General features: G+C 44.0%; 1 long non-coding RNA gene across 1 annotated transcript; it reads right to left on the bottom strand.

The window, feature by feature from the left end:
- Positions 1–13,712: 13,712 nt before the first annotated feature.
- Positions 13,713–34,265, bottom strand: LOC142760645 (uncharacterized). The gene is made up of 5 exons (XR_012883334.1): positions 34,188–34,265; positions 24,567–24,615; positions 21,040–21,115; positions 15,720–15,882; positions 13,713–14,625 (listed from the first exon to the last, which is right to left on the bottom strand). It is a non-coding gene; the product is annotated as an uncharacterized LOC142760645 (long non-coding RNA).
- Between the last annotated feature and the right edge of the window lie 37,824 nt (positions 34,266–72,089).

Here is a 72,089-nt window from a genome sequence, read left to right on the forward strand (position 1 = left end):
GGTCACTTCTTGGGACATTTGAGCTGTTTTCCATTGACTATATTCAAAACAGCTCCAAAAACGGCCGTAAAAAAACGGCGCAAAAATCGCGAGTCGCTTAAAAAACATCTGAAAATCAGGAGCTGTTTTCCCTTGAAAACTGCTCTGTATTTTCAGACGTTTAATGCTAAGCGTGTGAACATATCCTTATAGCTCTGGGAATGCGAGGATGAAAAAAATTAATAAAAAAAATAGCTTGGTTATTAAAGTCAAATAGGTCGATCTTTAAGGGGCTCAGACTATGACCTAAGTGTTGCCGCTGTTGCATCTTTGGTGTGTCCTTGTAACAGGGTCTTCAAGAGGATGACAAGGATGTCGCAGTTTAACAAATTGTTCTTTTTATTTCTCCGAAACAGACTGTCACATTGGGTACGTGGACCCACTGGACCATACCGCCTTGACAGTATGGCAGCTGGCCAACAGGACACAGGTCACAGTCTATAGTTCGTATAGTGTACCTGTGGTGCCAACCACACAGAGCATGGTCCCAAGCCACGAAGTAGCACATGCTCATAGTCCAAGTCCTTAAAGGGCTACCATCTCTTTAAATTGGTCACTGATTGGTCAGCGTCATACACTTCTCTCCACAACGCCCACTTGGTCAAAAAGTAAAACACGCCCAGTTGTCTATTAAAAAACTCATTAGCATAAATCTCAAATAGATCATAACTCCGTCAAAATTGATCGTTTTTCGAAATAAAAAACACTACTGTGATCTACATTACAGCGCCGATCACATTATGTAGAAGATAGGCCACTTATAATGTGGGGACAGAGCCTCTTTAAGGGCCGCTCAGACATAAACTTAGTTTAAACAAACACTGAACTAGAATGTATTATCACAGTCCATCATTATACTCAACACTTATAGGAATGTAGATGGCGGTCCACAGCGGGCAGCAGTGATAGTAAAGTACTTATGACACAGAAGAATATGAACCCCTGCCACTAGGGGGCGCTCACTGTATACGTATTGTCTAAATCCATAGTTGAGTTGTTGCAAGCTTTTTTCTACTTCACCTTTTAGTTTCCTCTTTGGTAGTAGGGTCCCAATGGACGCTTGCTATGGGGTTCTGTAATTTCTGTGTTAGCACCAGCCACCATAGTTACATTTTATTGATTTCAGAGAGGAAGATGGCTGCCCGTCTCCATTGCTGGCGTTTGGAATAAGAAGTAATTATAGAATTCTTCTATGCGGAGTCTTTAGATGTTGGCACAGGTGGAGGCTGGCATCTCTCTGGAGGAAACAAAATCTATCATTAGTTATAGGATTCTATAAAAAAGATCCCTAAAGTAACTAAAACCAGTGTCTACAGAAGTCATAATAAGGACCATGTGTCTGGAAGTTCTCTTGTGGACGCCTGCTGGTTTTCTAGGGAGAATCTCTGCAAATAGAAATACGATGGTAATGTCAACTATAGCAATATTCAGGGTTATGTCCCTTTAATTCCCAATAGTTTAACCGAATATTAATGTAGTTTTTTTGTTTTTTTTAATAAAGCTTCTAAATTAAAACCGTCTATAACTGTAGGCGATGATGCAGCTAATATTACAACTGGATTTAATAGGATTTTGGAAGATGTTGTTAGTATCTCATTTTCACATACTCTCCCTTGGCAGTATGTCAATGTTTGCCAAGCATAACGGCTGCACGATGTACAGTTACACCAGGAATATCACGCGGGCACAGATTAAGGGTTTGTCCACACATAATGGATTTGCTGCATATTTTCCGTTCTGGCTGTAAGGGCTTATCCATACGTAATGGATTTGCTGCAGAAAATTTCCGCAGCATTTACGCATCAATTAGCAGACAATCCACTGCGGAAAATGCGGAGAGTGTGGATGACATTTGGTAAATCACATTTGCTACTATATTCCGCTGTGTATTTTCCGTCCGCAGTTCCGGACGGAAAATATGCCGCAAATCCGTTATGTATGAACAAGCTGTTTAACTACTTAGATGCCGCGATCATCGCCAATGGATTTCGTCATATAAGTAGCAACAACAAAGGTACTTTAATACTTTTTTTCGCCCTCGTCAACCCCGACATTGCAATCTCCACTGACGGGTTTAAACTGCCATACCAGGGCCTGTAAGACCCCCAGGGCTGTCCAGCAGTGATGCCTGTTAGGATATAGCTTATACAGATAATCTAATACATTACAATTAAAAATAAAAAAATCTCAAGTTAAATAAAATAAAATACAAGGGGTTTTCCTATCAGGGACATTTCCACAGGATATGTCTTAGGGTATGTTCACACGGCTTATTTTCAGCCGTTTTTCGGGCCGTAAATGGCCGAAAAACTGCCAAAAAAATCAGAAGCAGAACACCTCCTAACATCTTCCCATTGATTTCAATAGGAAAAACGGCGTTCTGTACCGACGGGTCGTTTTTTTACGCGACCGTTTTTAAAAATGGTCGCTTAAAAAAACGCCCACGAAAAAGAACTGCATGTCACCTCTTGAGTCGTTTTTGGAGCCGTTTTTCATTGACTCCATAGAAAAAGAACTCCAAAAAGTAAGTGTGTGTACATAGCCTTAAATGTCAGATAGATGCGGGTACCATCTCTGGAGTGGGGTCCCCTAAACCCCAATCTACCGCCTTGTGTTGCGGCTGAAGCAGGTGAATTCCGATCATGAGGAAGAAAAAAGGGATATGTCATAAAGTTATGGCTGTCGGAAAGTGTGAATACGAAAACAAATAACTTTCTGGACCTAAAAGTCCAAAATGGTTTGGATCTTAACCCCTTCCCGCTCCTGGACATCGTAGGCTTAGGGGTTGTGCAGTCCCTAAACATTGATGGCCTATCCACAGGATAGGCCATCAATAGCTGATGTGTCTCTCGGGACCCGCAAATCAGCTGTTTTGAAGGGGCCGCAGCACTCGTATGAGAGCTGCTTCCCCTTCATTTCATTACTCGCTCACACTGTGAATCGCCGACACGGATTCACAGTGTGACCGGAATGAAGTGACAGGAATGAAGGGGAGCAGCTCTCGTACGAGTGCTGCAGCCCCTTCAAAACAGCTGATTGGCGGGTCCCGGGAGTCGGACCCCGCCAGTCAGGGTAACCTTACCTTCCTCTTCGGCCGCGGCGGGAGTTCTGTCGTCTCGATGCTGTGCGCGGCGCATAGCGCTGTGACGTCATGCGCTGCGCACAGCACTTGACGTCAGGACCTCGGCTGCGATTCGGAACCAGGAAGGTAAGTAAAGTATGTTACTATAGTAACAGGGGTCCGCGGCCCGAGTTACTATAGTAACTTTTTATTGATGTGGTGCGGGGGGCCGTGGGCCCCCCTGGCTTCGGGGCCCGGTCGCAATTGCGACCGCTGCGACCCCTATAGCTACGCCAGTGGACGCGTCACCATGGCTATAGGTAAGTATAGACTTTTTTTTTTTACGCACTGTTTTCCACAGCAGACATTCTGGCGGAAAAATTTACCCACAATTTGGTGCCGTTTTTCGCTAATTCTCTGTGGGCTCCAGGGCGGATACGCTGTGTACATTTACGCAGCGTATCTGCCCTGTGTGAACATGGCCTTATTACGTTTACTGTATAAGACTTTACTGTATGGCGCGAGATTGTATTGATTTGGTATCACGACTAAATCCGTTTGTTGTAAAAGTAACGAAACAGCAGAAGTTGTTACAGTTGAACATATTGTAGCAAAATTATTAGTAACGAATAATCTCCCTCAGTGATAATCATCCCCGCTGAGATTGTGAGTGGGTTTTGCTGCATTTAAACTGGTTCATTTAGACTTTATTTTTAACATTATCAGATGTGCAAAAACTGTGCACTATATTAATATAGTAGAGGGGAAAGAAAAAAGTGAAATAAACAGGAAAGGGTTAATATGGCGGCTTTCATATTAGTGGCCACTGCAGGAGAAATGTACGACCAGCCGCAGCTACCGCCGGTGACAACAGTTGATCGTCAGGGGTTTCTGAAGCCGGGCCTTCATCTGAAAAGGGGTTCCTTAATATGAGAACCCCTTAACCCCTTAAGGACGCAGCCTAGTTTGGGCCTTAAGGCTCAGAGCCCATTTTTCAAATCTGACATATTTCACTTTATGTGGTAATAACGTCGGAATGCTTAAACCTACCCAAGCGATTCTGAGATTGTTTTCTCGTGACACATTGTGCTTCATGTTCGTGGTAAAATTTGGTCGATATATTCAGTGTTTATTGGTGAAAAATTGCAAAATTTTGAGAAAATTTTGAAAAAATAGAATTTTTCAGAATTTAAATGCATCTGCTTGTAAAACAGACGGTTATACCACCCAAAATAGTTACTAGTTCACATTTCCCATATGTCTACTTTAGATTGGCATCGTTTTTTGAACATTCTTTTATTTTTCTTGGACGTTACAAGGCTTAGAACATAAACAGCAATTTTTTCATATTTTTAATAAAATTTCAAAAGCCTTTTTTTTAAGGTACCTCTTGAGTTCTGAAGTGGCTTTGAGGGGCCTATGTATTAGAAACCCTGATAAAACACCCCATTTTAAAAACTAGACCCCTCAAAGTATTCAAAACAGCATTTAGAAAGTTTTTTAACCCTTCAGGCATTTCACACGAATTAAAGCAATGTGGAGGTGAAATTTGCAAATTTCATTTTTCTTACTGAATTTCAATTTTATTCAATTTTTTTTCTGTAACACAGAAGGTTTTACCAGAGAAATACTAGTAAATATGTATTGTCCAGATTCTGCAGTTTTTAGAAATGTCCCACATGTGGCCCTACTGCGCTCGTGGCCAATCACATGGTAGGCTTAGATACATGGCCCATGCGTGATCCTGTCTGCTGGGCCCTGTAAGCCAATCACATGGTAGGCTTAGATACATGGCCCATGTGTGATCCTGTCTGATGGGCCCTGTATATAAGCCTGCCACACTGTAGGTTTAGATACAGGGCCCAGCACACAGTAATCTTATACTGTATAAGATTACTGTCTGCTGGACCCTGTATCTAAGCCTACGTTGTGGTAGGCTTAGATACAGGGTCCCACAGACAGTATCACACATGGGCCCTGTATCTAAGCCTAACACATGTGTTACTAATCATTTTTCATGTGTGTTTTCTTACAGGTTCGGTCGTTGGACTACGTCGGATTCCAGGACTACTTCGATGACAGCTTTTTTTTTATTAATAAAATGGTTAATGAGGGTTGTGTGGGTTTTTTTTTTATTTCAATAAAATATTTTTTCTATGTCTTTGTGTTTTTTTTTAAACTATATTACTACCGCCTTAGTAATGGCCGCCGGCTGATTGACAGCATCCATTGCTAAGGTGGGGCTTAGTGTTAGCCGATGCAGAGGCTAACACTAACCCCCTTTATTACCCCGGTACCCACCGCCACCAGGGGTGCTGGGAAGAGCCGGGTACGATCCAGTACCTGACCATCTGTAGTGATGGTCGGACACTGGGGTGGCCGCAGGCCGGTATTATCAGGAGGGGAAAGGCCAAAAACAGTGTCCCTTCCCACCCTGGTAATGCTAGGCTGCTGCTGCTTTATTGTATCTGGCTGGTTCTGAAAAATGGGGGGGGGACTCCACGTCATTTAAAAAAAAAAATAAAAAAAAAATAATTGAAAAGAATGATGTCGGGTCCCCCCCAATTTTCATAACCAGCCAGATACAACACAGCAGCAGCAGGCAGCATTACCAGGGTGGGAAGGGCCACTGTTTTTGGCCTTCCCCAGCCTAATACTACCAGCCTGCGGCCACCCCGGTGCATGCCCGTCACTACAAATGGGTACTGGTTCGTACCCGACTCTTCCCAGTACCCCTGGTTTTGGTGGGTACCGGGGTAATAATGGGGGTTAGTGTAGCCTCTGCACCGGCTAACACTAAGCCCCGCCTTAGCAATGGATGCTGTCAATCAGCCGGCGGCCATTACTAAGGCGGTGATAATAAAGTTTAAAAAGATACAAGCACATAGAAAAAATATTTTATTGAAATAAAAAAACAACCCTCATTAACCATTTTATTGAGAATAAAAAAAACGCCGTCATTGAAGTCCTCGTATCCGAAGTCCAACAACCGAACCTGTAAAAAAACACAAACACACAAAAATAATCAGTAACACATAAAGAAGCAAAATTATTATTCTTACCTATCCTGGGTCCAGCGCTGGAGACGCAATGTCAGCGAGCTGAGCCCTGTATCTAATCCAATCATGTGTGATACTGTCTGCTGAGCTGTGTATCTAATCCAATCATGTGTGATACTGTCTACTGGGCCCTGTATCTAATCGTATCTTGTGTGATACTGTCTGCTGAGCCACTGTATCTAATCCTATCATGTGTGGTACTGTCTGCTGAGCCACTGTATCTAATCCAATCATGTGTGATACTGTCTGCTTAGCCACTGTATCTAATCCTATCATGTGTGATACTGTCTGCTGAGCTGTGTATCTAATCCAATCATGTGTGATACTGTCTGCTGGGCCCTGTATCTAATCGTATCTTGTGTGATACTGTCTGCTGGGCCACTGTATCTAATCCTATCATGTGTGATACTGTCTGCTGAGCCACTGTATCTAATCCTATCATGTGTGATACTGCCTTCTGAGCCACTGTATCTAATCCTATCATGTGTGGTACTGTCTGCTGAGCCACTGTATCTAATCCTATCATGTGTGGTACTGTCTGCTGAGCCACTGTATCTAATCCTATCGTGTGATACTGTCTGCTGGGCCACTGTATCTAATCCTATCATGTGTGATACTGCCTTCTGAGCCACTGTATCTAATCCTATCATGTGTGATACTATCTGCTGAGCCACTGTATCTAATCCTATCCATAGTTTATAGGGTCGTAGTGCTATAGATATGCTATGCTGTCTCATATACACACTTTTTTTTGGGCGGACACATATGTATTGGGGCTATTTCCCTGACATTTTAAGCCCTGAGGGTATGTTCACACGGCAGCGTCCGTTACGGCTGAAATTACGGTGCTGTTTTCAGGAGAAAACAGCACCGTAATTTCAGCCGTAATGGCATGTGCAGGCGTCTTTCGCTGCGTCCATTACGGACGTAATTGGAGCTGTTTTTCTATGGAGTCCATGGAAAACGGCTCCATTTACGTTTGAAGAAGTGACAGGCACTACTTTGACGCGGGCGTCTTTTTTACGCGCCGCCTTTTGACAGCAACGCGTAAAAAAAAATGACCGTCGGCACAGAACATCGTAAGACCCATTCAAATGAATGGGCAGATGTTTGCCAACGCTTTTGAGCCGCATTTTCGGACGTAATTCAATGCTAAAACGCCCGAATTACGTCCGTAAATAGGGTGTGTGAACCCAGCCTTAGTGACGCCCCGGCTGCTAGTGCTGCATTGTTGGGTCACTTAGGAGACCCAGCGATGCAGCTGAAAGCTGAGGACCGTCGGCCATGAGAAGTTTGCGGGGGGGGGGCCCAGTAAGAATTTTCGCATCGGGGCCCATGAGCCTTTAGCTACGCCCCTGGACGCGTCCCTCTGACGTCCTGCAGCCCGGCCTCCCGGAATAGGCTGCAACGGTCACATGGGGTGAAACGTCATCCCTGGAGGCTGGGCTGGACACAGGAGCAGAGAGAGCTGGGTAAGTATAACTTTCTTTTCTCTGAGTTGCGATTTTTGCAGCGGAATCGTAGCTTTTCCGCCACAAAAAATCGAAACATCTTTGTTTTTGGTTTTACCTCCAGTTGAATTCAATGGGGAAAACCGGCAACAAAAATGCGGCGATTCCGCAAATATAATTGACATGCTGCGGAATTAAAAAACGCACCGCAGGTCAAATTTTGAGTGTTTTTTCCGCTTATCATTTACGCAGCGTGTGGATGAGATTTGGTCAAATCTCATCCACTCTGTTGCTACTGTATTATGCTGCGGAAAATCTCAAGTATTTATACTACGTGTGAACCCGGCTCAGAGGTGAGAGAAAAAAAAGTTAAATACACAAAAATAAACAACAATAATCTTCATCCGCCAATCCTTTTGCATTCCCAATTTCTTGGAATAAATATAATTTTATTATAAATTAAATAAAAGTCATTTTAATAAATCGCAGTTAGTTGGAGTTTCCTCTATTGCGACGTAATAACGGCCTGCGAGTTATTTATTTATTACAATATGAAAACTTCACCTGCGATTTTTCTATCTACCATGGCCACTTTATGTATAAACATCACTGATACACACACATGCTCTTTAGCTGACAGCGTCGGTGGCAGCGGGATCCCTAATGGCGAGCCAGCTTTCCTGTCATTGGTCTATGATCGCCGAGCTGAGTATGTGAAGGCATCCCTAGCAGAAAGCGGCAAAGGATGTAAAATCTGTAACAGACACTACCCCCCCCCCCCCCACTTTCTTTATTGTATTGGTCTCATATGGGGCAGAGGACATTTTTGGGACCCTTTAGGTAAGAGTATCTGGGTGCGACTCCAATATCTGCACCACCTATAGCAACGTTCCTGTCTGGACACATGAAAGTCTTTGGTTAAGAAAAAATAAGACAAAATGAAGAAAAATACTCTCTCAGACCGAGCGCCACGTTTACGTGAGTGACAGACTTGACATTTTGCCACATAAGCAATTATCTAATGAAATCTATTTCTAGGTCTGAAATGTCATATCTTTTTTTGGGGTTCCCAGAATAGGAAACTATAATCCTTCAAAAAATAAAATCTGGTACATTATGCGAAGTCCGATCTCATCTGGTCACAGGGCAGCTGTGTGAAACGGCGAACTTAACCCCTTGTCGTCTTTACTTTATAAAGTAGATGTCAAGTCATTTGAATGGAAGTCTTCAGAAATCTTGTCTTCATCCTCTCAGGATGCAATGCGTATAAAGTGCTGAGCTGCGTCCCCGGCATTAGACATTTTCTTCTAGTGTTTTGCTTCATTGGCCTATGAAACATCTCTAGTCAACACAATTGCATCTACTCAATTTATCTACAACCGGCCCCCCCCCCCCCCCCCAAAGGAGACTGAGACGTAGATCGCCACATAAGCTAGTGAATAATGTCTTGTCCTGGTGTTCGAAAAGCAATATTTCCAGGACAAGGTAAAAATAATATCCGGCTGGAATGTATGTGCCCCCCGAGGAGGTCAAACTAGAAAAGTGCCAGGGTTATAATATATACATAGGTAGTTTTCTGCTCAGCTGTCTAATCTGCGCAATATTTGTGGGTGTAGTCATGAAAATAAAGGACTGTAGCACGGTATATCATCATTTCTAGGCAAACATGCAAAAAAAAGTTACAGAAATCAAAGTCATTTATTCACCCCAGGACTGAGCAAGTGCTCGTATAAAGTGATGGCATATTGTGAGGATATACTGCAATTTTCTGAGACCCCCACCGATCCTGAAAATGAAGGGGCCGCCGTGGATCTATCTATCTATCTATCTATCTATCTATCTATCTATCTCATATCTATCTATCTATCTATCTATCTATCTATCTATCTCATATCTATCTATCTATCTATCTATCTATATATCTCATATCTATCTATCTATCTATCTATCTATCTATCTATCTATATATCTATCTATCTATCTATCTATCTATCTATCTATCTATCTATCTATCTATCTATCATCTATCTATCTATCCCATATCTATCTATCTATCTATCTATCTATCTATCTATCTCATATCTATCTATCTATCTATCTATCTATCTATCTATCTATCTATCTATCTATCTATCTATCTATCTATCTATCTATCATCTATCTATCTATCTCATATCTATCTATCTATCTATCTATCTATCTATCCCATATCTATCTATGTATCTATCTATCGATCTATCTATCTATCTATCTATCTATCTATCTATCTATCTATCTATCTATCTATCTCATATCTATCTATCTATCTATCTATCTATCTATCTATCTATCTATCTATCTATCTATCTATCTATCTATCTATCATCTATCTATCTATCTATCTATCTATCTATCTATCTATCTATCTATCATCTATCTATCTATCCCATATCTATGTATCTATCTATCTATCTATCTATCTATCTATCTATCTATCTATCTATCTATCCCATATCTATCTATCTATCTATCTATCTATCTATCTATCTATCTATCTATCTATCTATCTATCTATCTATCTATCTATCTATCTCATATCTATCTATCTATCTATCTATCTATCTATCTATCCCATATCTATCTATCTATCTATCTATCTATCTATCTATCTATCTATCTATCTATCTATCTATCTATCTATCTATCTATCTATCTCATATCTATCTATCTATCTATCTATCTATCTATCTATCTATCTATCTATCTATCTATCTATCTATCTATCTATCTATCTATCAGCTCAGCTGACTGGAACAATGTTGTCTGACCCCTTCTCTACTTAACTTGACAGTCCAATGTATAATAAATATACTGATTGAAAATTGAGTATGGAAAAAGCAATAAAAAGCTTAGGTTGGGAAGACCCATTCCAGACAAAGTAGATTTTTTGAGTTTTTCCCAGAACACTTGAACCATGCTTTCTGAGAACCCGCTCTTCTGCTTACTGACTGCCATAGACGTTCATGGCATCCTCCCACTTATGACTGGTTTGGGTATTAACTATTGACTATAAAATTCTAAGCTTCTAATTCAATAACAATTCCATGATATAATCTATTTATTTATCCATGATATTTACATGGACTCTTAATACAAGTTTATATTGTGGGAATTTTTGCAATGCTTATAAAAGCACTTTAATATAGTTTTTGTAAAGTATCTTTATTTTTACTGTGGGTATTAAGTAAAGCTACGAACAACAGATCATGGCACAAAAGAGACGACAGTATTCCGCAATGAATTGTCCACAACTCTCCATGATAATTACAGAACTGGAGACCAACATCATGTGTAAGGCTGGGTTCACACGAGCATGTTACGTCCATAATGGACGGAACATATTTCGTCCGCAAGTCCCGGACCGAACACACTGCAGGGAGCCGGGCATCTAGCATCATAGTTATGTACGACGCTAGGAGTCCCTGCCTCGCTGCAGGACAACTGTCCCGTACTGTAATCATGTTTTCACTACGGGACAGTAGTTCCACAGAGAGGCAGGGACTCCTAGCGTCGTATATAACTATGATGCTAGGAGCCCGGCTCCCTGCACTGTGTTCGGTCCGGGACTTGCTGCCGAAATACGTCCGTCCATTACAGACATAACATGCTCGTGTGAACCCAGCCTTAGTGATACATTCATCTCCCACCACCAACACCGGACCTGACTCAATGAAAACAAATTCTGGACCTTTTGGTACCAGGTACATTAAGTAAAACGGACTCTTTAAGGCTGTACTGTCAAGTGTTGATCTTTCCCTTTATTGAGCCTTCATATCGTAGCAAGGACCAAGATCCTAAAAGTCAGAAGATCCTAAGATCTACCATCGGCAGATTGAGTTGGAACACCTTAAAGAGGCTCTGTCACCAGATTTTGCAGCCCCTATCTCCTATTGCAGCAGATCGGCGCTGCAATGTAGATTACAGTAACGTTTTTATTTTTAAAAAACGAGCATTTTTGGCCAAGTTATGACCATTTTCGTATTTATGCAAATGAGGCTTGCAAAAGTACAACTGGGCGTGTTGAAAAGTAAAAGTACAACTGGGCGTGTATTTGGTGCGTACATCGGGGCGTGTTTACTACTTTTACTAGCTGGGTGTTGTGTATAGAAGTGTCATCCACTTCTCTTCACAACGCCCAGCTTCTGGCAGTGCAGCACTGTGACGTCACTCACAGGTCCTGCATCGTGTCGGCACCAGAGGCTACACTTGATTCTGCAGCAGCATCAGCATTTGCAGGTAAGTAGCTACATAGACTTACCTGCAAACGCCGATGCTGCTGCAGAATCATCTGTAGCCTCTGGTGCCGACACGATGCAGGACCTGTGAGTGACGTCACAGTGCTGCACTGCCAGAAGCTGGGCGTTCTGAAGAGAAGTGGATGACACTTCTATACACAACGCCCAGCTAGTAAAAGTAGTAAACACGCCCCGATGTACGCACATAATACACGCCCAGTTGTACTTTTACTTTTCAACACGCCCAGTTGTACTTTTGCAAGCCTCATTTGCATAAATACGAAAATGGTCATAACTTGGCCAAAAATGCTCGTTTTTTAAAAATAAAAACGTTACTGTAATCTCCATTGCAGCGCCGATCTGCTGCAATAGCAGATAGGGGTTGCAAAATCTGGTGACAGAGCCTCTTTAAGGAACGGGAGAACATATTTTGATCAGTTTTTAAAAGCGCAGACACTACAATGGAGGACTTGACCAGCCAATAACGTTACAAGAGTTAAGCTGTGGAGACCGAAGAGTCGCTTTTGTACCGTTGACACCTCCATTGGCCGCCTGGCTTGTAGATATCTTGAACCTGCTTGTTATATGTTTGCCAAGGGTTACACCATGTAAGTATTTTTATACAGAGACTACGGTATTTAAATGGCTTCTTCGCTTTGGACAATCCCTACATGATAAAGGATTCATAAGTTGATCGCAAAGAGTCCACCATTTGGGACTCACAGTCACCAATTTTCTGTGCAGAAACCTGGCAGTAAGTATTAAGTTTCCCTGCAGTGCCCCCACAGGAGAAATTAAGCATTACACGGTGTTCATTCACATCAATAAGTTGTCTGTGTAATACAGGACAGGACAGGTCCTCCAGAGAGAGAGAGACACGGGCCGCCGACCCCAAAAATGAAGTGTTGTAGTTCCCAGCATAGCGGGTGTCCGAATAGCGCCGCTGTGCACAGAAAAACTTTTGAAGGAGTTAACTAGAGCTGTATCCGTTGCATTTCACTGATGGGTCCTCCACCGATCAACAAGCGATGGCATATCCTATATCATCACTTGTAAGTGGAAAAACTCCGTTAAGAATGTCCAAGCTTCTCAGGGGCATTTTCATTGTTTTTGAGAAATTCTTTCTGAAGCCATCTATACAAGATCCATTTGTATGCCAATCGGGGTGTAAAACGGGACTGTTTGCTTTGGACAATCCCTTTTTTTTAGAAGGGTCTCCCAATTATATGTTGATCTCAGGGTGCCCCACTGCTAGGATCCTGATCAATTAGATGTAATCTGTTGGGGAACTTGGCAGCATGTGTTCATTTCACCTACAGTGCCCCCCGCAGGAATTATGAAGCATAACACAGTTCCCATTAATGAGTTGTCTATGTAATAGATGGACATGTATGTGGGACATGTATGAGGATCCTGTATGAGGGACTATTCGCTCAGAATTCCCTTACGGAATAGTTGAAAATGGACCTTCTAAACCAGAAAAAACATTTAAGATTGGTCATAGTCAACACAGAGGATGTTTATGATCAAATGCGTTGTGCCTATATGACCCAAGACATCTTCAGAGTTTCCCTTGTGGGTAATTTTGACTTGATCGTGGATAATGATTTCCTTTCCTGAAGTATTTCTATGCTTCTCTGATGAAGCAGTAATTACAGCCCTAAGGAATTTTTATCACTGTTGAGGCTTATCAATCAAATCAAATTGTCCCCGGGGTAATCGGCCTCTTAAAATGTTTTTCCCACATCTCCTTTATTGCCTTTAAAACGAAACGTTCTTGTACGCTTCTCAGAAAACTTTTATTTTTACAAATACTTTGAATTGTTCCAGCTAAGAAAGTTCTAGATAAAATAATATGGTCCACACATTCTTCACCATAGGCCAGTTCAAAAAGTCAGATCCTTCGAAAACATATCGCGTTTGTGCCATCCGCCGAGCGTATACGTTTTTTGATAAAAACGTGGACCATTGAAAACGTGTACGAACGTGTACCATTTTCTGTTTACGTCTGTGTTTTCTATATAGCGTGTACGTTTAGCATACGTCGATATACGTTTCTGTCCGTTTTTTTACCTAAAAAGACACTAATACAAAAAAAAACAACAAAAATCAACGGATAGATTTACTGTATGTAAACGGATCCAAAGTATAGCATTACGTTTGCATACGTCGTCCATTGAGATCAATGCTAAAAAAAAAACGTATACCTTTTTTTCAAGTACAGAATAGCGCAGCAGACTACGCTTTTCAGTACTTTCAAAAAACAGTATCCCAACGTAAACCATGACAAACATAGACCAAACGGATGCTATTTTGGTCCAAATTTAACCCATTATAGTCTATGTATACGCCGAGCTATACGTTTTTAGTGTTTAAAAACGTATACGCTGGTCGGATAGCACAAACGCAATGTGAATGGGGCCTTGTATGAGTCACTTGCCATCGCCCGGAGCTTCTGTGTTTCATGATGATATTCTCACCCGAGCTCTGAGAACATTCCACTTTCAGAAAATGATCCATCCTATCCCCCGGAGGGCTGGTTTTAAAAAAATCATGGGAAAACCAAAGATTTTGTTAGCAAGAATTAACCCTTTTATCTTTATATGACTAAGAAGAATGTGGCGTTATGTGTTACATAGACATGTGGGAGCAACTCTGTGAGCAGATCTCTAGAGTAATGGAGCAGCGTGAATGACATTGGGTCGTACAGCAGATGGAACAAGACATACGTCTCTGGGGAGCTGTAAAGAGATAAGAGGTTACAGGACGCTGGGTTGGATCCAGATAGAAAACACATTGCAGGAGACGGAATAAGAGAAAAAAAAAAAACGGAAATTAATAATTGTTCTTTCACATTTAGGATTATAATACCGGTGTCTTCTTAGGTGGCAGTGGGACCCTTGGTACCTCTGCGCACCCTATAGCTACACTGCTGCTTACACAGGTGGTGTTACTGACCCCCACTGATCGCCAAAAAGGAAGAGGAGCGCTGCTCGCAACCGCCCCCTTATTTCAGTACCCGGCACAGCGACGTCCATACAAATGTGGCTGCGTCTGGTACTGCAGCTCTGCCACGCTCAGCCTATTTTGCCTGTATAGATGCAGTGCCAGGCACAGCCATGCTTTTTTAGGACATCACTGTACTGGGTACTGCAGTGAAGGGGCCACTAGCAAAGCTGCCCCTTAGTTCTGCTGATCCGTGGGGTCCTAGGGGTGAGACCCCCACAAATCATACATTGATGGACTTTTTTAATGATAGGCCATCAATGTGATTTCCAAGAAAAAAAGTATTTTTTACTATAGATTTTGCTATGAATCTGCAGCAAATTCTGCACCAATTACATGTGGATCTTGCCACAGATTTTGTCAAAGTTCTTCATGGTGATTTTTCCACTACATGCGGCTGCCGTCCTCAACCTTCCCATGCTTCCCGGTACAGACATTTGTAAATTTAAATTTCACTCATCCATAAAATTAAGTGTATCTTTATCTGAACACCGAGGACATAGGCGTGAATCCCCTGTCTGTCCTGCTGAACCCTGAATTTAGGTAAGTAAAATGGGGTGCACTATGTTCTACCACAACTGGATTACTAATGAGGCTTATTATGATATTTTTTAGTGTCTTTTATTAAACATGGGACATCCTGAGGATTTGCACGGCCTTCACCCCGGCCATGTGTATTACTAACAAGCTTTGTGTATTCTGGTTATTTATCTTCCTTTCCTCAAAAGAAATACAAAAGTCGAAATGCCACTAATCCCACACGTGTAAAACAGCAAAGAAACAGAGAATGTAAAGACATCTGCAGCAATTAACAAGGGAATATACTCACATTTTTCTGGGCCCGGCATCATGCGGAGGTCATCACTTTACTTAGATCTTCATAGGCCTGAGTGGCAACTAAGCGTCACTCTCCAGTGTTGAGGCACGCTGAAATGACGGCGGACTTCTCAGTCACCCCTCTCACGCGCCACCGCATGTCACAGACGGGAAACCTTGTAAGAAGATTTGTTTATAAGCATTTTTACTGTGCAAACCTAGTAAAACATAAAAAGTTATATCATTGTACATAAGATAACCAGGTTTCTGGGCGACCGAATGAAATATCAAATATTACCATGTGGTTAAGAAGTCTAGAAGCCCGAAACCTGGAGATGCCGTGTCAAAAATGCACGTTATGCAAAGAAAGGTTAAGAAAACAGGTTTTTTTTTCCGCAGTGGCCGGAGACCTGGGGGTATTGAGGTGGGGTATACTGTATGTCAGAAAAGTTTTCCTTCTATATCACTGTTTTGTAATTGTAGTACGTATGAACTAATAAAAAGGAGGTTCAAATAAAACAAAAAAAAGCAAACTCTGAACGGGGGTGTTAGATACTCTATGACACTATGTAGGTTGAGGAACCCCATGCGTATCGCCGTCAGTGCAGTGGCCTTGTTGGTTGTCATCCAACTTTCCTGTAGAGGACGACACCTAAAATATTGATGAGTAATTTTTTACAGATCTGGGACCTGCGGTTCTCCATTTGTTGTCAAACTATAACTCCCAAGATTCCTTGCTGCCGGCACACTGTCTCCTGACCACCGCATAACAACAGATTGCAAACAGCGCAATTCACAGTTCGTACAGCACCTGTCTGACATGGTAAAGCAGCAGGTAGCAGGGATGGAACGGCGGGCGGCCTCTCTACACAGGGAGTATCGGCTATGACGGGCAATCCTTTACTCTTTGCAGGTACCTAGACCAGAAACCGTACTATCCCGTCTTGCCTGTCTTTTAGGCCCACCGGAGACGGTCTCTCTCTCTCTCTCTGCTCCACACTTGCAAGTGATCTCAGGCCTCATGTTAGAGCACTCACGGATACCCCTATCCACAGCACACTCCTGACCGGACACACCACCTTCTCACCAACCCACCTCTGTTTAATGGCTTAACCTTCCCTCCCGCACATGCAACGATACTAACTAGCGTCCCCCATGCCAGAACAGCCTCGAAACACTTTGGCTGGGTTTTACATGACCTATTTTCAGGCGTAAACGAGGCGTATTATGCCTCGATTTACGCCTGAAAATACGGCTCCAATACGTCGGCAAACATCTGCCCATTCATTTGAATGGGTTTGCCGACGTACTGTGCCGACGACCTGTAATTTACTTGTAAAATGACTGCCTCATCAAAGAAGTGCAGGACACTTCTTTGGACGTTTTTGGAGCCATTTTCTGATAGACTCCAATGAAAACAGCTCCAAAAACGGACGTAGAAAACGCCGCAAAAACGCTGCGAAAAACGCAGCGAAAAACGTGAGTTGCTCAAAAAACGTCTGAAAATCAGGGGCTGTTTTCCCTTGAAACCAGCTCCATATTTTCAGAAGTTTTTGGTCACTACGTGTGCACATTCCCTTATGCTTCATGCACACGATAGTGTGCGCCGGCTGGGTCCTGTTCGTGATCCGAAGTGAACGGGTCCGTGAAAACTATCGGGTGCCACTCGGATGCAGTGAAAAACGGCCCAAGTGGCACTCGGTCGTATGCAATGGCCATTAGAGGGGAGATTTGACCCTCTTACATGTGATTGCATGTACAGAATTTAGTAAATGTGTATATATGTGTGGATGTATGTAGTGAATGTATATATGTCTGCATGTATGTATGTAGTGAGCGTATGTATGTGTGTAGTGAGTGTATATATGTGTGCATACATGTATGTAGTGAATGTATATATCTGTTCATGTATGTAGTGAATGTATATATGTGTGCATGTATGTATGTAGTGAGTGTATATATGTGTGCATGTATGTATGCATGTATGTATGTATGTAGTGAATGTGTCATATCTTCCAACCATCCCGGATCCGGCGGGACAGTCCCGATTTTTCACCGCAGTCCCGCCATCCCGAGCGGTCTGAACAATGTCCCAACATGTCCCGGACCCTCCCTGTTACCAGCCCCCCCCCCCACGACTTTATCTTTGCCCCCCCCTCCGCAACCATGTTATCCCTGTCTCTTGAGCTGCCTGCGCTCAGCGTGACTACGTCACTGTGACGCTGAGCGCAACACAGAAACAGCAGTCTGCCTGGAGCGAGGGAGTTGGGCATAGCAGACACTCCGGACAGTGAGTAGAGAGTTTAAACTATTTAGTGCCTGGTAACACTAGCATTTCTAAAATCATAAAATAAATGACATCATTTTAGAAACTCTAGTGTCTACAGGCACATTCTTTTTAAATATAAAAAAAGCCCAAGTGGATGCTCCATATGGATTTAAAAAGATTTCCTAGTCCCTAAAAATTGATGGCCTATCCTCAGGATAGGCCATCAATAGCTGATCGCTCAGGGTCCGAATACCGCTTGTACGAGGAGGAGCCCCTGACTTCAATGTCCATATATGGACAGTAACCTCAGGGATTTCCTCTAGGAGCGGAATCCCCGGCCAGAGTCGGCAACGGGGATTACGCTCAAGGAGTAGCCACTGATGTCACTATCCATATATGGACAGCAACGTCAAGGGCTTCTCCGAGCACAGCACTTTAAGTAGCGCTGTGCCCGGGAGTCCTCGGTGAGCGGAAGAGCTCCCACTGCTCTGAACTAATTCTGGAGCAGGGAGCTGATGGTTCCCTGCTTCTGAATTAGTGGCTACTCCTTGAGCGGAATCCTTGTTGCCGATGATCTGGCCGGGGATTCCGCTCCTAGAGGAAACCCCTCAGGTCTCTGTCCATATATGGACAGTGACACGAGGACTTCCCTCTAGGAGCGGAATCCCTGGCCTATGCTCTGGCTGGGGATTCCGCTCCTAGAGAAAGTCCCAATGGCGCTATCTACAGAGGGGCTCTGTGGCACTACCAGGAAGGGGAGCTCTGTGGCACTACCTGGTAGGGGGGCTGTGTGGAACTACCTGGTAGGGGGGCTGTGTGGCACTACCTGGGAGGGGGGCTGTGTGGCACTACCTGGAAGGGGGGGCTGTGTGGCACTACCTGGGAGGGACTGTGTGGCACTACCCGGGAGGGGCGCTGTGTCACACTACCAGGGAGGGGTGCTGTGTGGCACTATCTACAGAGGGCGCTTTATTCAAGGGGATGTGGCACTATCTACATGGACACTGTGGCACTATATAAGGGCGCTATCTACAGGGAATACTGTGGCACTATGTACATGGGCACTGTGTACATGGGCACTGTGTCACTATCTACAAGGGATACAAAGAGGAAGGACCCCAATAGTTGGTGGGCGTGAAACAGTTAAATTCAAAAAGTTGCCTGCCGGCAGAAGAAGCCCTGTTTTCCAACTTGTTCTGCAGCTGTGGTACTTAACCCTCCCAAGACAGAACTCTCATACCTTGCACTACGCTGATTGCTGTCAGAAATGGACTTTAACTTTTAAACTTTATGTAGTCTATCCTTGTTGCAAATCTAATAAAGACTTTGTTATTTTTGAATGATAGTTGGAAAACAGGGCTTCTTCTGCCGGCAGGCAACTTTTTGAATGTAACTATCTACAAGGGCACTGGCTCTAGGGGCAGCTAAGGGGCATTATACTGTATATGGGCAGCTATGTGGGCATTATGCTGTATGGGGCAATTTGTTTGGACATTATAATGTATGGGGCATCTGTATGGGCATTATACTACATGGGGGCATCTGTGTTGGCTTTATATTGTATGGGTGCATCTATGGGGGCATTATACTGTATGGTGGCAGCTATGGGGGCATTATAATGTGTGGGGGTGGCTATTTGGTATTATAATGTGTGGAAGGCACTATGGGAGAATGTTACTGTGTGGGCAGGGATTGGATCAGATTAGAGGCGTGGTCTAAAAAAAAAACAGATGCGGCACTGTGCGCACCACATCGGTTGTCCCTCTTTGTGATACTTGAAAGTTGGGAGGTATGAATGTGTTTATGTGTGAATGTTTGTATGTAGCAAGTTTGCAAATGTGGGTGGGGTGACCAGGCCTCAGGGCCCTATGTAATCTGATTGGAGGACCTGTTTTGTGGTAAGGAGTTTTCCCAACTGGACAATCTCTGTTCAAAGGAAAATCACCCGGCGTTCAGGTGATCAGTGTGGGTCTGGCAGCTAAAACCCCAGCGGCAGCCACCGAAATGCAGTGTAAGGGTATGTTCACACGCTAGACTAAAAACATCCGAAATTGCGGAGCTATTTTCAAGGGAAAACAGCTCCTGATTTTCAGACGTTTTAAGCCACTCGCAATTTTCACAGCGTTTTTTTACGGCCTTTTTTGTAGCTGTTTTCAATAGAGTCAATAAAAACGGCTCCAAAAACGTCATAACAAGTGACATGCACTTCTTTTTCGCGGCTGTTTTTTTACGCGGCTGTTTTTCAAAACGCCCACGTAAAAAAACGGCCCATAGGAACAAAAGGACGTTTTTCCCATTGAAATCAATGGGCAGATGTTTAAAGGCGTTCTGCTTCCGATTTTTCGGCCGTTTTTCAGGCGTTTACAGCCCGAAAAAAACGGCCGAAAATAGGCCGTGTGAACATACCCTAAGGGTGTATACAGACATTGTGGCCGAGGTGCTGTTAAAACCACAATAAAAAATGCAATCAAAAACTGTATTCTTTTTTCGCCGCGATTAATGTGTTTTTCGATGTAGTTTCCTTTGAAAAAAAAACGGAATACATAAACCAAAAAGGCAAGAAATCAGAGTAAAAATGCAAAGCGTTTTTGGGTGAGTTTTGTTTTTATGCAGTTTTAGCCGCACGTCAACCGCAACGTCTATTTGTGAACTAAGTATGTTAGGCTATGTTCACACGCAAACTCAAAAATGTCTGAAAATATGGAGCTGTTTTCAAGCGAAAATAGCTCCTGATTTTGAGACGTTTTTAAGCAACTCGCGTTTTTCAATGCGTATTTTACGGCCATTTTTGGAGTCAATGAAAAACGGTTCCAAAAACGTCCCAAGAAATGACCTGCACTTCATTTTACGTGCCGTATTTTGAAAACGACGCGTAAAATTACGCCTCGTGGGAACAGAACACTGTAAATCCTATTGCAAGCAGTGGGCAGATGTTTGGAGGCGTAATGGAGCCGTTTTTTCAGGCGTAATTCGAGGTGTAAACGGCCCAAATTATGTCTGAATACACATCGTGTGAACATACCCTTACTGTGGGTGACAACAAATGGGCAGTAAATTCACGTACCAGAAGTAATAGCAGCAGAATAGCAGAGCTGGGTGCGGGAGACGGTTGCGGAAGTTGAGAGAGTAGTTGGACAATCCTGGGTCAGTATCACAGATGCAGCAGGGCCGAGTATGAAGTACAGAAGGATAATCCGAAGGAGTAGTCAGGGGCAATCCAAAACGAATTCAAGAGATAAATGGGTCAAAACACCAAGTTCAAGTTCAAAGCATTTAGTAACCAGATAGGGAAGAGAAACCACAGCTATAAGGGCAAAGCCCCACGTGGCGGAATTACTCTGGAATTCCGCTGCGTACACTCCGCAGCGTTAATCCGCAGCGTACACGTTTCTCCATTGACTTCCACTTCTTTTTAGTAGGCTTCGTTTAGACGAGGCTGAAAATTCCGCTGCGGAGCATAGGCTGCGGTGCGGAATTTGGTGTCCGCAGCATACAATGGATGTTGCGGACCAGTGGCGGACTGGTTGCGGACAGATTGCGGAAGTTCTCCATTGACTTCAATGGAGATTCTAAATTCCGCAATGAAGTCCGCAGATGTCATGTACATGTTATGTGTGCTGCGGATGCGTCTTGCTTTTTTGACATGACATTTCTTCATTCTGGCTGGACCTATGTATTTCTAGGTCTACAGCCAGACTGAGGAAGTCAATGGGGCTCCCGTAATTACGGGAGCGTTGCTAGGAGACGTCAGTAAATAGTCACTGTCCAGGGTGCTGAAAGAGTTAAGCGATCGGCAGTAACTGTTTCTGCACCCTGGACAGTGACTACCGATCCCAATATACAGCAACCTGTAAAAAAATATAAGTTCATACTTACCGAGAACTCCCTGCTTCTTTCTATAGTCCGGCCTCCCAGGATGACGTTTCAGTCTAAGTGACGGCTGCAGCCAATCACAGGCCAATCACAGGCTGCAGCGGTCACATGGACTGCCGCGTCATCCAGGGAGGTCGGGCTGGATGCCGAAAGAGGGACGCGTCACCAAGACAACGGCCGGGTAAGTATGAAATTATTTTTCTTTCACTAGGGAAAGTGCTGTCCCTTCTCTCTATCCTGCACTGATAGAGAGAAGGGAAGCACTTTTACCGCAGTCCGCAGCAGCTAGTCCGCATCAATTTACTGCACATTTTGGGCAGATCCGCCACAGAATCTGCAACGCAGATTCTGTGCGGCATTGATGCGGACAGCTGCGGAGGAAAACCGCCACGTGGGGGCATGCCTTAACTGGCACGGAGATCAGTGTACCAGTGATTTAAATAGCGCACTTAGCACCCTGAGTAATTGCACATGTGCTGCCTACCAGCCCCGCCGAGACTCTGACTAATTCATTTCAATATACGGTAATGATAGTCAAATTATTACTGTAAGGCTATGTTCACACGCTTAACAAAAAACATCTGAAAATACAGAGCTGTTTTCAGAGAAAACAGCGTCTGATTTTCAGGCGTTCTTGAAGCTGAACATGAAGCTTCTTTTAATTTGGAGCTCCTTTTGAGGCGTTTGCATGGGTGCTGTATGGCAGTATTTTGTGAGCACCGTATGGCCCTGTTATGGGGATAGTGTATGGCAGTATTATATTGTCAGTATATAGCAGTATTATTTGGCCATTGTATGGAAGTACAGTATTAAGTGGGCGCTGTATTGCAATATTATATGGGGACTGTAAGTGGGGCTAGTATATAGCAGTAATATTTGGGCATTGTATGGCACTGTTATGGGGTAGTGTATTGTAGTATTTTGTAGGCACTGTATGGCACTGTTGTGAGGGTAGTGTATGATGGTATTATATTGCTAGTGTATGTCAGTATTATTTGGGCTTTGTATGGAAGTAGAAAGTGGACACTATAAGGTAGTATTATGTGGGCACTAAGTGGGGGGGGTAGTGTATGGCAGTTGGGCATTGTATGGCACTGTTATGGGGGTAGTGTATGGCAGTGTTATTTCGCCATTGTATGGAAGTCTTAAGTGAGTGCTCAATGGCAATATTTCGTGGGCACTGTATGGCACTGTTATGGGGGGCAGAGCATGGCAGTATTATTTTGGGAGTGTATAGCAGTAATATTTGAGCATTGTATGGAAGTATTAAGTGGGCACTGTATGGCACTATTATGGAGGTCGCGTATAGCAGTGCTATCTGAGTGTTTTAATTTCTTTATTAATTTAGGGTCACCAGTAATAATTTTGGGTTATTTAGTGTAACACCTTTCTTTTTGTATAGATGATGTAGTTCTGTATACTAGTATATTGTATGTGATATTGTACATATGGAATAGTTACTGTTGTGTTATTTGAGTGTCGGTGATGGGGCAATTTTTGCAGGTGGGGCTAAAACAGTGTGTTCTGTGCATGACACGACCCCACTGCCATGGGGCCAGGACGTTGCGATAGGCTGCTGTACATTATGTAGAGCTCTGTGACATTCCCGTATGATCTATACGTTATGTACAAACACGTTCACAACAGGATGTGAGATGGGGAGAGTATTACAGTTTCCTATAGATTGCATATGGCCTCAATACCATCCTGTGTTATTCCATATAAAGAAGTGACATCAATCATCGTTATTGCTTATGCTGCTGCCGGCTTCATATATATTAGATAAGTTATTAAATAACAAAGAGGATACAGGGAAAAACAGGAAGAGGGGGCAGCGTCGGCGCCATTGGCGATCTTCCTAATCGCCGCTCAATGACTTATTTGCGTTGAAAATATAGTGACAGAGTTTTGTCATAACACAGTCACTCCTCGTAGTAGTAGCAGATAATAGGATATATACTACTCAGCAGGGGGCGATAGTGAGCACAGGAGAAAGCCCCTCCCAGGGTAAATAAAATATAACATCTGCGCTTCTATAGGAGTAATGAGGGCAGAGCTTGATCCAATCAGATTCAGCCTATCTGAGCCAGAATACCGTAGGTGGAGGCCCCTGGGCATGATATTGGTTGGGGGCTGCCCCAGAGATGATGGCAGCCCCCTTCTTTTTAATCTGGCCCTGTCCTGTAAAAAAAAATTATAATTTTTGATTCTGGGAATACCCCATTAATATTAAAGGAGTTGTCCTTCTTTATGTAAGTAGGGCTTATTGAAACAAATTAGTTCATATTATTTCCTCACTGGTTTCAAGATTTCTGCTTGCTGTCAGTGAATAGAAACTTTGTTGTTTTTTACATTCGAAGACTGCAAACTTCCAAAGGATTTAGTCCTGTTTACAGATTAAATTTAAAGTAACAGATCTCCCTACAAATCCTATAACTTTGTAGACAGAATTTGGCGAGTTGGGAAATAAAATGTGATTCTTATTAGGTGCAATCTATGGGACCTCCTGGATTAGCTCTGATATCTTAATATCCCCTCCTGGCCGAGCGTTCCTCTTTAGTTCACCGTGTTATGTTGGAGTGACGCTCCCCGCACGCTCCATATTTCCCTTCACCACTTTGAGTACTTGCATATTGTTTGTACAGTGATTTTAAGTTCAAAGGCCTTTTCCATCAGTGGCTGAAGTCAATGCAAATAACTCTGCTCTTTCCCTATTACTTGCAGCATGGCTTCCTTCTCCGAGCTCCAGAATCTGTCTCTATGACCCCTGCAATGAAACAGAGAAGAATAATACATTAAGGGCTAGTCCACATGTGGCGTAAATACTGCAGATTTTCCACAAAGTATTTAGTTGCGGACAATCCGCAGCATAATACAGTAGCAGAACGTTGCGTACGTGATATACGGAGAAAAAAACAACCTTATACTTACCTCTGACGTTCTGCAGCCCGGCCTCCTGGGATGACGTTTTATCCCATGTGACCTCTGCAGCCAATCACAGGCTACAATGGTTTCCGGCTAAATACTGCAGTTTTCCGCAGCTGATATTCGGACCACAATTTAGTATGGTTTTTCGCCCAGAATTCCCTGTGGCCACAAGGGCGGATACGCTGTGTAACCTTATGCAGCATATCCAACCAGTGTGAACTTAGCCTTCAATTCCACATTATAGCAGCTGGTAATGGGCATTCAACAGGAGACCCTGTGAAAGGCTTAGGGCATGACCAGACGTGGCGGAGTTCTGCATACTCTGTCCGCATCAATGCCGCATAGAATCTGCGTTGCAGATTCTGTTGCGGCTTTGCCTAAAATGGGCATTAAATTGATGCGGACTAGCCGTTGCGTATTGAGGGGAAGAGGGCTTCCCTTCTCTCTATCAGTGCAGGATAGAGAGAAGGGGCAGCCCTTTCCCTAGTAAAAGTAAAATAAATTCATACTTACCCGGCCGTTGTCTTGGTGACGCGTCCCTCTTTCGACATCCAGCCCGACCTCCCTGGATGACGCGGCAGTCCATGTGACCGCTGCAGCCTGTGATTGGCCTGTGATTGGCTGCAGCCTGTGATTGGCCTGTGATTGGCTGCAGCCGTCACTTGGACTGAAACGTCATCCTGGGAGGCCGGACTGAAGGAAGAAGCAGGGATTACTATTTTTTTTTACAGGTTTATGTATATTGTGATTGGAAGTCACTGTCCAGGGTGCTGAAACAGTTACTGCCGATCGTTTAACTCTTTCAGCACCCTGGACAGTGACTATCTCCTGACGTCGCCTAGCAACGCTCCCGTAATTATGGGTGCACATAAGTAGTCACCCGTAATTACGGGAGCCCCATAGACTTCTATGGGCCTGCCTGTGCCGTAATAACGGCCCATGATTACGGGCGTTTTTACGTTAGTGTGCATGGGGCCTCAGTCTGGCTGTAGACCTAGAAATATATAGGTCCAGCCAGAATGAAGAAATGTCATGTTCGTAAAACAAATACGCTACGCAATACACATAACATCTGCGGACTTCATTGCAGAATTTGGACTCTCCATTGACGTCAATGGAGAAATTCCGCAATGAGTCTGCAATGAGACACCAAATTCCGCACCGCAGCCTATGGTCCGCAGCGGAGTTTTCCGCAAAGTGTAAATGAACCCTACTAAAAAGCTGTGGAAAGCAATGGAGAAAGATGTACGCTGCGGATTTCCGCAGCGGATTGTCCGCAGCGGAATTCCAGAGCAATTCCGCCACGTCTGGTCATGCCCTTAGAGTATGTTCACACGCAGTGGTTTCAGATGTAAGTCGGGCGTTTTTACACCTCTAATTATGCCTGAAAAAACGCCCCTAATACGCCTACAAACATCTGCCCATTGCTTTCAATGAGAATTACGATGTTCTGTTCCCACGATCCTTTATTTAACGCGTCGCTGTCAAAATACGGCACGTGAAATGATGGCTCGTCAAAAGAAGTGCAGGACACTTCTTGGGACGTTTTTGGAGGCGTTTTTCATTGACTCCATTGAAAAACAGCTCCAAAAACGGCCGTGAAAAATGCTGCGAAAAATGTGTGCACTTGTAAAAACGTCTGAAAATCAGGAGCTCCGTATTTTCAGACGTTTTTGCTCATTGTGTGTGAACATACCTTTATAGTAGTTATATACTCTTGTACATTGGGGCAGTATTATAGTAGTTATATTCTTGTATATAGGGCCAGTATTATAGTAGTTATATTCTTGTACATAGGGGGCAGTATTACAGTAGTTATATTCTTGTATATAGGGGGCAGTATTATAGTAGTTATATTCTTGTATATAGAGGCAGTATTATAGTAGTTATATTCTTGTATATTGGAGCAGTATGATAGTAGTTATATTCTTGTATATAGGGAGCAGTATTATAGTAGTTATATTCTTGTATATAAGGGGCAGTATTATAGTATTTATATTCTTGTATATAGGGGCAGTATTATAGTAGTTATATTCTTGTATATAGGGGGCAGTATTATAGTAGTTATATTCTTGTACATAGGGGCAGTATTATAGTTATATTCTTGTATATAGGGGGAAGTATTATATTAGTTATATTCTTGTATATAGGGACAGTATTATAGTAGTTATATTCTTGTACATAGGAGGCAGTATTATAGTAGTTATATTCTTGTACATAGGAGGCAGTATTATAGTAGTTATATTCTTGTATATAGGGGCAGTATTATAGTAGTTATATTCTTGTACATAGGAGCAGTTTTATAGTAGTTATATTCTTGTATATAGGAGGCAGTATTATAGTAGTTATATTCTTGTATATAGGGGCAGTATTATAGTAGTTATATTCTTGTACATAGGAGGCAGTATTATAGTAGTTATATTCTTGTATATAGGAGGCAGTATTATAGTAGTTATATTCTTGTATTCTTGGAGGAAAGGAAGGGATGGCTGTCAGAGAGGGTTAGGGTGCAGCAACATGTTGCACTTAACAGCCTGCGTGATTGCTGAGCAAGGGAGCCTGCAGACTGCTACTGAGTTGTATATAGGATCAACAGGGGAACCACCATGCTGAGGAAAAAGATTAAGAAAGGTGCCATACAAGGCACCCAGATATGGAAGGGGTACCATGCTAGGGACTAGGAATGAGAGGGGGGCCATGCTGGGCATCAGGAAGGAAAGGGGGAGCCATGCTATGTGACTAAGAATGAATGGGGAACCATGATGGAATCAAGGAATGAGTGTGGAGTCATGCTGGTGACCAGAAATGTCAGGGGAACCATGCTGGGGACTAGGAATGAGAGGGGAGGCAAGCTGGGGGACTAAGAATATGAGGGGAGCCATGCTGGGACTAAGCATGAGAGGAGGAGCCAAGCTGGGGGACCAGGAATGAGAGGAAAGCCAAGCTGGAGAAAAATAATGAGAGGGGAGCCATTCTGGGAACTAAGAATTAGAGAGGGAGCCATGCTGGGGACTGAAAATGAGAGTGGGAGTCATGCTGGGGATCAGGAATGAGAGTGGGAGCCATGCTGGGGACTCAGGATATGAGGGGGAGCCATTCTGGGGATTAGGAATGAGAGGGATGCCATGCTGGGGAGTAGAAAAAAGAGGGGGAGCCATGCTGGGGACTAAGAATGAGAGCGCTGTTTATTTGTGTGCTGTACGTATTTGCTGACTACATTACACACTTTAACATGCATTCTGTAATGCCCATGGCGCGGGCCGTCAGGTATACTCACCTCCTGACGGCCGCAGCCAAGGATCAGTGAGCGCTGGCCCACATCTCCTCCTCAGGAGACGCCAGCGCTCACTTCCGCTTCACTCCGGCGGGTCCTGTATCATGCGCGCGCCCGCTCGTGGCCCGCTCTTAAAGTGCCAGCGTGCGCACCTGAGGTAAAGTGCCAAATTAGCCCATGAGCACCCTGGACTATAAGAAGGGCCCAGCCCCTTCCTACATTGCCTGAGCGTTGTTGTCGTTACCCTAGTTTGTCTCTGCAAATGGTCTCCTAAGTGTCTTCCAGTTCCCAGTGTTTCCCGTTCCTGCTACCTTTAACCTGTATCCCGTACTATCCTGGTCAAGTGCCATATTGAGTTGGAGTCGTGCTGTCCTGTGTACCACGCCTGTCCTGTTACACCACGCCTGGTGTCCACCTGCTGCCAAAGTCCCTTCCCAGCCAGTCTTGCTACTGTCTGAAGCTACCACAGGTACACCTATACAAACTATAGACTTTGGCCTGTGTCCAGTGCCGCATCTGCCATGAGGCGAGGTGAGCCGACAGCCTCAGGCGGTGCCACCTAGCCGAAAATGGGGGACGGCATCAGTGGCGTAACTACCGCGGTAGCAGCCGTAGCGGCTGCTACTGGGCCCGTGGCTTGAGGGGGCCCATGCCGCTAACCGACACGCCCCCCCATATACCCGTTGGTGTCGCTAGCAGCCATTATGGCTGCTACTGCTGTAGCGACGCTACAATAGGGCCCGCACCGCTGAGCCTCTAACATTTATGGGCCAGGCAACACGGGCCCCCTCCTGCCCGGGGGCGTTGCTAGCACCGGAGGGGGCCCTGGTGCTAGCGACAGCCACCCCGTCTTGCATTAATTGTACTTGCGTCTATAGCACGCAGGTAGAAATACATGCATTAGTGCTGAATGGCCGGGCATTCAACGCCTTACAATGACGCTGATTTGTGGGGGAAAAATGACTTGCCCCGCCAATCAGCGCCTTTCAACAACGCTGGCATCTCGATGACGTCATCTCGCCGCTTCCATGCTTGAAAGACTCTGATTGACGGGGCAAGTCATTCTGCACCGCCAATCAGCACCTCGAAAGAGAGCAGATCTGCATTGCCACCGGACGGGATCATGTGAGTATGTAAAGTTTTATTTTTTTTCTCTACTAAAACTGTGAGTGGCATTATCTACAGGGGGGTCGTCTATATGTGGCGATGTGGGCCACTGTGTACAGGGGGGGGGGTCGGGTCTCTATGTGGGCCACTATATACAGGGGGGTATATATGGGGATCTGGGCCACTATATACAGGGGGGTCTATATGGAGATGTGGTGCACTATGCACAGGGGGGTATATATATATATATATATATGCACAGGGGGGTATATATGTGTGGATGTATGCCACTATATACAGGGGGGTTTACATGTGGGGATGTGGGGCACCACATAGGGGTATATATGTGTGGATGTGGGGCACTATATACAGGGGGGTCTATATGTGGGGATGCGGGGCACTATCTACAGGGGCGGTCTATATATGGGGATGTGGGGCACTATATACAGGGGAGCTATATGTGGAGATGTGGGGCACTATATACAGGGGGAGTTATATGTGGGACACTATATACAGGGGGAGCTATATGTGAGGTACTATCTACAGACACAGTGTATGGTACTTTTATAATCAGGGACACAGTGTATGGCGCTATTATATTTAAAGGTTTTGAGAATTTTCGCTTCGTTTATAGGTGCAGAAATGTTTTAAAAGTGAGAAGCTGAAGACATCTGAGCAGGTGGTATGATTGTTTTTTGTAAAACAGCATCTCCCAGCATATCCTTACCATTGTTCGGTCCATGCTGGGAGCTGTAGTTTTATGCCGTACAAACCTATACGGCAGGGGTTGCACTAAATTGAGCTGTATTTTTTCTGGTGCTGCATATATGTACTGAGCTTTGTTCTGGTGCTGGATATATGTACTGAGCTTTGTTCTGGTGCTGTATATATGTATGAGCTTGGTTCTGGTGTTTTATATATGTACTGAGGTTTGTTCTGTTGTTTTATATATGTACTGAGCTTGGTTCTGGTGTGTTATATATGTACTGAGGTTTGTTCTAGTGCTGTATATATATGTACTGAGCTTTGTTCTGGTGTTGTATTTATGTATGAGCTTGGATCTAGTGCTGTATATATATGTATGAATTTGGTTCTGGTGCTGTATATATGTCAGAGCTTGGATCTAGTACTGTATTTATGTACTGAGCTTGGTTCTGGTGCTGTATATATATATGAGCTTGGTTGTGGTACTCTATATATGTATGAGCTTGGTTCTGGAGCTGTAATTATATAGGATATATCTATAATAACAAAATTGCAGGGCAGATGGAATTGTTCTCATTTCATTGTATATGTCATGGGAACCTGTCTGGTAGTTTTAACCCCTTGAACCACCACCATGCGGTAATACATGACCTGACAATATTCCCCTGTATGTTTTTTCTCAGATGCAGCCAAATCCTTAAAATCCACTTTTAAAACGGCACACACTATATTCTAATTTCTCATTAAAGGGTCATGGGGTGGTACCGCTATCCTGACGAGTCACATAGTCCTGCCTCCAAACCAAACATTACATGTTTGATTGACAACCCCTGGCTGATACAACTTTCTCGGATGTGCCATTGCCTTGTCGCACTATATACATAGGGGGGCTGCGTGACACTATATAAAAGGGGAGCTGTGTGGAACTGTACACATGGGGGAGCTGTGTGGCATTATATACAAGGGGCCGTGTGGCACTACTAAGGGGGGGGCTGTGTGGCACTATTTACAAGGTAGAGGGCTGTGGCTCATCTACAGGGGGCTGCGTGTGGCGCAAACTACAGGGGTCTGTGTGTGGCACTATCTACTAAGGGGGGGGCTGTTCAGCACTATATACAAGGGAGGGGGGCTGTGTAGCACTATATACAGTGGGAGCTGTATATCGCTATATACCAGGGGGGCTTTATGGCGATATCTACGCTGGGGCTGTATGGCACTATGTACAAGGGGGAGGTGGGAGTCGCTATCTACAAGTGGGGTATGAAACTGTTTATAGGCGGGGCTGTATAGCACTGTCTACAGGGGGGCTGTATGGCACATTCTACAGGGGGCACTATCTATAAGGGGGGCTGCTTGTGGCACCTGGGGGGGCCCCAGTCAAGAATTTTGTCTTCCTGCTATGGGGCCCAGTCTTTCCTAGTTACGCCCCTGGGCGGCATTTTGAACCAGGGAAGGACAAGACCGGGGGAGGGGGCATGCCTTATTTTACTTACCTGATGTGCTGCATGATGGTGCCCATCTGTAAGAACACTCCTCCTCTCTGACGCTGTACGCAGCATGCGCCGCCAGAGAGGAGCAGGTCTGCAGTAGGAGCGGTCGAGTGCTCTCTCCTCAAGAATAGGAGTGACGAGATGCATGAGGTGAGCGGTGAGCGGTGGTCTGTATTAAAAACTGAGCGCCACTTACAGCGCTCACGCTCCTGCCATCACTAATTTAAAAGGTGTTGGTCGGCCGTAGCTGGGGGACTGGGACCCGGGAGTATACTGCAAGGGATGTCTGGGCATTTTACTGACAGCCAAGGGCTCTATGAGGGGGGAATAATCCACGCCATAGAGCCCTCACGTTACTATAATGGAAGGATAGGTTGATGCAGGGGAGGGGTGGTCTGAGCGTTTGACTTACTGCAGAGGGCTCCATAGGAGGAGTATTCTCCCCCCCTTTAGAGCAGTCAGTCGGATGCTCAGACCCCCCTAACCTTTCAGTATAGTAATTAGTGAGGGCTCTATGGGGGGGGGGATTATTCCCCTCTATAGAGCCCTCTGCTGTCAGTAAAACGCCCAAACCCCCCCTTGCAGTATACTCCCAGCCCCCCAGCATTGGCCGACCCCTTTTAAATTAGTAGGGGCAGGATCGAGCTGTTACTCATCACATCTAAGTCCATAACTTAGATGTGATCGATAATAGGTGACCGAATGGATTCAGGTCTCAGCACTACATACAGCTGCTCTGTATACAGGATACAAAGCAGCTGTATCACAAAAAGTACAAATCATTTTCAATAAAAAGTAATTAAAACTAGCACCAATCATATTGATAGGGTGTACATAGCCTTTAGACTGTAACTAAACTTTTATCATGTCATACTGACATGTCAGAAGTTTTCATTGGTGGGGGTCCGAGCACTGAGACCCCCAACGATCGCTAAAACGAATCAGCTGATGTGCTCGTGTGAGCGCTCAGCTGCTTTGTGTCTGTTCGGCTATTTCCAGAAATAAATGTATCGGTATACGGACTCAATACAAAGTCTATGGGCCCGTACACAGATACATTTATTTCCAGAGAAAGCTGAACAGACACAAAGCGGCTGAGGGTTCACACTCGCTCTTCAGCTGCTTCGTTCTAGCGATTGGTGGGGGTCCCCGTGCTCGGACCCCCACCAATTCAGACTTCTGACATGTCACTATGACACGTCAGAAGTTTGTGGAACGTTTAGCTACACTTTAAGCTTTTTTTCAATAAAATGGTTAAAGTGGATTGTGTGGAAGAGTTATTTCAATAAAACTTTTTTTTTTTATGTCTCTGTTTTTAAGTACTTCATTACCGCCTTAGTAATGGCTGCTGTCTGATTGAGAGCGTCCATTACTAAGAAGGGGCTTAGTGTTAGCCAGTAAAAAGGCTAGCACTAACCCCCTAATATTACCCCGCTACCCACCACCACCAGGAGTACCGGGAAGAGCTGGGTACGATCCAGTACCCGACCATCTGAAGTGAAGGGTACTGGGGTGGCCGCAGGCTGGTACTATCAGGCTAGGAAGGGCCAAAAACCATGGCCCTTCCCACCCTGGTGATGCTAGGCTGCTGCTGCTTTATTGTATCTGGCTGGTTATGAAAAATGGAGGGGATCTCACATAATTTTTTTTTCAATTTATTTTTAAAAAATGACGTGGGCTTCCCCCTATTTTTCATAAGTAGCCAGATACAATAAAGCAGCTGCAGTCTAGCATCACCAGGGTGGGAAGGGCCACATTTTTTGGTCCTTCCCAGCCTGATAATACCAGCCTGCGGTCTAACCGTCGTTTTTCCGATGGCCAGGTACTGAATCGTACTCGACTCTTCCCAGTATCCCTGGCGGCAGTGGGAATCTGGGTAATAATAGGCCATAATAAAGTATTAAAAAAAACAGACATAAGAATTTATTTTTATTGAAATCAAAACTCCCCCATGCAACCCTTTCACAATTTTTTTTTTTCTTTTTTAAAAGTAGATCATTGAAGTAGTCCAATGAATCTACGACGTAGTCCAAACGGTCCAGCGGAACCCACCAAAGAAAAGTTACCAGTATAAAATTTAAAAAAATCTTAAATTTGCCACAATAGAAACCCCTGATCCTCCGTTTGCTCTTGTAGGCCACAGCCTGGTTTAGGCCTGAGACCTACAAGAGATCGGGAGCACGCTGATGACGTCAACTGCCCGGCACGATGACGTCACTGCATCATGCCGTCCACGCCGGGCCACTGAACTCGGTTAAAAATCATAAGTAAATTAGGTAATAAAAAGGGGGCATAGAAGGTGCGTTAAACCATTTTCAGTGATAATGCTGCGTTGTTGATCAATGATACTAAAGTAATACAGTAAGTAGAATTCTTTAAATCTTTTCTATACCTCAAACAGCACCTTAGCAAATAAACAACAAATGTTTTCCTATCTAAATTTTTTTATATATTGCGTGTTTGTTGTGTAAAGCTCGTAATGAGAAAACTCTGATAGATTGGGGGGGGGGGGGGCGTCTTTTTATAGTTCGCCTCAGGCAGCAGAGGGGCTAGGTTCACCCCTGCCAGTGTCCTCTTGGCCAGCTGCCATACCGTTCAGGCGGTACGGCCCAGTGGGTCCATGCTCCCTACATGACACATTCTGTGTAGTTTGTTCATTGACAGGACTTCCCCCATAAAATAAAAAATTTTCTTTGCAATTTTGGGTGATCGGCTCAAAGAGGTTTCACTGTACTGTATAAAACTCTGAATCCGTCATTCACAAGCCCTCCTAGGTATTCTCCAGACATAAATCCAATAATCTTGTAAACATTTTCATTTAATCCTGGTCTTTACCTTGGTCTCCATCTGTCTCCGGGCCGCATTGTTGTATGATCTTTATGTCTTCCACAGTTATGACATCCTGAATGTAAAGAATGTAAGAATGTAAAACAATACGTGCTGCTCGCTGTCAGCAAATTCAGAATAACATTTCCGGGATCAAAATTATCTAAATAAAAAAAAAATAAAAAAAAGTGAAATCATTATTATGAACTAATCTACAGTATATTTACAGTGAGAGGTTGGAAGTCCAAGACTAATCTGTGACACCTCTCTGGTTTCCACAGCTATAAGTTGAAATAGAAATTTCTAATAGAATCTTCTAAATCCTTTTAAGGGGTTTTCCAGGAATATACATTGAAGGCCTATCCTTAAGATAGTTTGTATGGAGTCACACGGAGGTGCGGAGCCATGGGCATTTTGTTTGGTGTCACATGGTGCCTCCATTGAACGACATATTACGGAGATATTCTCCTCTAGGAGAGAATACCCCCATAATATGGCATCAGACGGAACATGGCAAACAAGGGTACAGTATTGCCCCTCGGCCAAATAAGAAGACACCCGTATTATAAACGGCACATGATAGGTGGGGCGCTGTTACACGTCTTTTATTGGGGCTCAGGAGCTTGACGTTACACCTCTGGTGCCAACAACAGAAAGGGCAATGAGTCTTGGCTTCTTTATAAACTACTTATCTACAGAGCATGGTGACTGAGAACAACTACACCCAACATTTATAATGACTGAATTGAGTTGTTGTATCTAGAGCCACGAGCTATATCTGTTGGAGTTCTCAGTGACGTGTGTAAAGGAATGGGCAAAGTGCTCCCGGAGTGTGAGAAAGTCATAAAAACTGGGAGCAACTTCTTATAGAGTTAAAAATAAACCCGAACAGGAAGTCGACTTGTCCACAGCACATAGCAAGTAAACAGTGGCCACAGAACCAAAAATAATGTAACGCCTCTTGTTAATAATTTCCTCTTGGGCTGCGGGGACCACATTCAGCCATTGACGGATGTGAATAGGTATTTTGCTATTTTAGACTTTGCAAAGGAAAGGGAAATCACTGAAATAGCAGAAGTTTAAGTAGATAATAAAAGAGCGCCCTCAACTGGCTAATAAGACGTATTATAGGTCGACTGTTGATTAGCAATGGCTGACCAAGCATGGTAACCCTGCCGGTGACTCCATGTCCTACTAGTATGACTACACATGGAGTGACTTAGTCATGAAGCTGGGCTGTAGAATACTAGTGCAGGACAGTCCTGCGATGCGTATTAGGGCATACGGACATTATAGAGGGGCTCGCTTGTATGAGCCAGACCAGAGAGAGTATTATAGGTCCCGCTATGGCAGACCTGGCTTGTCCATGTATTATATTGTAGGCCATTCATTTAAATTGCCACCATGTAATACTACATTTCCCCTGTAGTGGCCACTGCAGGGAAAATGAATGGTTGGCCACAACTTCTCCTGGCGATAACAGCTGATCACTGGCGGTTTTAGAAGAGAGCCCCCTGGTGGTCAACTGATCGCCAGGAGGGCTTCATTTCAGGAAGAGGGTGTCATGGTGAGATAATTAGTTTGATGTCAATGGACAACAAATTTGATAACTTATGTAATCTGTTGTGCTCAAATGAATGTAAGTGGATAAAATGTACTAAAAAAGCGAAACATAAATATAACGGAACCGTGTTGCATAACTTTTGTCACAAGTTGCGAGTGTTAATGGCGGATACCTCTCCGACAAATCTTGTCAAATATTAAGAGGAAGTCCCTCTGGAGAACAAACGGATGGCTGCACAATGGCAGGAAACAGCTTCCCGCAGTTCAGCAATCAATAATAACAAAGATGGAATCCTCAGGGATGATACACTTCACTGCAGTACAATTTAAAGGGACAGGCAATCTACAGACAATAGCGTCCTCACGCGAAGATACGTACGGTTCTATCTGCTGACACTGGAGAGGAATGCAACTCCAGAGGATGCAAAGTTTAGGAAATATGTAGAATTTGTCAGTGAGAAACAGGAAATAGCTGCCAACACCGGTAATAGCTATCACATATGTCGTCAAATATTTACACTATACTAATGTATTCATATTGAACCCCTTTAATTTCAAAGCATTTTGATGTGACACAACAATTAGTGGGGGGCCTTGGGAAGGGACTCCTCTGTTTCAATGTAGCATGAGTTGGAGATTTGGTTGTACAAATTGCAAACAGTGATGTTGGCCACAGCCAGGGCTTCATGACAGCAGGGGCAAAAAAAAAGGGCAAATGCTTCTTGACTTTATTCACCCCCTCATTATGGTTTGTGGGGGCCGGCTATTAACCCCTGCTGCATGAGCATCTGCAGACTTCCGTACCCAAAATATTTGGACACTGTATGTTGCTATTATTTGAACACTATATTGTGCTTTTAGATAACACTGTGTGGTGCTGTTATTTGAACACTATATGTCGCTTTGATTTGAGCACTGTAAGGTGCTGTTATTTGGGCACTGTATGATACCTCTATATGGGAACTGTATGATACTGTTATATGGTCACTATATGGGGCTGTTATATCGTCACTGGATGGTACCTTTAGGGTATGTTCACACGTAGTCAACCAAAACGTCTGAAAATCCAGAGCTGTTTTCAAGGGAAAACAGACCCTGCTTTTCAGACGTTTTTTACCAACTCGCATTTTTACCAACTCATTTTTTTACCAACTCTTTTTTGGAGCTGTTTTCATTGGAGTCTATGAGAAAACAGCTCCAAAAACGTCTGAAAGAAGTGTCCTGCACTTCTTTTGACGAGGCTGTATTTTTACGAGTCGTCGTTTGACAGCTGTCAAACGACGACGCGTAAATAACAGGTCGTCTGCACAGTACGTCGGCAAACCCATTCAAATGAATGGGCAGATGTTTGCCGACGTATTGTAGCCATATTTTCAGACGTAAAACGAGGCATAAGGGTATGTGCACACACACTAATTACGTCCGGAATTGACGGACGTATTTCGGCCGCAAGTCCCGGACCGAACACAGTGCAAGGAGCCGGGCTCCTAGCATCATACTTATGTACGATGCTAGGAGTCCCTGCCTCGCTGCAGGACAACTGTCACGTACTGAAAACATGATTACAGTACGGGACAGTTGTCCTGCAGAGAGGCAGGGACTCCTAGCATCGTACATAAGTATGATGCTAGGAGCCCGGCTCCCTGCACTGTGTTCGGTCCGGTACTTGCGGCCGAAATACGTCCGTCAATTACGGACGTAATTAGTGTGTGTGCACATACCCTAATACGCCTCGTATACGTCTGAAATTTGGCCGTGTGAACATACCCTAATATGGACACTCTATGGTACTGTTATTTGGGCACTGTATGGTACTGTTATTTTGGGCACTGTATGGTACTGTTATTTGAACTATATTGTGCTTTTAGATAACACTGTGTGGTGCTGTTATTTGAACACTATATGTCACTTTGATTTGGGCACTGTAAGGTGCTGTTATTTGGGCACTGTATGCAGGGCCGCCATCAGGAATTTCAGGGCCCCCTACAGCTAAATTTTCTGGGCCCCCCTACCGTGGCACCGCCTGTTAACGGTACTCCGTCCAGAACTATATCATGCTACCCAGGGCCGCCATCAGAGGGGGTATTAGGGGTACTGATGTGAGAGGCCCGGCCAAACCTAATTGAAAGGGGGGCCCGGCAAACTGCCGCGACTTGCCTTTGGTAGAAAAAAAACAGGCCCCTGCAATGGGGCCCATTTTTTTCACCAAAAGAATGTCGTGAGCTGCGGGCCCCCCTTTCAATTAGGTTTGGCCGGGCCTCTCACATCAGTACCCCTAATAGCCCCCCTGATGGCGGCCCTGGGTAGCATGGGGGTCGTCATGGGGGCCGTCAAAGACCGCCGCCCGTGCGACCGATCGCGCGCACCCGCAAACTCCCGCGCATGCGCACCCGCGACCGCCTGGAACCGCGCACCGAATTTTGAGGCAGATTTTGACCTGCCCACACTATCTTGCCGCGTTTTTTGCCCACGGCGATTGAGGACAGCAGACAAAAAACGCAGGGAAAAATGCATTTTCTGCCTCCCATTGATTTCGATGGGAGGTCAGAGGCAGAACCGCGGCAAGAAAGGACGTGCTGCTTTTTCTTTTTTCCGCGACTGGCTCCCATTGATTTCAGATTAAATCAATGGGAGGCAGTTTTGGAAGTTGTTTGGTGCTGATTCTGACGCAGTGTCCGAGTCAATATCAAGGGCCAAAAACTCTGTGAACTGGGCCTTATTGTTTGGGCTTATTCAGACGAACGTGTAATACATCCGTGCAACGCGCGTGATTTTCAAGCGCCTCGCACGGACCTATGTTACTCTATGGGGCCGTGCGGACTGTCAGTGATTTTCACGCAGCGTGTGTCCGTGTGTCCGTTGCGTAAAACTCACGACATGTCCTATATTTGTGCATTGTTCGAGCATCACGCACCCATTGAAGTCAATGGGTGGGTGAAAATCACGCCCAGCACTTCCGCAGCCGTATAAACTATGAATGAAAACAGAAATGCACCGCGTGCTACAAACATCCAAACAGAGTGTCATAATGATGGCGGCTGCGCGAATATCACGCAGCCGCGCATCATACGCTGCTGCCACACGGAGCTGTTATGGACCTTTTGCATGCGCAAAACGCCACGTTTTTGCGCGCGCAAATAGCACACGTTCGTGTAAATCCGGCCTTAGGGTAGGAACACACTAGGCATGAACGCTGCGGATTTTATGCAACACATTTTATTGTGGATAATCCGCAGCGTATCACAGTCGCAGCAGAGTGGATGCGATATGAACAAATCTCATCAACACGCTGCAAAAAAAATGGACCTGCAGCGTGGCTTTTGGCTTTTTAAGCCGCAGCATGTCAATGTATTCTGTGGAATCGCCGCTCCTCTGTTGCGGAAATGCCGCGGTTCTGCCGCAAAAATCACAAATGAGAAAAAATAAAAAGGCACTTTTTTAAATTTATAAAAAAGTTTAGACTTACCCCGGCCGTAGTCCTGGTGACGCGATCCTCTATTCTTAGCGCAGCCCCGCCTCCTGTCATGACGTTTCATCCCATGTGACCGCTGCAGCGGTCACATGGTCTACAGCGTCATCCCAGGAGGCGGGGCTACGTTCAGAAGAGAGAGATGCGTCACCAGGACTACGGCCGGGGCAAGTCTAAACTTTTTTTTCCCTGCAGGATTCCCGCAGCGGACACGCCTCACGAAACCTGCGCCACTATTTGGTGCGGTTTTGCTGACAGAATTCCCTGCGGCTACCGGGGCGGATAAGCTGTGGAGTTTTACTCAGCATATCCGCCTAGTGTGTTCCTTATGTTTTCGCTCCTGGAGCTGCTGCCGGTCTCTAAATAGGCAATTGGTCCAGTAGAATTTGGAATTATTTTTTTTTTGTGAACCAGCTTAAAAAAATACAAAACTTTTGTGTTAGGGCCGGTTCACATCCGTCACCATTAGCGCAGTCGACTACGCTATTGATTCCGTCCGAAAACCAGCCAGAATGGTGACGAACGGAAACCATTAGCGATGTTTCCGTCACCATTGAGATCAATGGTGACTGAAACGGAAGCTGTGCTGTCACTTTCACTTTCCGTTGCGGGGTTCACCCGACAGAAACCTCAGACGGAACCCCGGAACGGAAGCGAACGGTGATGTGAACAGGCCCTAACACAAAAGTTTTGTATTTTTTTAAGCTGGTTCACAAAAAAAAAATAATTCCAAATTCTACTGGACCAATTGCCTATTTAGAGACCGGCATCAGCTCCAGGAGCGACATCATAAGGGACACACTAGGCGGATATGCTGAGTAAAACTACACAGCTTATCTGCCCCGGTAGCCGCAGGGAATTCTGCCAGCAAAACCGCACCAAATAGTGGCGCAGGTTTCGTGAGGCATGTCCGCTGCGGGAATCCTGCAGGGAAAAAAAAGTTTAGACTTGCCCCGGCCGTAGTTTAGGTGACGCGTCTCTCTCTTCTGAACATAGCCCCGCCTCCTGGGATGACGCTGTAGACCATGTGACCGCTGCAGCAGTCACATGGGATGAAACGTCATGACAGGAGGCGGGGCTGCGCTAAGAATAGAGGATCGCGTCACCAGGACTACGGCCGGGGAAGGCTAAAATTTATCAATTTAAAAAAGTACCTTCTTTTTTTTTCTCATTTGTGATTTTTGCGGCAGAACCGCAGCATTTCCACAACAGAGGAGCAGCGATTCCACAGCATATATTGACACGCTGCGGCTTAAAAAGCCAAAAAGCCACACTGCAGGTCCATTATTTTTGCAGCGTGTGGATGAGATTTGTTCTAATCTCATCCACTCGGCTGCGACTGTAATACGCTGCAGATTTTCCACAATAAAATGTGTTGCATAAAATCTGCAGTGTTCATGCCTAGTGTGTTCCTACCCTAAGGCCGGATTCACACAAGCGTGTGCTTTTTGCGCGCGCAAAAAACGTGGCATTTTGCGCATGCAAAAGATCCATAACAGCTCCGTGTGGCAGCAGCGTATGATGCGTGGCTGCGTGATTTTCGCGCAGCCGCCATCATTATGACACTCTGTTTGTAGCACGTGGTGCTTTTCTGTTTTCATTCATAGTTTATACGGCTGCGGAAGTGCTGGGCGGGATTTTCACGCACCCATTGACTTCAATGGGTGCGTGATGCGCGAAAAATGCACAAATATCGGACATGTCGTGAGTTTTACGCAGCGGACACACGGACACACGCTGCGTGAAAATCACTGACAGTCTGCACGACCCCATAGAGTAACATAGGTCCGTGCGAGGCACGTGAAAATCACGCGCGTTGCACGGATGTATTACACGTTCGTCTGAATAAGCCCTAACAATAAGGCCCAGTTCACAGAGTTTTTGGGCCTTGATATTGACTCGGACGCTGCGTCAGAATCAGCACCAAACAACTTCCAAAACCACCTCCCATTGATTTAATCTGAAATCAATGGGAGTAAGTCGCGGAAAAAAGAAAAAGCAGCACGTCCTTTGTTGCCGCGGTTCCGCCTCTGACCTCCCATCAAAATCAATGGGAGGCAGAAAATGCATTTTTCGCGGCGTTTTTTGCCTGCTGTCCTCAATCGCCGCGGGCAAAAAACGCAGCAAAAAAACGCGGCAAGATAGTGTGGGCAGGTCAAAATCTGCCTCAAAATTCTTTAAGGAATTTTGAGGCAGATTTTTTTTCTGCCTGCAAAATACTTTGTGTGAACAGGGCCATACATAAACAGCACTTTGACACACTTTACTCACCGTGTCAGAAGAGCTGCTGCTCCCACTCCAGTCCTCTTCAGGCGAGGTCTTCCAGGCGAGGTCTTCGGTCCAGACGTCCAGTCCTTCACCTCCAGCCAGGCTCCAGGTAAGTTGGGTCCATGTGTGTCCGCGGTTGCGATCGCGGGTGCGCGCGTGCTGTCGAGGCTGCGAGCGTGCGTGCTGTTGCTTCTGCGAGCGCCCGTGCTGTCGCGGTTGCGCGCTTTTGCCGGGTGCGTGCTCGGACGGTCGCGAGTTTGCGGGTGCGCGTGATCGGTCGGCGGTGTTTGACGGCCCCCATGAGAGGGGGGGCCCGCAGCTCATGACATTCATTTGGTGAAAAAAACGGGCCCCTTTGCAGGGGCCCGTTTTTTTCTACCAAAGACAAGTCACAGCAGTGGCCGGGCCCCCCTTTCAATTAGGTTTGGCCGGGCCCCTCACACCACTACCCCTAATACCCCCCTGATGGCGGCCCTGACTGTATGATACTGTTATTTAGGCACTGTATGGTGCTGTTATATGCTCACTATATGGAGCTGTTATATGCTCACTATATGGGGCTGTTATATGATCACTGTATGGTACTTTATATGGACACTGTATGGTGCTGTTATATGGGTACTGCATGGTACTGTTAAAAGGGGTACTGTATGGGTCTGTTATTTGGGCACTGTATGGTGTTGTTGTTTGTGCAATGTATAGCAATATTAATTTTTAAAGGTACATTGTCGTCATTGTGCTACTGCCTGTAATTTTTTATAATTTTGTAGTTGTATGGTTTTCATCATTTATGCATCAAAACATGCAATAACTTACTAAGGTAGAAAGAAAACTTAAACCCCCTTAACGACAAATATATATGGGGGCTTTACACAGTCTGGCACCTGCCACAACTGCCGGGATGAGAGATAACTCAGATCTCAACAGCTTAACTTCTTAGATATTGCGGTCAATGGCGACCACAGCATCTAAGGTATTTGACAGAGGCTCCCACATTCAGCCCATCCGTGCAGCGCAACGATGCATTACCATGGCAGTCAGGGGCCTTGGTTAGGCCTGCCATCAGTAACGGCCTATTAGGCCATGCCCGACTACTAAGTATTCCAAAGCATTATACAAGTGTTCAAAAAGAACAGTAAAATGGAGTTTAATAAAGTTTAATAAAAATTAAAAAGTACCTGCTAAAAAATTAATTAAATCCTTTAATCATTAAAATATTTACAGAATTGTTTTAAAAAAATAAATCACCTTAAAGGGAACCTGTTAGTAGGTTTGGAGCCACTAAACCACCAGCACAACGTTATGCAGATGGGGTTCAGTGTTCGGAACCTGCCTGCAGTTTCAGGAATAGGTAATAAAGGATCTTACAACTTACCGAGATGAGATCGGGAGTGGAGTCAGTAACATGCGCACATAAAGTCGAGGACAGTACACGGCGCATACCCAGTGAATCGAGGTTTACTGTCCTTGGCTTCATGTGCGCAGTGCGCGAGCGCCCGATGCCGCGGGACTCTTTTGGGTACGTTGGAATTTACTTTATTAACTATTCGCTAAACGTCCATATTTGATGTGGACAGGTTTGGAACATTAATCCCAGCTGCATAACGGCATGCTGGTGGTTGAGTGGCTTCGAACCTACCTAGGTTCCCTTTAAAGAAAATATATATATTAGGTACCGCCTCAATTGTAAAAAAAATAGAATAAAGATAACTTGTTATTTATACTGAAAGGCGCATAAAAACACAAACACAAAAACACTGAAGGATTTGATGTTTTTTACTTCTCCCTCCCAAAATTTTTTATATAAAAAGGTTAATAAATTTTACAGTATGTACCCCAAAATGGTACCAATGAAAATCACAACACCGCCCGCAAAAACAAGCCCTCATATGGCTACATAAAATGACTTTTTGCTATAAAACATATTTTAATGTTAAAAAGTACTAAAAGATAAATAAAAAAAATATGCATATTTGGTATCACCGCAATCATGCCGACGCTTAGAATAAAGTTCACATGGTATTTTTACGGCACGGTAGACGGCAAAAAAAAAAAATCTGCAAAGAACAATTGCAGAATTTTTTTTACATTCCCTTCTAAACATATTTCCTTAACATGGCAAAGCCATGCAAGCTTTATGATTACATCAGCTTCAAATAGAATTAAGAAAACCCCATATGAAAGGCCTTGTATAGGCAAGATCTCAAAAAGAAATCATTCAAAATACAAAGACCCGACCACTAGTTGAAACCAAGAGCCTAGAGATGAGAAGATGAGAAGATGAGAAGATGTCTCACCAACATGAGTGACCAAGTGACCCTCCAGGAAAGAGCTAAAAATGCTGCTTTTGCACAACGGGAATGCTTTTACCCCACCCCCTGTAGTACAGAGATCTATTGGGGTCTTCATATCGGGACATGCAAAAGAGATATTTCTTGTACAAGTTCCTGGGCAAGTGATGACAATTGGTACTTGAAGGCAGACTTGGTGGAGGAGTCACCCACATGATGGAAGATCTCGACCCGGGCCCACCGATGCATATCTGTTAATAATGCTCATTTAACCCCTTAGTGACTGGCCTATTTTGACCCTTAATAACTAAACAATTTTTTCAGTTTTTCTTCATCGTCGCATACAGATTATCAATTAATTTTTATTAACTTTTTGGGGAGGGATTGGAAAAAAAGTAGCAATTTCAGCATTATTTTATTGCGTTTTAAATTTACACCATTCACTGTGAGGCACAAATAATGCTACCTTTATTCTTTGGGTCGATATAGTTACTGCGAAACCAAAAATGTGTCGTTTTTTTCATGTTTTACCACTTTTGCGCAACAAAACTCTTTGGAAAGAAAAGGATTTGTTTTTGCATCACCGCATTTCAAGATCCATAACTTTTTTTTTTTTTTCTGTCTATGTTGCCATATGTGGGGTTTTTTTTTGCGGCACAAGATGTCGTTTCCTTTGGTACCGCTTTGGGGTACATGGGACTTATTGAATGACTTTAATTGCATATTTTTGAGGAGCGGGAAGAAAAAACGCAATTCTTACAATGTTTTCTTGCATATTTTTTTATGCTGTTCACCATGTGATTTAAATAACCTGTTAACATTATTGCTTGGGTTTATTAAAAAAAATAAAAAAATTACACTTTAACAAAATAAAACCAATTTTTATGGAAAAATATTTGTATTCTTTTTATACTGTGTACTATTTTTTAATTAACTTTATTTGACATAAAAAAAAAATGTATTCCCACTAGGTGACATCTCTATGCAATGCTTTGATCGCTTCTATAATGCTTTAATATGACTAGTATACAAAATCATTCAGGCTGTAAGTGTTAAACTGATAGGCAGTCTAATAGCCATGGCTGGTCTGGGGGCCTTTGTTAGGCCCCGGTTGCCATGGCAACCCAACAGCAGCCCACGATCGCATTCGTGGGCCACTGATGGATCGCAGATGGAGCTCCCTCCCTGTGTTAACCACTTAGATGCCACCGTCGCTATTGACTGTGGTGTCTAAGGGGTAAAACGGCTAAGATCTGAGGTAACTCTGATCCTGGCCATTAGAGCAGGAGCCCAGCTGTCATCAGACAGCTGAGCAACCGCTCCTTCCAGCAGCCATGCCAGGCTTATTCCGGTGCCCAGAAAAAAGGCTTATGCATCGGAATAAGGTCCCTTAATGACCACCGTGAAAAGGTGTATGGGTGGCATGCATTTAATACATGTGATTTTTCTTTTTACAGGACTGTGGTATTTCCAGAAAGTTGGGTGGTGTGCAACTCACTGCTCTTTAGTAACAAGTAATTATGTTATATTTATTGCCTTAATTATGGCCTGTTTGGTGGTGGTTGCTAAATCAAATGGGTACTGGTCTCCAGTGTGTTTGCAAAATGGGGAGTCTTACCCTGAGCGCCATGTTGCTGGAGGTCAGAAACACGGGTTTCTTTCCATTGGGAGCCCCGTTTGGCGTAGTAGTTACACCAGAGAGTTAACGGAGCGGGCTTTAGTGCTCTACATAGCAAGGTGTTTACCCGCCCCTGGTGTTTGGTTTATTCAGATAAGCTACAAATTAGCCCGATTCCATCACTGTCACACAATAGAGCAGGAGAGACTACAAAGCAGTGCAAAAGACTGACTAGCCCTCGTGCATTGTTGTTGAGGACAAGGGGAGAGACTGTCCAAGTATTGATGACAAGTAAGGCGAGAGGCCTAAGAGTCTAGAGGAACGGAGGTCGTGGCTACAGAGGGCCCCACCAGGAAGACCAAAGATTGAGGTGGGTGGAGGGAAATGCCTCCCCGCGATTTGTACACAGTGAGAAAAACTGTGACTAAAATGGAGGATGACACCAAAAAGTTAATAACCCGTAGAGAGGCAGCCGCCATCAAAAAGACCAACCGAGTCCAACTTTAAAGTTTATTGCAAGTAAGGACTGTACTTGAAACTGCCAAGAATTAAACCTCCTTGTGACTAAAGTTTATGTTTGAAATACCTCCTGGTCTTCTCCTATTTCTTCAGCACCTTTCCTCTGTATGGTAATGAAACTGGCCTACCACCCCTGACTCGTACATTACTTGAAGACTTCCGTGGATCTCTAGAACAGCAGGGACCAGCTTTGAGAGTGAGTTTAAGCGAAAGAAGCATTTTTTGCTTTTTCCCAGGTCACCTTTAGCATATGGTCCCACATAGCGGCCATAACCACGCTTGAATACAGTGTTCAATGGCTGCACAATAGTGCTAGTAATACCTGGCAAAGTTGTGTGGCCATTGGCCACGGCAAGTGAGCGCCGCCAATGCTATAAGGGACTGTATCCTAATATGCCCTGCTGTAGATCCTCACGATGTGGGGTTACTAAGATCTTAACAGGATCCTTAGCTTCCATCCATCTTTGCTTACGTCTACAAATGACCATTCATCATAACCAGTGACACCTGATTTCTTTTCATATCTATTAAAGGCAACAGTGTCCATTGTCATAGAGTAACACAAGTTCCAGTTCCTAAAAAAATCTTCACAGCCCATCCCTATTGCTGCGGGAATACTCCTAGATTCTAGATGGAAAGTGACTAAAGGCGTGCAATTCATCTCAGATGTAAGGAAAGGGTGGAGAACACGTCTGACAGGACAATATTGGATTGGAGAATGGGTTACTGCAATCTTGACATTACTTGGTATCTTCCAGTAAAATCTACATGATTTATAATTGGTCTTGAATTTCTGTCTCATACATCACATTCAAGTTTGAGAAGAATTTAAAAAAATAAATTTAAAGGTTGACAATCATTGAGACACAAACCATGGAGTGCATCAAGTTTCCCCTAGGGACACTTGGACTTAACTGGAGTGTGAAGGCGCCTCCTGTAATTCCAGCTATAACTTAATCACCACAGTGAAAATGGATGTCAAGACGTCTACACCAAGAATTCAGTTTTCATTGGAGAAACACAGTTGGTACCAGGTGACCTTCAAAATGAAGCCCTTAGGTTCCTTGAGAGCATTGACCTAAACGAAACAGAGAAGGAAGACTTAAGACAAGTCAAGAAGATGTGGTGCCAATGCAAACGACTGGAGCATAGGTGGACCAAATTGGCATGCACTGGAACAAAGGTGTAATGACGCCGACTGGCTACAAAACAGCAGGACTACAAGTGGTCCTGAATTGTGAACCAACCAAACAGTCAAAGCTAAGGGATTTATGGAACACGTATTAAAATACAGACTGGCAACAAAAATACAAGAATCAGGGACTCACAAATAGAAGACAGGAATGGAACAAGATGATGATGATGTCAGACAGATGACGGGAACAAATGGATGATGAGTGATGATAACAGTTGGGTGATGGTAACCACAGCCGATGGATGATCATAACAGTCAGAAGATGGAAACCAAATGGATGATGGCGGATGATATAAAGCTAACCCTAACAAGCTCTTTCTATAGCTATAACTGAACCTGTCCCTAAGCATTGACCCTAACACCACACCACTAACCTTCACTGTCTCAAACACTGTCCCTAATCAGCAGACAATCTCCCTAACAGAGGCCCCAGGAAAACACTGGAAACCAGGGGCAATGAAAACAGCACAAATCTATCGAAATATCAGGGAAACCAGACAAGCAGAAAAGAAAATAATGAAATAGGAAAACCAACCAACTTATAAGACTAAACACAGAAGCAAACATGGACTGAGGAAATACAAAGGCAGAGCTAGAAAAACAGAACACTAGACTGGAACACACAATCTGATTCTCAAAATGTCAAACACAAAGCAAGCATATAGACGACACCTAAATTGAGGCCAAGGATACTTAAAGGGGTTGTCTGAGATACCATCATATTTTCAAAAACCCCTTTAATGCATGTAATTTATAAATATAAATACATTTGTAATATACTTACATTTTCCAAAGTGGCCCCGTTTCCAGATCCTGCCGTGGGGAACTTGACTGGTGACGTCACTCTCTGCACTGGCTCTGCCGCTTTGTTGATCTTGAATTCTTTGCCGGGTATACGGCACGTCACTTGTGGCGTGGTGTATATCGACTTGTTCTGTTGTAATGCGCATGCGTGGCCCCTGCTGTTATCTCGAGAACAGCAGGGACCGCGAGAACAGCAGTGACAGCGCATGCGCGTTACGGGCTGTAAAGCAGAACAAGCCGATATACAACTCGTGACAAGTGACGTGTCGTATACCCGGCAAAGAATTCAAGATCAACAAAGCGGCAGAGCCAGTGCAGAGAGTGACGGCACCAGTCAAGTTCCCCACGGCAGGATCTGGAAATGGGGCCACTTTGGAAAATGTAAGTATATTACAAATGTATTTACATTTATAAATTACATGCATTAAAGGGGTTTTTGAAAATATGATGGTATCTCGGACAACCCCTTTAAGGAGGGGCAGACTAATCAGGTTGCTCTTTCTCTAAACGAGCCGCAGTCACTTCCTCAGTGTGGTCATCTAACCTACACTGACGATTCAGCTATGCAGCAACTGCCCCAGCTACTGCTCAATTTCTGGGAGATGACGAACATACAGGAATAGACCTGCTGCTCACAAGAAAAGGTGGACCTAATGGGCACAGACATAAGCATTGGTGGACCAAATGGCGATTAAACTGATACGCATAAAACAATGTATTAACATCACTATTTTACCCCTCCCCCCATGAATATTACTATACAAAAATAGTTTTCTTTTGAAAACCACAACAATAAAATCTCCCACATTTCTGTTCCAAGTATCAGGAAATATCATCACTTGTTCCCAATCTAAGAAATCCAAACTTTTTTCCAAAATATCTTTTCTAAATTTAGGAACTATCTGTTCTTCAGTGTTTTTCTTCCCTGTCAAGATCAGACCAAAACGTGCCAAGGTTTGTTAACTTTTACCAGATATTAATACAATGTTGAAATGTGGAAGCTGCTCAGAGGTTCAGTTATTTAAAATTACTTTTTTTTAGCTGAATTATATTCATATTCTCAAAGGCTATGTAAATCTTTGAAATCTTTATTTATTTTTTAAAGTAAAAACGTCTGATCAGTGTGATTGGTGCAAATTTCTAAATACTTTTTATTAAAAATTTGTTTTACTTTTTGAAATACAGCTGCTTTGTATCCTGTTTACAGAGCAGCTGCATCTTGCTGTGAGATCAGGGGCACTGACGGGTTCAGTGACAGCGGGCAGGAACGAGCTGCTATCGATCACATCTAAGCTATGATTTTTCTTACTTTCTTACTTTTTATTTATCATAAAAAAAATACATTTAACTTTTTTTTTTTTTAATCCCATAAAGGGATTTTTCATTTTGATTTTGATTTGTTAACTGTAATGTCCTGGCATATATCTATACACTGATTGTACACAGGCAGTTGTTAGGGCATACCTCAGTATGCCCTAACAACAGGAAATATGTTCAGACAGCCCTGGGGTCCTTCAGTGGACCCTGGGCTGTCTGGCCGTACAAGTTATTGGCTTTGATCGCGTCACAGTTATTTTCTGTGACACGATCAAAGTGCAGTGCCCTCTCCTTGAACACCGCGATCAGCTTTTATCACGGCATTGAAGGGGTTAACGGTGGAGAGAGGATGTTTCTCTTCTCTCCCCTGTTAGAGCGGGGCAATGGCTGTGTATTACAGCCGTTGTCCCGCTCTCAATCGCGCGCAGAGACGGCTGACATACAAGACGAGAATGCTCGTCCTAATGCGCCAAATACCCGCCGCTCAGGACGAGCATTCTCGTCCTGTGTCGGCAACAGGTTAAAAGGACTGGTCTGCTGCTCAGTGTCCAAAGTCCTGTTTTCAGATGAAAGTTAATTTTGCATTTCATTTGAAGATCACGGTCCCGGAGTCTGGAGGAAGAGTGGAGAGGAGTCAATCCAAGTGTCTTGCGGTCCAGTGTGAAGTTTCCACAGTCAGTGATGGTTTGGGGGCCGTGTCATCTGCTGGTGTTGGTCCACAGTGTTATATCAAGTCCAGAGTCAGCGCAGCGTCTACCAGGACATTTCCCAGCACTTCATGCTTCTCTCTGCTGACAGCTTTATGGAGATGCTGATTTCATTTTCCACAGGACTTGGCACCTGCCCACACTGCCAAAAGTACCAACACCCAGTGTAATAACCACAGTATCACTGCGCTTGATTGGCCAGCAAACTCGCCTGACCTAAACCCCATAGAGAATCTACCGGATATCGTCAAGAGGAAGATGAGACACCAGACCCAACAATGCCGACGAGCTGAAGATCACTATCAAAGCAACCTGGGCTTCCATAACACCTCAGCAGTGTCACAGGCTGATCACCTCCATGCCACGACGCATTGATAACACCTCAGCAGTGCCACAGGCTGATCGCCTCCATGCCACGCCGCATTGATAACACCTCAGTAGTGCCACAAGCTGATCGCCTCCATGCCACGCCGCATCGATAACACCTCAGCATTGCCACAGGCTGATCACCTCCATGCCACGCCGCATCGATAACACCTCAGCATTGCCACAGGCTGATCGCCTCCATGCCACGCCGCATTGATAACACCTCAGTAGTGCCACAAGCTGATCGCCTCCATGCCACGCCGCATTGATAACACCTCAGCATTGCCACAGGCTGATCGCCTCCATGCCACGCCGCATTGATAACACCTCAGTAGTGCCACAAGCTGATCGCCTCCATGCCACGCCGCATTGATAACACCTCAGCAGTGCCACAGGCTGATCGCCGCCATGCCACGCCGCATTGATAACACCTCAGCAGTGCCACAGGCTGATCGCCTCCATGCCACGCCGCATTGATAACACCTCAGCAGTGCCACAGGCTGATCGCCTCCATGCCACGCCGCATTGATAACACCTCAGCAGTGCCACAGGCTGATCGCCTCCATGCCACGCCGCATTGATAACACCTCAGCAGTGCCACAGGCTGATCACCCCCATGCCACGCCGCATTGATGCAGTAATTCATGCAGAGTCAGAGCCCGACCAAGTACTGAGGGCATATACTGTACATACTTTTTAGTAGGACAACATTTCAGTATTAAAAATAATTTTTGAAATTGGATAATAATATAATTTTCTGAGACACTCAATTTTGGGTTTTCATTAACTGTTCCCATAATCATCAACATTAGAAGAAAAAAATGCTGGAAATTGATCACTCTGTGTGTAATGAATCCATATAATAGAGGAGTTTCACTTTTTGAATTGAATTACCGAAATAAATTAACTTTTCGATGATATTCTAATTCATTGAGGACTAGTATGTATGTATATGTATATATATATATATATATATATATATATATATATATATATATATATATATAATTATATGTCTATCAGTGTGATTGGTGCAACTTTCTAAATACTTATTAAAAATTATTTTTACTTTTTGAGATACAGCTGCTTTGTATCCTGTATACAGAGCAGCTGCATCCTGCAGTGAGCGGCGCTGACGGGTTCAGTGACAGCGGGTCCTGTGTGTCTCTGACACACATGATCAAAAAATACACAGAAACACACCTATTTTATAAAGTTTAGTTATTATAAAAATAGAAGTCCCAAAACATGAAATAATATAGACATACTTGGTATCGCCACGACCGTAACAACCTGTACAACAAATGTATAACACTATTTATGATGATCGGTGTATGGTGTAAAAAAAAATATTAAAACTGCAGCGGAACTGCAATTTTTCTTCATTTTCACCAAAATAAAAATGTATATAAATGAAACGATAATGTATTTGTCCCAAAAAATGGCACCTACATAAAAGTAATACCCGTCCCGCAAAAAACAAAGTCTCATACAGCTACGTCATACAAAAAATAAAAACCTTATGAGCGTCGGGATGCAAAGAGGGAAATGTAAAAAAAAAATTCTGTCCTCAAGGCCAAAATTGGCCGTGTCCTTAAGGGGTTAAAGGCTTAGGAAACCTTTGCAGGTGTTTTGTGTTGATTGGCTGATTAGAGTGTCACCATGATTCTACAATCTTCAGCTTTCACCCAATATTCAAATTTTCTGAGACACTAAATTTTGGGTTTTCATTAACTGTTACATAATCATCAACATTATAAGGGCATGACCACACGTGGCGGATTTCCTCCGCAACTGTCCGCATCAATGCCGCACCTAATCCGGGTTGCGGATTACGGCTGCGGATCTGCACAAAATGTGCCGAAAATTGATGCGGACTAGCTGCTGCGGACTGCGGGAAAAGTGCTTCCCTTCCCTGTATCAGTGCAGGATAGAGAGAAGGGACAGCACTTTCCCTAGTGAAAGTAAACGAATTTCATACTTACCGGCCGTTGTCTTGGTGACGCGTCCCTCTTTCGGCATCCAGCCCGACCTCCCTGGATGACGCGCCAGTCCATGTGACCGCTGCAGCCTGTGCTTGGCCTGTGATTGGCTGCAGCCGTCACTTAGACTCAAACGTCATCCTGGGAGGCCGGACTGGAGACAGAAGCAGGGAGTTCTCGGTAAGTACGAACTTCATTTTTTTTTACAGATACATGTATATTGGGATCGGTAGTCACTGTCCCGGGTGCAGAAACAGTTACTGCCGATCGCTTAACTCTTTCAGCACCCTGGACAGTGACTATTTACTGACGTCTCCTAGCAACGCTCCCGTCATTACGGGAGCCCCATTGACTTCCTCAGTCTGGCTGTAGACCTAGAAATACATGGGTCCAGCCAGAATGAAGAAATGTCATGGCAAAAAAGCAAGACGCATCCGCAGCACACATAACATGTGCATGACAGCTGCGGACTTCATTGCGGAATTTAGAATCTCCATTGAAGTCAATGGAGAAATTCCGCCATGAGTCCGCCACTGCTCCGCAACAGACAGAGCATGCTGCGGACACCAAATTCCGCTCCGCAGCCTATGCTCCGCAGCGGAATTTTACGCCTCGTCTAAACGAACACTGCTAAATTAAAGTGTAAGTCAATGGACAAACGGCTCCGCTGCGGATTAACGCTGCGGAGTGTCCGCAGCGGAATTTAAGTGAAATTCCGCCACGTGTGAACCCAGCCTAAGAAACAAATGCTGGAAATAGATCCCTCTGTGTGTAATGAATCTACAGAATATACGAGTTTCACTTTTTGAATTTAATTACTGAAATAAATTAACTTTTTGATGATATTCTAATTCATTGAGAAGGACTAATATATATATATATATACTAAAAATAAAAAGAAAAAACTATTTCTAAGGTGTACATTGCCTTTAACTGGTTGCCGACACAGGACGAGTATGCTCGTACTGAGCGGCGAGCACTTCGCGCATTAGGACGAGCATACTCGTCCTGCGTGACAGCCGTCCCTGCGCGCGTCTGTGCGCGCGATCGAGAGCGGGGCAACGGCTGTAATACACAGCCACGGCCCCGTTCTGACAGCGGAGAGAAGAAAAACCTCTTCTCTCCGCTGTTAACCCTTTGAACGCCGCGATGACAGCTGATCGCGGCGTTCAAAGAGAGGGGACTGCACATTGATCGCGTCACAGAAAATAACTGTGACGCGATCAAAGCCCACAACTCGTATGGCCAGACAGCCCAGGGTCCAGTGAAGGACCCCAGGGCTGTCTGAACATATTTCCTGTTGTTAGGGCATACTGAGGTATGCCCTAACAACTGCCTGTGTACGATCAGTAACAGGCTAATGTACTGGCATATAGATCTATGCCAGTACATTACAATTACAAAATAAAAATCAAAATGATAAATCCCTTTATGGGATTAACAAAAAAGTTAAATGAATGTAAAAAAAAAATAATGGTAAATAAATAAATAAAAAGTAAATTAAATACACAGAAATACAAATTTTTTATAATAAATAAACTTTTTAAAATAGAAGTCCCAAAACATGAAATAATATAGACATATTTGGTATCGCCACGACCGTAACAACCTGTACAACAAATGTATAACATTATTTATGATGATCGGTGTATGGTGTAAAAAAAATGAATATTAAAACTGCTGCGCAACTGCTTTTTTTCTGCATTTTAATCTAATTAAAAATGTATAGAAATTAAACGATAATGTATTTGTACCAAAAAATGGTACGTACATAAAGTACAACTCGTCCCGCAAAAAACAAAGTCTCATGCAACTACGTGGTACAAAAAATAAAAGCGTTATGAGCGTCGGGATGCAAAGAGGGAAATGTAAAAAAAATTGCTCTGTCCTCAAGGCCAAAATTGGCCGTGTCCTTAAGGGGTTAAAGGGATTGCCTCAGGATGACAACCTCTGTCCATGTGCACTCTGGGCAAAAGGTGAAAGTTGCCCATCCCCAAAGTTATAGCAAGGTCCATGAGGGTCATGGGGGCAGCTCCGATGCAGGTTACTGGGTATGTTCACACACACTAATTACGGACATAATTCGGGCGTTTTTGCCCCGAATTACGTCCGAAAAATGCGCCTCGATAGCGTTGACAAACATCTGCCCATTGAAAGCAATGGGCTGACGTTTGTCTGTTCACACGAGGCGTATATTTACGCGCCGCTGTCAAATGACGGCGTGTAAATAGACGCCCGCGTCAAAGAAGTGACCTGTCACTGCGTAATTGGAGCCGTTAGTCATTGACTCCAATGAAAAGCAGCGCCAATTACGTCCGTTCAAGCGCCTGCACATGCCGTTACGGCTGAAATTACGGGGATGTTTTCTCCTGAAAACATCCCCGTAATTTCAGCCGTTACGGACGCTGCCGTGTGAACATACCCTTACTGTGTGGGTTATGACAACTGCCGCCCAGGACCTAAGCGTAAAACCAGATCTGCAAGGAATAAGTAAGTATAACAATATAATCAATAAATATTAGACAGGAATATAATAGCTGAGATAATCCCCCTCACCGGCCTGAGTTTGCAGTCCGCTTCCATTGTCCTCAGATTACCTGAAAGTTATCTAGATCAGCGTATTTTCAAGCCAAGCACCCCCTATTTAAACAAATGACATCAAAGTACCACTGCAGCTATGATCATACACTGTGCTTCCTATTTAAGCACTCTAGACATGGCACGTACCCCCTGGGATACACATAACAAAGATGGAGAACCCAAAATCTAGATATTCTGACCCGAAGCTTTGACTGATCCTATCACTGAAGTCTAGTAGATGTACGGTGTGGTGCTGCCACCTGCTGGCCTGGGCATCACAATGCTATATGAGAGCAGGTGTCCACTAATTTAACACTGCACATTTTATACATTTCTTTAGGACAAAGGTCTTAAACGAGTGACTCTCTCGCTGTTGCAAAACTACAACCCTCAGCATGCAGCAAGCTGTCAGTGTATGCTTAGGGTTGTAGTTTTACGGCGGGAGAGACATGGGTTACAAACAGTGGCGGATTAAGAAGACCATGGGCCCTGGGCTGTTACCCAAACTTGGGCCCCCCTTCCCCACCACCACCCTGCCGCGCCGTAACTATTGCTAACACTACCTAAACACTAGTACACAAAGTAGGCATATTATACACAAAGTACACACAGTACACAAAGTATGCACATAATGCACAAAGTACGCACATTATGCACAAAGTACACACAGTACACAAAGTACGCACATTATGCACAAAGTACACAAAGTAGGCACATTATGCACAAATTATGCACAAAGTACACAAAGTAGGCACATTATGCACAAAGTACGCACAGTACACAAAGTACGCACATTATGCACAAAGTACACAAAGTACGCACATTATGCACAAAGTACACACAGTACACAAAGTACGCACATTATGCACAAAGTACACAAAGTAGGCACATTATGCACAAATTATGCACAAAGTACACAAAGTAGGCACATTATGCACAAAGTACGCACAGTACACAAAGTACCACATTATGCACAAAGTACGCACATTATGCACAAAGTACGCACATTATGCACAAAGTACACACAGTACACAAAGTACGCACATTATGCACAAAGTACACAAAGTAGGCACATTATGCACAAAATACACAAAGTAGGCACATTATGCACAAAGTACGCACAGTACACAAAGTACCACATTATGCACAAAGTACACAAAGTAGGCACATTATGCACAAAGTAGGCACATTATGAACAAAGTACACAAAGTAGGCACATTATCACAGGCTTTAGAGGCGGTCACACCGGACTGGATGACGTCAGAAGGTCGGCCTCCAGGGATGACACTTCATCCCACGTGACCGCCTCTGCAGCCAAACACAGTCTGCAGCGGCCTCTGCAGCCAATCACAGGCTGCCGCATCAGAAAGGATGGTCGGACTGGGGGAAGAAGAGGGACTCGTCACCAAGACAACGACCGGGTACGTATGAACTGCTTTTTATTTTATTTTCATCAGCAGCCTCTTCTCTCTATCAGTGATTGATAGAGATAAATGGCTGCCGATTAGTGTAATATCTCTAATGTTTTTATGCCCGCCTGGCCGTTGCTAGGCAACGGCTGTCACACACGGACGGCACACGGATGCCTTCCGTGTGTCTTCAGTTTTTTTTCATTGACTTGCATGGGCCTCACGGTCACGGAATCTCGGACCAAAGTAGGACATGCTCTACTTTTGTCGGAACGGAGCAACGGGACCGTCAAAAAAACTGAAGTGTGCATGGCCCCATTGAAATGAATGGGTCAGGGTGCTAGCCGTCAGAAAAACGGCTAGCACCCTGAAGAAAAAGACTGAAGTGGGCATGAGGCCTAAGGACTTGTCCACACGTTTATAGTCATATGCTCTCTGCTGCGGCAAAAACTCACCATTTCCTGTGTTTTTTACGGCAGAAAATGGTGCGGAAATTGCAGTTTCAGTACTCTCACATGACCTTTTTCAACCCCCCATAATTACCCCCGTACTGCCACCAGGGGTGCTGGGAAGAGCCGGGCACGATCCAGTCCCCGACCATCTGTAGTGATGGACGGGTACTGGGGCGGCCGCAGGCTGCTATTACTAGGCTTGGATAGCCCAAAAACAGTGGCTCTTCCCATGCTGGTAATGCTAGGCTGTGGCTGCTGTGTTGTATCTGGGTGGTTATGAAGAATGGGGGAGACTCCACGTTGTTTTTTTTTAAAAACAACAACTTGGGATCTCCTCCATTGTTCATAACCAGCCAGATACAACATAGCAGCAGTAAAGCATTACCAGGGTGGGAAGGGCCACTGTTTTTGGCCCTTCCCAGCCTAATAATACCAGCATGTGGCCGCCCCAGTGCCTGACCATCACTACAGATGGTAGGGTACTGGATTGTACCCAGCTCGTCCCAATACCCCTGGTGGCGGTGGGTTCGGGGGTAATTATGGGGGTTGAAAAAGGTCCTGTGAGAGTACTGAAACGTAGCTTATCCTTTGAAACTTGGAACAATAAACCACATTTTTGTTTGACATTAACCTATTGGAGTGCTGCGATCATTTCTTCACATGTCTATAGGACCGTTTTTGATTAAGGTTAGGTTCGCATAGCACCAACCTATACAGTCACCAACCTATATATAAAAAAAATGACAAAAAATATATATGTGAACTATCTTTTTATTTTTTATTTATTTATTTGATTTGTGCCTTTTCAACTGACGTGCTTGAAATAAACCATAATTCAATGGGAATAAGTTATAGTATATTTCCTCATATAAAATATCCTAAAATATGGCATCTAGTGATGAACTGTGTTTTTTTTGCCTTTATAGAGAATAGTGTGGTAAGTAGACACTAGTACTCTGGTGTGGTTGCTTGTTTTCAGGTTTAACCATTCTCCTCACATCTTACGGGTTGTTCCAATTAAAACCCGCTTTTTTTTATTTATTTATATACATACATAAATAAATCTTCGGAGATCCCTGCTGTTCTTGAACAGATATATTCTTTTGCATTTACTATGTCGGAGTTTGCGCTGTCACGACATTTATTGCCCTGTATGTATAAATATTTTTCATCCGTCAGATATGTTGCTCGCACATGCGCGGATATTATATTCTTTCTGCGCATGCGCGATCTACCATGGCTTTCCATGCAGTCCAGAGATGCGTTCCAGTAAAGCATTTCCGGTACCTGCGCCATCTTGCGCATGCGCCTTGGGAATTACAGGACGCCGGTGTTTGCTCCATGCACAGCAATGATATGGCATTGTAAGTTTTCTATGAATTTTCTTTATTAACCCATCATCAAGTTTATTTAAATATATGATTTGCCTCTGCCCTCCCCCTTCATTAGGAGAGATTGATATAATGAAATAAAATAGTAGTAGTATGAAAAAACATATACGTCTTTTGTTTTTTTTAAAGTGAACACTGAAAAAAACCGGATAGATTTACTGTATGTAAATGGATACAAACGTATAGCATTACGTTTGCATACGTTGTCCATTGAGATCAAGGCTAAAAAAAGTCACGTATACGTTTTTTCAAGTACAGAATAGCGCAGCAGACTGCGCTTTTCAGTACTTTCAAAAAACAGTATCCCAACGTAAACCATGACAAACATAGACCATACGGATGCTATGTTGGTTCACATTTGACCCATTATAGTCTATGTATACGCCGAGCTATACGTTTCAATACTTTTTTAGTGTTTAAAAACGTATACGCTCAACGGATAGCACAAACGCAATGTGAATGGGGCCTAAGCCTATCATGTATGATACTGTCTGCTGGGGCCATGTATCTAAGCCTATCATGTGTGATACTGTCTGCTGGGGCCATGTATCTAAGCCTATCATGTGTGATACTGTCTGCTGAAACAAGGAGGGTATGTGGGACTACCTACAGGGGTCTGCATGGCACTGACTACACAAGGGAATGTATAGCAGGGGGACTGTGTGTGGAACCATACAGGCGAGTTGTGACACTATATACAGGGGGCATTGTGTGGGGAACTTTCTACAGGTGTCTTTGATTAGAGCCTCGAGACATAACTTTGCTTGGGGCCCAAGAAATGACAAATTTGCCCCTGAGGGTTAGTACAAGGATACTTACTGCTGGGGCCCCGTATCTAAGGCTGCATTCACACGAGCGTGACAGATCTACATGCGTAAAAATGCAGGTAAATCTGGTTGTGTGCGTTGTGTTTTGCATCAGTGTGCTTTGATGTGTGTCATGTGTTTTTCACGCACTTGCAAGCACCTTTTTTTCAGTGTAATTGATGCGTGAAACACGGAGAGCACACCGATGTCGTCCGTGTGCTTAGTGAAATACACTAATATAGGACATGCAGTGCGTTTCACGCAACGGACACTCGCCGTGTGAATACACATGTGTAAATGGCTCCATTGATATCAACAGGTACGTGTGTTGTGCGTTGTTTCAACTCACAGCATACGGACGAGAATCACGCATGTCTGAATGAGCCCTAAGTCTATCATGTATGATACTGTCTGCTGGGGCCATGTATCTAAGCCTATCATGTATGATACTGTCTGCTGGGGCCATGTATCTAAGCCTATCATGTATGGTACTGTCTGCTGGGGCCATGTATCTAAGCCTATCATGTATGATACTGTCTGCTGGGGCCATGTATCTAAGCCTATCATGTATGATACTTTCTGCTGGGGCCATGTATCTAAGCCTATCATGTGTGATACTGTCTGCTGGTGCCATGTATCTAAGCCTACCATGTGTGATACTGTCTGCTGGGGCCATGTATCTAAGCCTATCATTTGTGATACTGTATGCTGGTGCCATGTATCTAAGCCTATCATGTGTGATACTGTCTGCTGAGCCACTGTATCTAATCCTATCATGTGTGATACTGTCTGCTGGGGCCATGTATCTAATCCTATCATGTATGATACTGTCTGCTGGGGCCATGTATCTAAGCCTATCATGTGTGATACTGTCTGCTGGTGCCATGTATCTAAGCCTATCATGTGTGATACTGTCTGCTGAGCCACTGTATCTAATCCTATCATGTGTGATACAGTCTGCTGGGGCCATGTATCTAAGCCTACCATGTGTGATACTGTCTGCTGGGGCCATGTATCTAAGCCTATCATTTGTGATACTGTATGCTGGTGCCATGTATCTAAGCCTATCATGTGTGATACTGTCTGCTGAGCCACTGTATCTAATCCTATCATGTGTGATACTGTCTGCTGGTGCCATGTATCTAAGCCTATCATGTGTGAGACTATCTGCTAGGGCCCTGTATCTAAGCCTATCATGTATGATACTGTCTGCTTGGGCCATGTATCTAAGCCTATCATGTGTGATACTGTCTGCTGGGACAATGTATCCAATTCCATCCAGCGGTGCAGCTATTGGAGCCTTAGTCTTATAGATATGCAATCTCCGATATCTTTGTAAAAATTTATTTATTTTTCAGGGGCGGGGGTAAATATATGTTAAGACCCTAGCAATGCCCCTGACAATCAGGCAGTAGCAGATGGTTACCCCCTCTTTTTAAAGGAACAGTGTTACCCCAAAAAAAAAATTAATGTCAGTTTTATGTTAGTGTTTTATTAAAAACCGTTTTTATTTATTTGTGTGTTTGTGTGTTACTTTTTTCTATTTTTTCACTTTTTCTTCCCTATGGGGGCTGCCATTTTTTTTTCCATTTCTGTGTGTGTCGATTAACGACACATACAGACATGGAATACGGCAGCCACAGTCCCATAGGGACTGCGAACGGGGCCCGTCCCATCCACTATGGTGTACGCCGCTGTGTGGGAACGGCGCATGCGCCGCTCCCACACAGTCCAATTTGAAATGCGCGCCATCCGGCGCCATTTTCCTGTGGACCAGAAGTTGCGGCCGGTCAGTAAGATTACTACTTCCGGTCGCGGCTTCCGGACTTGTGCACTTGGACCAGCGGCAGCAGACGGAGCGGACGGGCTGGAGGGAGCCGCGGCGGCAGGAGCAGGTAAGAGATTTCTATGTATGTTCGTGTTTGTGTGTGTTTACTACTGTATGTTAACCTACTACACTGTGTGTTAGCTCAAAAAATGGCGACACACAGTGTAGGAGGTTAGACCGTTCAATCCCCTCGTTTATCCCGGCACTAGCCAGGATAAAGGAGGGGGGGATGCTGAGAGCTCACTAGAGCGAGGGCTTTTTTCCCAATTTTGCAGCAAAAAGCAATGTGGTTGCTTTACCACATGCAATGCTGCAATTTTGGGAATAGCTCCATCTAGTGACCAGCACTGGGAAATATTATAAATTAGAATCTAATTTATAATATTTCCTGACTCGTGAAAAAAATAAAAAAAATTTGAACAATGTTTAATCACCTACACACTAAATGTTTAACAAAAAAAAAATACATGTTTTGCTGGCAACACATTCCCTTTAAGGGCTTATGTTCCGCGGCTGCTACTGACCGCGGCGTCTAACAGCCTCCGTCACAGCCTCCTGGAGGGTAATAATACTCTGCAGAACGCTTGAGTATAACTGGTATCTGACCACTATATGGTCACTGAATGGCAGTATTTTTGGAGAATCTTTTTATTTGCCATAACGTTTATTTTGATATATTACATGTACAGTTTAGGGTAATGGGGTTTGTGCTAGCGCTACGGAAATGGCTGGTTGGAGGCAGGTTTAAAAGGAGAGCAGTGACCCAAGACCAGACCCCTGATTAAATACAGACCCCAGAATAGACCCCTAAATTACCACAGATCCCAGACCAGATCCTCTAAACAAATACTGACCCAGACCTGAACCGTTAAATAAATACAGTGATTACGCTGGACGGCGCCGGGACCCAGTGAAGTTGAATATCACTATTTACCCGTGACCTTACATGTGACTGGCTGATTGGACGCTCACTTTACACAGTCCTGACAAACCATGAATAATTCCTAGATATAAGTAGCAAATTACACTCCGTCTAATGACACGCCCCAAAAAATACACCCTTTTTTTTTACCCTGGCCGGTATTTATTGGTGAAAGATGTGCCATCCCGAGCCCCATAGTAAAACCTTTATTGGGGCCACACTGTGGCCTGATCATTAGTAACACTGGGTAAGCTCAGGGTCTCATTATTATACTATATTATATAGGTTACTCCAGATGAAGAGCGGCTGTGCTGTATACAATATCAGGCGATCAGCGGTGATTCTTTCCCCATACGATAATGATCAGAATTCACCCAAATCCCAACTGAAAATCTCATTCACTAATAAGACACATTACATATTGACCCTAGAAGGAGCCAATCAGCTGCTGTATGTTATTATGACATCACAAGACATCTTACCAGGGATTCCACAGTGATGATGTCACAATTCTGCACAGAGGGTTTATTTATGCTGATCACATGACTGACTCCTTTGAAAGGAAGTGAAGGAGAGAAAATGTTGCCAGGTAAGTGCTACGAGATGCAGGGGGGTTCACATATTTCCGGCACCATCTTACTACGCCATTTACATGAACAGCAGGTTTGCCCTTATTAACACTTGTACTTTGCCCCCCACCCCCCTCCCTCAATTTCTAATACATAGTTTCCCATTTAGCACATTGTTAATTCACACCCAAAATGTGCTTGGTGTGAATATATTTTTGTGCTCGCGCCATTACAACCACCGGGCCGCAGATCATTTGGTACCGGGCCGTGGTATCTGGTATCCACCCCGGTGGCCGCAGGGAATTCCAGGTGAAAAACCACACCATTGAAATCAATGGGGAAAACCTACAACAAATATGCAGTGTTTACGCAAATACAATTGACATGCTGCGGAATAAAACTCCACATTGCAGGTCAACTTCTGAGAGGTTCTTCCGCTCAGTATTTACGCAGCGTGTGGATCAGATTTGCTTTACCTCATCCACTCTGATGCTACTGTATTATGCTGCGGATTTTCCGCAACATATTCCGTTGCGGAAAATCCGCTGTATTTACGCAATGTGTGAACTGACCCTAACCCCCCGCCAACCGCAACCAAATCCCTCACCCCCCACCGATCCCTGGAAGAAATTTCTTGCATCAAACTGGTCCTAGGTGCAAAAAAGGTTGGGGACCGCTGATCTACTGCACTGCATGTCCCATTTCTTATGGTCTACTTCTCAGGAATTGTGATGTATTGAGGTGGCATCCTTATTGGGATTTCTCACTTAGTCTGAACAGGGCTCATTCAGCTTGGGGTTTTCTTTGCCGTGTATCTTATTGTGGATCACTGTTTGTACTTTTGTATACAACACTTTTACATTTGTCTGTATTTTTTGGTGTCAAATAAAATTTTGTGCACGTAGATTTTTTTTGTTTGCCCTACTTTTTCTAGTAGCTACAGTTGTTTCTTTCAGGGCATGGATTGTGCGTCCTCATTTTGATAGTGTCCCTACCCATTTCTGTTCTTTGGTACATGGGCCCTAAAGCAGTCGCTCCTGCTGCTACATCATAGTTACCTCTGCACGGCAGGTTTCTGTACTATTCCTGTGAGAACATAGAGGCGTAGCTAGGGGTTTAGCACAAGGGGAGTAAAACACATCTGAGTGGGTCCCAACCCAGTGCCCACCCCCCTCCCCCAGAGTATAATGACCCCCTAGTGCCCTCCACACAGTATATGCCCTTATAGCTGCCCGCCACACAGGATAATGCCCCTATGGTTGCCCCCACACAGAATAATGCACTCATAGATGCCCCCACACAGTATAATAACCCCTTAGTGTACCTGAGACAGTATAATGACCCCCTAGTGCCCTCCACACAGTGTAATGCCCCTATAGTGCCTCCCCACACAGAATAATGTCCCCACAGCTGCCCTCCACACAGTATAATGACCCATTTGTGCCCCCACACAGTGTAATGCCCCTATAGTGCCTCCCCACACAGAATAATGTTCCCATAGTGCCCTCTACACAGTATAATGACCCATTAGTCCCCCCCCCCCCCACAGTATAATGCTCCCATAGTCGTCAGCTCCCTGCTCCAGTATTGAATTCAACTGTATCTGCATCCTGAGGACGCAGATGCAGTTAAAACCGGGACACGCCATCACTGGGGGACTGGCCCTGGGCCCCACCATCTTAGCGGGCCCAGGACCACTGCCCCCCAATAGCTACGCTACTACTCCTTACAGTGGTTTGATGATCCAGTCACTAGTGGGCCCTACAGCCACCAGCAGTCCAGGGCAGGGGAGCGACCATTGACTGATAGTTTACACTTTCCGGCAGTGCGGACAGGGCACAGCTATAGGGTGCAGAGTTGTCAGAGTTGAAATGTTGTCAGGTTTGTAATTTCAGTTATTTGGGTTCACATAGTTTTTGTTGGTTTACATGGGATCCCACACACTTGGAGACATCAGAGGACAATGCACTTGAATTGTGTCATTATCTCTTAGTTATTACTGGTGATAACTCTTTATAGGAGGCAAAGAGGAGCCCATAGAACTTAAAGGGCTATTGTAATAAAATGCATAGGGTGGGGTCCCTCCTCGGAGACCCCAACCTATCGGGAGAACGTCAGATCCCAGTTATGTCACACAAAACAACCAATGGTGGCCAGAAAGGAAGAAGAAGGAGAGAGCAGGCGGAGCAAGCGTGCCGCTCTCTCCATTAACTTCTATGGGAGTTCTCCTGATAGGTAGAGGTCTCAGAGGTGGGACCCCCACCTATTACATATGTTCCCTTTAATGTGATGGGGAGGGTGACGGGTAGTAATTGAGCAGTACTATGGAGTATGTATTGTATTCATATAAGTGACGCTACATAAAGATTGTTCTTCTCACCCACAGATTTCAGTAAGAAGATGATTATTCTCACTGCTGAGATTGTTATAGTGATAATGCTTATTATTGGATTTGTGCTTTTTCTTTACATTCGGTAAGTTCACCTCTACATGATGTCCCCTATTTATCATTATCCCCATTATAATCCAGTGTCTGTGTTATGGCCACATGTCTGTCCACAGTGAGTAGATCCCAGAAGCTGGACAAAGATTCAGCGATCTCTCCCATTCATCCGCCTGGCCTTCCCCCGGCACTACTGCTGGGTGGTGGCCCCGCTCTAATCCACCATGCAAAGTCAATCTACTGCCAAAATATTATGTCTCTGTTCAGGGGTGGACTGACCATTCGGGCATTAGGGCCCATGACCAAAAGTGACCCACAGTCCCTGAGATAATCGCTGCTCAAAGCCATTATTCTAACCTGGCTCAAGTGTATTACAACCATGGTGGTTGGTAAGGGACTATGACCAATATTGCCCAGGGGCCAAACCAGACTCCGTTGACCACTGTGCTTTTTATCTAAAGAATTGGGCGCCTCCACACAAGTAGCACCCTAGACATATGCCCTACAAGCCTCCCCATCCCCCTGCTACACGCCGGGTGGCTCCTCTACAGAAGGGGAGATATAGGTGGAATCTGATCATATCCTTCGTCCTTTTAGCTGAGACCCTCATTGTTCATTGTCATAGTGATGGGGTTGGTATATCAGTCCGTATTACTCTAGAAATTCCAATATCGCCCCGATTCCTGTATAATATTATCAATGATCAATTTTATTATAATTTTTAGAAAGAAAAAGAAACAACAACAAGAAAACTGCAAACTTGAGGAAGTTGTTGTCCATAGACCAGGTGACTATACTGATCTATACTGATGTAATTATACGGGGACCCCAAGGACAGGAACCCCAGGAACAAACTAGCACTACACAGTACTATGTAGCAGTGTAGGGTGGTATTATTTGGGAACCCAATTGCAGTATTATTTGGGCTCTTTAAGGCCCTGTTCACAGTGAGTTTTTTGCCGCAGTTTGTGCTGCGGAAACTGCGGCAAAAACCTCGGCAAAAAACGGCCAAAATTGCCACCCATTGATTTAGAAAATAAAAACTTGCAGGGAAAAGAAGTGACATTCCCTATCTTAAGGCGTTTTCTGACTCAAAAACCGAAATTGAAATCAATGGGAGACGTAAAAAAACGCAGCAAACAACCGCTGCGTTTTTTAATGCGATTTTTGATACGTTTATGACAAAAAAAACGCTTGCGTTTTTTTCTTTTACTTGTTGAAGATAGAGGTAAAAAAAAAACCTCGAAAAACGCAGCAAAAAATGCGGCAAAAAACGCGTGTGGTGCAAAATCACTTAAAAAAACTGAGCTTATTTTTCCAGGCAGACTTTTCTGTGTGAACAGGGCCTTAGGAAGTATTATTTGGATATTGTATATTATTTGTGCACTATATAGTGACATTTTATGGGTTGTATATGGCAGTATTAATTTAGCGCTATATGGCGATATTATGTGAGATAAAGTTACGAAATAAACTGTCCAAAAATGGAAAGCTGGGGAAAGAACCACTACTTTGGTTGTTGCACAGGGCCCCATGTTCCATAAAATTGCCCCTGCATGCATGCCAGCCTCACTAGAAGGGGCAGCTCTGGTATGGGAGTAACTGCTATGGGGCCAGAGATTGATAGGGGCCACTCAGGTGCAGGAACATGGTGGTTCCATTTAATTCTATTTATGCTCCTTCTTCCTTGTGCTGCTTATTACCCATAGAAGTAGTAGGATCAGACAGGGAATAACCATCCTGGGCCTCCTGGGTTTCCCCTGATGACTCCCATATGGTGGAGGTTTGTCAGGACCTATAGACAATCACCTGAAAGTCACATATACAATGTCCGCCTATGCACTGCAGTTGTTGCTTTGTGTATAACTCCAGCCTTACAACATGTATGTGAAATGTATCTTTGGATCTCATTATTATCAGAGACTGAGACAGTGGATGAGTCCAGCACTAGTGGTGATGAACCTCCATCTGAGCCTCCATCTGGACCACCATCTGATGCTGTGATTCCCATCTGCACAAGCGTTCCTGAGGACAATAACCCAGAGGATGACCCAGAAGAGGGACCCTCACAATGGACATCTGTGACAAGGACTGTCATTAAGATGGTCAAATATGTGAAGATAACCTTCCGCAAATAAGACCATCGATCGGTAAGTACTGCTGTAGACTACGGTCACTGTTCTTTACCGTCTTACAGATTGCTCAAAATTCCTGCTCCAGCAGCTGTATTTTCTATGGTGCAGGAGCGGGGACACATTAAATACTAATATTTTGCTGCCATTTACAAAACTGTATTAAAATACAACTTAATATTTTATAGACACAACCACCTACACTCGCAAATTTGCATTAATCAGTGCAATTTAAATTCGTACCCAAGCAGACCCCTTATCCCAAAAAAAATGTACTCTACAAAATACTGTAAGATGTGAGGAGTTCAAACATACCACACGTCTAGGTTCACAGATGCGTGTGTGAAAAAAACCGCAAAACCGCTGAAATGGGTCAAAAAATGTTGCCTGCAAATTTGGTAAATTTGTAGATCAATCATTTCTCATCCCCCTATACAAATTCTCAGGCTGTAGTCACACGTGGCGGTGAAAGTGCATTTTTAGCAGCAATTTTAAAAAACAATTGTAGTAAAACTGCGCCTTGGTGCTGCGATTCTGCACAAAATCATGGCAAAAATCCATCCAACAGAAATATTTCAGACATTTCTCTATTAATAATCATTGTTGCTATGACTGCAGCGTGTAACTGGTATCACTAGAGAAGTGGTCAGAAGATTTTATGATAAAGATCGGGTTTGGACAGAATATAGACAGTGTAAAATGTAAAAACGTTATTAATGTTTGTGTGGTATGAGTGCCTGTTGCGACTTATTTGACGTCGTGATCTGGATGCCGGTAAACGACCGGGTTGTTGAGTCATTAAACAACCTAATTGGGTGCAGAGGGTTCACTAGATGACCAACTGCTCAACTACTCACTATTTTTCTGGAGAAAAAAAATATCTTATCTGATAAGGGGGGTGATAACATGAACAAACAGAGATCCTCCTCTTCCTTTACGCTGCCAGTACGTCCCCCACTGCCCCTTCCTCCTCCACACGGGCTGAGGTGAGAGCTGCAAATATAAGCAGCTCCCACTTCAACCTGCTCTAACTTAGGCTAGATCACATCTAGAACTTATAGTAGCATGGACGCATCACATATCTCCTTAGCTACTGAAGTGCCTGTAGTATAGAGAAGTATCCCATCTCACCTGTATCCCGCGTCTCTTGTGGTTCAGTGCACGGACCACGCTCAGTCACAGCATATGGCAACAGCAAACAAGCAAAGTATGGTACAGCGATCCACATGACAATGTGGGGACTTTACTAAAGAGACATTTCAAAATCCACCAGGCAAAGTCAAGTAGCAATACAAGACTGCTTACGCGTTTTGAATGCCAACTGCATTCTTAGTCATAGCCAAAGCCACGAACGCTGGACCACACTTTGTTTATTTACTACTGAAGTGCCTCCCTGCAAGGACGTATAACATAACATTGCTGGACTGGTTTCTGGGCGCCATGTGACATTTGCAGAGCCCCTGAGGTACCATTACAGTGGAAACCCCTGAGAAGTGACTCCATTTGGAATACTAAGGGTATATATTGGAATATCTAGGGGTATAGTGAGCATTTTGACCCCACAGATTTTTTGCAAAATGAATTAGAATTAGAAAGTGAAAAAAAAAATTTTTTCCCAATAAGATGTCGTTTTAGCTCTAAATGTTTCATTTTCACAAGCAATAAAGTAGAAAAAGCACCAAACATTTATGAAGCAATTTCTCCTGAGCACGGTAATACCCCACGTGTGGTCATAAACTGCTGTTTGGACAAGACTCAGAAGGGAAGGAGCGCCATTTAGCTTTTGGAGGGCAGATTTTGGTGGAATGGTTTGCGGACACCATGTCGCATTTGCAAAGCCCCTGAGGTACCAAAATAGAGAAAACACCCAGAAGTGGGCATATTTTGGAGACTACACCCCTCAAGGCATTTATATAGTGGTTTAGTGAGCATGTTGAACCCACAGGTGTTAAATTAGTGCGTAATGGATGTTGCAGTGTGAAAATTTTCATTTTTCCATAAATATGCCATTTCAGTGCCCAATATGTAGTTTCCAGCTGGTATTTCTGTGAGCAGATATCTCTCTATTTATGCTGTGTGTCCTGGTTTTAGAAACACCCTACATGTGGCCCTAATATATTACCTGGACATACGACAGGACTCAGGAGTGACAGAGAACCATGCACATTTGAGGCCTAATTTGGCGACTTACACAGCATTGGTTCACAATTGCATAAATAGTAAATAGTATTGTAGAAATAATAAAATATCAATGTGCAATAAGGCCAGATTATATGTTAGTCACTTCAGATAAATGAGGCCCATGGGTGACTTTAATATTTCACAATCTGTAACTACACGTGTTATTGACCAGCCAGTGTTATAAAGGAGAAGAGTATAAAATGTGAGTGATCTGATAATATATTTCTACCTCATCAAGCTTATCATTGTGTTTTATCTCAACAACAGGAAGAAGCCGTGGACATTTTATCATATTTTACCCTTCCTCAAGATCAGGAGAAGTCATCTTGGATTGTCCATGGCTGCAGTACTTCTAGAGAACAGAGAAACCTGGTCTTATTTTTCATACAAAGACAGATATGGACTGAACAAATCCAAATATTTTGGAGCTTTTCAAACTTTCATCATAATGAGCAACAGTGCTCTGCTTTGCTCAAGACTCAACCTATATCAACCACAAAGGAATTTTTTTTCTGTGCCTGTGGCTCGGCTGAGTCACAGTGCTAATACAGACCCGGAGTCTTTGCAAAATAACATCACAAAAAGTGACAAATGTCGCCACCTGTGGCTCGGCTGAGTCACAGTGCCAACCCAGATCAGAAGTGTTTATGAAAAAATCTCACAAGGAATTACAAATGTCACCGCCTGTGGCTCGGCTGACCAACTGTGCCAATCAAGAGACAAAGTCTTTGCTAAACAACTTCACAAAGAATGACAAATGTCACCGCCTGTGGCGCGGCTGAGTCACAGTGTGAATCAAGAACCGGTGTCTTTGCACAATCACCTCACTAAGAATTACAAATATCACCGCCTGTGGCTTGGCTGAGTCACAGTGCCATTCCCAAAGTCTTTGTTATATAACCTCTCAAAAGATTGTCTCTACCTGTGGCTCGGCTGAGTCATAGTGTCAATTAAGAACCATAGTCTTCGCAAAACAACGTTACAAAGTTTACAAATGTTGCTGCATGTGGCTCGGCTGAGTCACAGTGCCAATCCAGACCCGAAGTACCAACTTGGGCTTGAAAAATCTTTGGATTATAGCTCCAAAATGCCAGAGCAATAGTGAAGTAGTTGCTGAAAAGACGGTCTCTCTAGCTGTGGCTCGGTTGAGACAGTGCCAACCCAGACATGATGAGTGCCAACTGCCACTGATTTATGGCAACTACTAACATGACTCAGGGGCAGCAGTTAAAGACCGTCTCCAGATAAAATAAGGATTTTCAACACCGGCATGTTCATGTCTGCTTCTGGTTACACCTTATATTTCTACATATATACCAACGTTATTGAAAAAATATTGTAGTCATGCTTTATCAATAAAAACATTAAAACCTAAACATAGCGAATTATTATATAAGTAGCACATTATTATAGTAAACTGTCTTTACCCTGAAACTTGTTGGTATGCGACACGTTCTGGACTATTAGATAGGTATAAATAAATGCTGCTAAAAGACATAAAACAAAGATGCAGGATTAAAATCTAAAAAACAGCTAAAAAAAAGCAGCTCGGAATGGTGAATTTTGCTTTGCTTGGTCCTGCTTATTGCTACCCCCTTAAATATGTAATCCACATTGTCAACACAAGAAGGAAAAATGAACAAAGAAAAACCTGATCACACAGTTTGGGTCAGGGGCACACTTGCTATTTTAGTCTGGGACATGTGTATGTTATGACTATACAAAGACCAATCAATATATAACCAAGAAAACCTTCATACAGTGACTATATAGTGGTCAGGCACCAGTTCTACATAGGTGGTCTGCAGAGTATAATCTCGCTGCAGACTATACAACTGGATGCAGTACTCAGGGCCGACCTTAGGGGTGTGCGACCTTTATGAGTGCACAGGGTGTTGCAGCCTCCCAGCAGGCCATTAGAGTTCTATATGCTCTGCTCCTGGTAACAGACCCTGAAACAGGAGCAAAGGCCGCAACAGGAGAGAAGGAAGCTATTCCCACAGGCTGCCCATGCAAGAAGCCTGTGAGCCTGTGCAGAAAGGGAGGAGGATAGTGCCTATGTGTGTCTGTGTATATATATGTCTCTGTGTGTATATGTGTCTGTGTATATATGTCTTTGTGTTTGTATGTGTATATGTTCTAGTAGATGTGTGTGTACATGTGCCTATGTCTCTATATATTCATATATGTCTCTGTGTATGTGTATATTTTTCTGTGTGTGTGTGTGTGTGTGTGTGTGTGTGTGTATGTGTGTGTGTGTGTGTGTGTGTGTGTGTGTGTGTGTGTGTGTGTGTGTGTGTGTGTGTGTGTATAAAGGGGTTTTCCCATCCTGTTTCCCCACATGATATGCAATTAATGTCAAATAGATACGGGTCTCTCCTCTGGGATGCACCAATCTCTAGAACGGGGCTCCATGACCCTCACATCCTAACTTCTTCCACTGTTGCTGGTTTCCGGCCACCGACTAAGCCTGCTTTGCTACACTGTTTCTCCTATAAAAGTGAATGGAAGTTATGGAAACCAGGGGCCTTCGGGGCCCAAGCCCCGGATCTTTTACCCAGTGCCCCGGATCCCCAGCGACTGCCACATTCGGGTCGCAGCGGTAGCAATTGCGATCGGGAAGTGGCGCTCCGCACCGCATCTAAGCATCTGTATCTAAGCCAACCTTGTGGTAGGCTTAAGTACAGGGTCTAACAGACTTCGTCACACATGGACCCTGTATCTAAGCCTACCACATTGTAGGCTTAGATACATGGCCCCAGCAGACAGTAATCTTGTGATCCTGTCTTGTGGTAGGCTTAGATACATGGTCTAACAGACAGTATTGCACATGGGCCCTGTATCTAAGTCTACCACATGTGTTACTAATGGTGTTCTTCTTGTGGTTTTTTTTTCACAGGTTCAGCCGTTGGACTACGTCGTATTCGAGGATTACTTTGATAACGGCTTTTTTTATTTTTAATAAAATGGTTAATGAGGGTTGTGTGCTTTTTTTTTTTTATTTCAATAAAATATTTTATCTATGTCTTTGTATTTTCTTTTAAACTTTATTACTACCGCCTTACTGACTGATTTACAGCGTCCATTAAAAAGGCGGGG

This window comes from Rhinoderma darwinii, chromosome 4 (genome assembly GCF_050947455.1).
Source record: "Rhinoderma darwinii isolate aRhiDar2 chromosome 4, aRhiDar2.hap1, whole genome shotgun sequence".
In the NCBI taxonomy this organism is placed as follows: domain Eukaryota; kingdom Metazoa; phylum Chordata; class Amphibia; order Anura; family Rhinodermatidae; genus Rhinoderma; species Rhinoderma darwinii.